Below are 72,089 nucleotides of genomic sequence, written 5' to 3'. Positions count from 1 at the left end.
GTTTGAGGCCTTGGTAACACCAGGGTTGAAAATTGGAATCTATACGTGTACTCCTGAGGACTCAGCACTATGGAGATAGAAGCAAGGTGATTGTATCATGTTCCTGAGCTTGACAGAAAAGACACAAGATGGGCCTTGATCTTGACAAGGGCCAGCCTATAGTAAGTAGACTCTGCTCTTATTTTGTGCACCCAGGAGTTTGAAGTCACTACAGTGTTTGACACTCTGAATGAGACTGAAGAGAAGGGATGTCTTTCACTTTAAAGACTAAACCTTTATGCATAATGCAGTGACTCTTCAAGGGCTCTCATGAAAGTGGGTAGCATTAAAGCTCAAGAGGACTAGGTAGAACTTAAGGAGGGCCTAGTTGAAACAGCTGGGTCTTATTTTGCTAGATGTAAACTTTGGAGATTTGGCTTTGTTTAAAAAATCAGACAAGATGCTCTTTATCTGGAGTTGTTTCCTTACTACTGGAGTACGTGCAGATGAAGGATGTCTTTTTAAAAGATGCTGTATTCAGGAAGAAGATGGATGACAACAACCAAAACATTCAGGAATTAGTATTATTACAATTTCAATGTTAGGCAAGTATATGGCATTATGACATACAGTGTTGCATACTTTGAATGTTTTGAAAAGTAATGAAATAGGTAGTCTACCATTAACTCAGTTAGGGGATTTTTGGCTGATTATTTGACTGTACAATTACACTAAAAGCTCCTTAAGCAACCAAATGCAGTAGAAGCAAGAGTCTATTCTCATATTTTTCCTTAACTAAAACAGCTTAGTAATATAATTAAATTTATGAAAATCAGGACATATGCCAATATCCAATAAAAGCATGCTTTCTAGTTTTCAGACCAGTAATTTAAAAATAATTATTTGCAAAATATCTCTCATTTGTTTATGTGATCTTTAAAAAAAAAAACCCATGGTGTTTAAAACCAGGGAATGAACAATATTTGCTTTTCTTTTTAAAGCTATAGACATTGAACTTTGCTTTCTTTTCAATTTAGATTTATAAGATTGGCCTAACACTCAGGTCTCTAGATGCACATGTTAACATGATTTAGACAAAGTCAAGTGCTCAGAAAACATAGTGATTTGTGCTGTTAAGACAGATTTTTAAAAGTAATAACAACTCTTGAACTGAGATTCATTCTGACGAGAGCTTGGTTAGAAAGAAAACATTTGTGGTTTGAAAGTCAACTTATTATTTGTGCTCTAGGGATAATGAAAAGAAGCGGCAACAGCGCAGATAAGATGGAATGCTATGGGAGCTTAGGGTCAGCCATGCATTGTATTTTGTTCTTGGAAAAACACCAGACATTGTTCTTACAAAATACACGTTTGGTAGCTTCCTTTTATTTCTGTTGTTCCAATCATTCATTTATAAGATCATTTTAAAGGCAATCATCTTTGGTATAAAAAGGAATTTTTATTCTCCTTCAGAAGACATCTCATTTTAACTCTGATTCAATTATAATGGGTCAAGCAGTTTGCTCTTTGTACCTAGGTTATTTTTCATCTTTCTTTTTAAATTTAGGTTACATTTTGTGTGTGTATGTCCGTGTGTGTGTGTATGCGTGCATGCTTGCGCGCACAATGGGTATGCATGTGCAAGCATGCACTTATACTCGTGCATGTGTAGTGTGTGTATGTGTGTGTATGTGTGTGTGTGTTGCATGCATGTGTGCAGGCATGAGTGTGCTTGGACACTATGCCATAATGTGCATATAGAGGTCATCGGATCACTTGCTGGAGTACATTATCTCCTTCTACCATTTGGGTCCTAGGGACGAAGCTCATATGTTCATAAAACTCAGGCTTGGTGATACATGCCTCTACTCACCAAGTTCTTTTGCCCCTCTTGCAGCTTTCTTACTTCAATGTGAAAGTCTCTAAAGAAGTCAACTCATTCTTTGCTTAGTGCTGTATTTGTTGTTCAGAGAAGGTAATAATAACCATGACTGGTCACATTTACCTAGTGGTTACTGTGCATAGGTTACCCTCACTTACAGAAAAGAGTTTCTGCACATGTTCTAGCCTACTGCTCTGTACTGACCCATGCTCCAGGCTTCTTTTGCTTATCAACTTTTGTGGTCTTTCTCTTCAATGTTTCTAAAATGGCCACCTACTGAAGACTTTCTGTGATGTGCTGGCTTCTAACTTGATAAATGTTTTTCTCTGGGATATTTTCTCTACATTCCAGGCTAGAATATATTTCTTTCCTGGCTGGACTTTAGAAAATTGAAGTATTCAACATGTATTTATCCTGTGGTGTGTGACTGAACTTAGCTCTGTATTGAAAGGGATGATAACAATGGTACGTGGTCACTGAATTCCAGGAACAGGTGCCATGTATTGGGTGGAAGTACACACTAGTCCATGTTCATCACTGTGTCAGAGTGGGGGTTTTGCTTGTTTATCGTTCTGGCTAGTCAATACATCCCTTGTGTCCTGAGACCATCTGTTTCCTACTCTTGCCAGTCAAACTGTTAGCATAATGCCTGGCTCAATAATAAATATTTGCCAAGTGAATGATCTAGTAGAGATGGATATATAAACAAGTGGCACAGGAGCAAGAAAGAAAAATCATTTTGAAAACAGAGATGAAAACTCTCATGTATTAACATTTTAAAATATGGTATGGCAAGATTTCTATTGTTATATCTTATTTTATAGTAATTATAATTACTATTAATTTAATATAAAATAGTACCTGAACTATATACTATGTGACGCTTTTCAAAAGGCCTCATTTTATAATCATATTATGTTTGTTCACTCCTATTTCTATAAAAAAATCCCAGAAGATGGGTATTTCATCAAAGAAGAAGGAGGAGGAGGAAAAGAAGGAGGAAGAAGAAGAAGATGAGAAGGAGGAAGAAAAAGAGGAGGAGGAGGAGGAGGAGAAAAAGAAGAAGAAGAAGAAGAAGAAGAAGAAGAAGAAGAAGAAGAAGAAGAAGAAGAAGAAGAAGAAGGAGAAGAAGATTCATTTAACCTCATAACTTTGGAATCTGAGAGTTTAATCACTCTCCCCTTGGCTCTGACAAGTGTCTCTTTGGCTATACAGGACAATTATCATCATGATGGAAATGCACAAAATGGCAAGGAGATATCATTAACAGATCTGGAGCCCAAATTTGATCCTAGGATTATATCTAGGTTTTTATTTTTTAAAAAAATCCCAAGACAACCTCACTCTTTTGAGAAATAACTCAGTTGTCCCATATAAATTGCTTAATCCCATCTGGGAGAAGCACCCCAATGACCTAAAGACCCCCTGTCAAGCCCCATACCTCTCAATGGCTGTTGATCTCATCATTACCACACTGGAGACTAACCTTAAAAAACAAACCATTAATGGACTTACTGTTCAGTAGCTATTTCCTGGGCAAACTGAGCCTGCCCCATCCTATCTCTATAGACTACTGATTTCTGACATGACTAATTTAAGAAACATTTTCATTTTGTCTTATAGTTTCAGGAGTTTCATCCGTGGTCACTGGCCCCATGTACTCAGGAAGAACATCATAGCTTCCAGATTATTTTGGCATAAAAGTGCTTATTTTATGGCAGATAGGCAGCAAAGAGAAGGGACCAAGGCAAGAAATGGCCTCCAGTAAAATGTGCCCTGAAATTCACCTGCTGCCCCTCACCACCTCCATATAATTCATAAAAGCAGTAATACACACATCAGATCTGAAACCTCAGGATCTAGACATCTCTGGAAACACCATCATAGACACCTGAACTCATCTGTGGACATTTTTAAATCTAGTCAAGTTGACCATCAGAATTAGCCATCAAACTTTTCCTTTCTTTCACTTTAGAATGATGTAATTTTCTCTTTAAATCTTTAATGGGAATACTGGGATATGGGGCAAAAGATTCTCTGCCATACCACAAGAACACGTGCTTTACTATATTCATAGTGGCTCTGTTCATAATAGCCAGAAACTGGAAAGAATCCAGATGCCCTTCAATGGAAGAATGGATACAGAAAATGTGGTTCATTTATATAATGGAATACTATTCAACTATTTTTTTTTTAAAGGACAACATGAATTTTTCAGGCAAATGGATGGAAATAGAAAATATTATCCTGAATGAGGTAACCAAGAACCCAAAGGACATGCATGGTATGTGAGTACATACATACATACATGGATATTAGCCACAAAGTACAGGATATCCAAATACACTCCACAGACCCAAAGAAACTAAACAAGACAGAAGGTCAGAGTGAGGATGGTTGAATCCCACTTAGAAGGGGGAGTAAAATAGTAACCGGAGGCAGATTGAGGGAGGAAACTGGGTGGTAGAGGGGATGAAGAGGAGAGTGGGGAGAGTCAGGATCAAGTGTGGGGAAAGACAGGGAAGAGGCTAGAGGGCAAATAGAATGAATAGAAAGCTGTAGCTGCTAGGGGTGGGGATTGGGGTGGAGGTGGACATGGGGGTGTGGAACATTTCCAGGATGTGTCAGAGACTTGGGATGGGGGAGGCTCCCAGGAGTCAATGCAGGTGACATTAGTGGAAATACATAGCAGTGGGGATATGAAACCTGACGAGACCACATTCTGTAGCCGGACAAGACCCCAGTGGAGGGATAAGGACAGCAACGCATCTACAAAACCTTTGACCCAAAATTTGTCCTGTCTAAAAGAAATTCAGGGACAAAGATGGAAAAGAGGCTGAGAGAAAGTCCAACCAATAGCCCACCCAACTTGAGACCCATTCCATGGGCAAGCAGCAATCCCTGATACTATTAATGATACCAAAGGGGATAGGAATTCCATAGGAAGATGGACACAGTCAACTAACCTGGACCCTTGGGGGCTCTCAGAAACTGAACCACCAACCAAAGAGTATACAAAGGCTGGACCTAGCACCCCTTCCCAAAATATGCAACCAATGTGCAGCTCAATCTTCATGTGGGCCTCCCAACAACTGGAGCAAAAGCTGTCCCTAAAGCTGTTGCCTCTCTGTGGATCCCATTCCCTTAACTGGTTTGCCTTGCCTGGCCTCAGTGGGAGAGGATGCTCCTAACCCTGAAGAAACTTGATGTGCCAGGGTGGGGAGATACTCATGGGGTAGACCTCTACCTTCTCAAAGGACAAGGGGGAGTGGGAGGAGGGACTGTGTGAGGGGTGGGGACCGAGAGGAGAGTGAAGAAATAGGGATATAAATAAATAGATAATTTAAGGGAAAGAAAACCTTTAACAGAATCTGTAGTCCTATATTTACTTGTACATTTGAGTGTTATATGTGTCTTTTCTTCATTGGACTAAACCTTTCGGAACTAAGTTTTGAGCCTTACTGGTATACAGTTAGTTTTAATAATATTTGATGTGTGATGAATAAACAGAGATTGAAAAGATGTGAGAGATGGTGCTTATTATTGAGCTCTGTGTTTACTTTCCTTCAATACAAGATCATTATTGTTTTCTACTAATAATTTTATTATTTCTTCCTAACTATATTGCCTTTTCTGTGATTTTAGTCTCTATGAATGTCTCTTAAAAAGCTTATTGTGAAGGGAAGTCCTTTTCCTTGGGTGACTTTTCTTGGTGTTCTGCAACAGACACTGAGTAATACTGTTAATGATGGTCTCAAATTGCTGCCTTTTAAATTTTTTTTTCAGTAGCTTTTCAAAAGCCTTTGTTACTTGTAAATTCTGTTGCTCCTTCCTAGAGAAATCTCAAATGTGTTGATTTCAATAGGAAGTCGGAGTGTTAGGGTAGCTGGAGAGACTCAGAAGTTTTTATTCTTTCGGAAGGGCAGTCTAATCCTGACAGCTTTGTTTCAGTTGGCCCTGTGAAATCTAGCATGCTAAGGACAATTCTTCCCATCTTTTCTACCAGGTTCGATACCACAGTTGCAGATGGATTTAGCATAAGGGAAGGCAAAGATGTCAAAGAAACAGATGTTGGCATTGCAAAAGCAGATGCTCCATGTTTCACTTGACATGCCAAGAAATTCTATTATTAAAATTCAACATCTGTCCTGTTAGTTCACACACTTTTAAGCAACTTGAGAGTAATTCCCAATATTCAATTACAACATCCTGCCCGTGTGTGTGTCTGCCTGCCTGCCTGCCTGTCTGTCTGTCTGTCTGCCTTTGTTGTGACTCAGAGTATTACTCATTTAAAAATCAACTACATTTCCAGATGTAAGCCTCCTCCAACTGTACAAGGCTTTCAAAGTGTATAATATAGGTAGATTTAGATGTGAGAAATTCTTGCACAGATTGTAGCTAACTTCTAACTTCTGCAAGCTTCCTTCTTCCTTTTCCCTTGCAGGGTTTAGCACAGCAGCAACAGTGTAAGGCTGCCCTTCAGAAGGTAGCATGAAGGCAGCTTCGGTTTCTGAGACACTGAAGTCGGAACCCTGGAGTGTTCCTGGCAAGACTTTTGGTCAGTAATGAAGGACAACCTAGCTAATCCTGAGCTCTGAAATTCTGCATTCTCGATAAGGTCAAAGATCCAGAGCTAGTTGCCCTAGGAACCTAATTAAAGCCCTGACTCTCTGTGAGAAATTAAACACTGGCAGGAAGGAAGACACCAGCAGCTGTCAGGAAGCCACTTCTTCAAGGACAGCTGTACCTTGACAGCACATTAAAAGCGTTTTCCTCATCTGCTTTGAAGACTCCTAAAATTCAGTCCTTTCATCTCTGATTTGACAGCTTTGAGTGACTCTGCAAATCTGTGCTGTTTTTCCCATGTAGGGAGCTGTGTGCTCACATGACCTCATTTGCAGCAAGGGAAAGTCACACTGAATGGGTTCTGCAATCCAATGATGGCTCATTCATTAGGAAGTCAGTGAAGGAGGAGTTCATTTGTATGACGGTGCCTGGGTTTCCGCTGTAAAGTATTTCTGTGTTAGGCTGAGAGTTTCAGTGCAACTTTCGCTTAGTTCTTAGGGAGGAGAGTTGGAGAATCCCTGGAGCCCGGTAACAACAAGCCAGCAGGGAGAAACTTAGGCACTTACCATGTGTTGATTTGCTTTCAGGCCCTCTGAAGGCTGGGAGGAAAGGGCGTGATGCCGTGTAGGTTTCCATAATACTTCTCAACATGGGTTCTTGTAAGTCCACTGTGATTCCCATCAGGAAACTCTGGCGGAAATTGCTTTTTGTCTGTGGTTTGGCATCTGGGTGTATAGATAGATGGCTGTAAGACGGATTAGGGCTGGACCAGGACTAGATGAAAGAATCCGCAAGGGTGTATTCTCAGGACAAATGAGAGAGATCAAAATCTTGTTCAGAGAAACCAAAGAGGAAAAAAAAAAACCCAATATATTTCTGCTACAAAGAGCCATTAAAAATAGACTCCACTTTTTGCTCAACTGAGAGTTGGAAAGCACCCATTTTACAAATATGTCAATTCTGATGTATTTGAAAGAAATTAACTTGGTAATGACTATTGTGGTCAGCTTTGTCTCTCAGGACTAGTGGGAAGGTTTAATAACATCTGTAGATATTAACATCTCAGCTCAAGGCAAGCAAGCAGACAGGATCAGCCAGTACATGGGCATCTTGTTCACCACTTGAGACCTTTACATAGTCTTCTAATTTGTACATGCTACGTTTTAGGATACGTTTCTTCTAGCATGTCAATTTCATTTAGAAATGTTTATGATCCCTTCCAAAGGTCAAATGATTCTTTCACTCAGCTTCACTGAGTCAGGCTGCCAGTATCAGTGAGTTCTCTAGGACATGGAGAAAACAAGACAAGCAACAGAAGTCTGCATTATTCTTTGCTCTCTGCCAAGGTTTGCTCCTTGGATTCCACAGTTTCTAGAGGAAGGGCAGCACACAGACTTCTGACAAATGAGAGAAGGCTTCTCGCAGGTGCTGAGAGTTTGGCTGAGATATGAAGAATGAGCAGATGTTTGTGAAGGACAAAACCCAGGGCTGTATGAGCAAATGTGCCATACCCAGAAACTTGAAAATCAGCTCCTCCTTTGGTCCTTAGAATTCATGATTTACCCATCAAGCTATGGTACATTTTTTTTTTTAAACATCAAGTATTTGGCTGGGCCATCCTTTTGCTTGGCATAGTCTTTAGGTTACAGAATGTCAAATCTGAGGTTTACCCTGGTTTACATTTTTTCCCTGTTTACTGCCCCTCAAAAGGGGGGATTCTGTTCCTTCAATCTGTTAACCTCTTTCTGAATGTTCTTTTTTTTTCCTTTCTTTCTTTTAGAAAACTCTTTCTTCAGATTTGGAAACTCGACATTTTAGGCATACCCTGACCTCCTTTTCAGTCTTCTCCTCTGACATGCTTTGATTTATTTTATTTATTCCTCTCTGAATGTATTAATTTTGTTGTTTATTCCCTCAGTGAAGATACTTTTGGCACAATGAGAATTGGGGCATCATCTGGGTTAAGATAATTTTTGTTGTTAGCATGGATTTGGCAGATGTTGTTGGTGCTGAACAATCATTTATTGAGCAAAGCAGAGAAGAATGAAGGGAGAAATAAATACTTTTGTAAAGTTGAAAAATAGAAGTGTCATAAAATATTCTAAGGAAGTCATAGAAGTGTCATTGTCTTGATGAAAAATGCATACTATATTAAAGACTTTCTTCAGATTTCATTCTAAAAGAGTGTGGAAGGTATTGAGTAATCTTGAGAGAAAAGCATAGTCTAGTTTCTGCAAAGTCTGAGAAGACTCTGTCTAGTTTCTGAAGTTTCTGGGGCTTCCACAGCCTTTTAGGAGCTGCTCAGCAACCTTGGCTTCTCCATCCCATTCTTACAAGAGGGTGACTTGCTGCTCAGTCAAATGTCTCATCCAGTCTCCTCTGACACCCCTCCTCTTTTCCTCTTTGGTATGTTGTTCTTAATCTCTTACTAGCTCTGTTGATGGTTGCTCCTAGGGGACAGGAAAAGACTCACTCTTTCAGTCTCAACTTTTTTCATTTGTGAAATGGGAAAATAGAACACCCATAACATGACTTACTATGAGAACTCAATGAGAAGATTTGGAGCTATTTGCACATTTTATTGATCTTGAGAGCAATAAATATTGCTGTTTGCTTTTAAGTTTTGAAAGGTAGTTAGAGAGGAGATGAAACTGTGATTTCCTGGATGTTTATAAGAAAGCAGGAGGAATCATCCTCTGGCTTTTACTTTCTCTTAAATTACTGAGGCAAATGTGCTTTCCACAGAACAAGGAGTGTAAGGAAAGAAAAGGGGAGTACAAATGATTTTCTCTGGATGTGTTGTTCTTAAGGTCCCACTAGCATGTCTTGCATAAATGTTTAGTGGGCCATTTGATTTGTGGTTATCCATCTCAGGAAGATCTGGGCTTCTTATCTTGATTTATTTACATGACATCAAAGTGTGATGGAAACCGCATGCCGAGAAAGATTCTCTTCTTTCACTACAGGAGTACTAGAGTGATAGACCTACTACCATACCTGGTTTTTCCTGGGTTCTGGAGATTGAATTCAGGTCCTCATGCCTATACAACAAGTGCTTTACCTACAAAGCCATCTCCTCAACATGGAAATTTAAGATGGGTAAAATGCAGGAGGTATCAACAAGAAGAGAGAACAGAAATCAGGTATTAGAAATTTACTGGACATTGGAAAGTTATAGTTAAGTTAAAAACTAGAGTTGTAGATCAAGACAAAAATACAGAAAGCTCAAGAAATAATCTTTATTTATGTACTAATTGATGTTACATGGTACTTAGGAAAATTTTGCAGGCTCAGGCAAATAGTTTAGATCTATGTATTAGATAAAAAACGCAAACAGATGTGTAGGTGGACAAATGCATTATGTATAAAAACCAAAGGAAGTCTAGATTAACATTCAAATAATTTGGATTAAAGGTGAATAAAATTATTAGATTTTGTACTGTTGATACCTTTTTACAAGCTGTTGAAAAGATATATTTAGATTCAACTAATAAATGCTTCTACATTTATTAAAATTAAGCAAAATAGAAGTTAACACATTTCAAAATATAGTAATGTTTATATAAAATGAGAGACAAAGTATTTGCATCAAACAATTCCACAAAATATTTTAAAATGTGATAAATAAGTTGGCAGAGACATAAAGAAATTAGTTATAAAGAGATAAAGCAATAAACTTTATTAGCTTTCAGACATATGGAAGAGTGTTCAATATTATTCCTCTAGATATAAAGTTTTTAAACAAAATATACAGCAATATTTTTATTCATAAATGGAACAAAATCAAAATAACTTTATAACTATTGGTTCCTATGATGATTTCATTTTTTGAATTGTATCAATCATCAAACTAGATAAATATAAAATTTATTTCCATGTATGCTAGATATTTCTCTAGGATAGACGTTGGGCAGTAAAGATAGATTCTTCTCTCCTTTCTATTACCCATGGGAGAAGCCTCCTTCTTTTTCTCTTGTTAGTATTGGGACGAGCCTTATCATTCTTTTATTTTTTCTATGGTAGAGATAATCAGAATTTATTGATTTTACCTTCTTACAAGCAATTCTTTATACCAAGGGGATGTTTAAAGAATAATACTGAGTGCTCTCACACATGTTGAAAATTACATAAACGACGAAGTCCAAAATTCTGATTTTAATTTGTATCTCTTTATTCTCAATGAAGTAGAACATCTCTGTATGTCTGTGCCTTCTTATCTACCTGTTCTTTTCTAAGAAATGATAGTTGATAGATTTTAGTACTAATTAAATAAATTATAAAATAGTAATGATTTGAAGACCCTTGTGTTATGAGTGTTAATTCCTATTACATGTGCACATGCATATATATGTAATATACTAAATTAACCAATAATTATTTTAATTTTAATGTTTTCTATTTATCTGTCTTTTCCTCATGGTTTGTACTTTTCACCATTTCCTAAAATACCTTCCTGTCACCCATTCATAATACTGTTCTGTACACTTTTCTTAATATTTATGAATTTATTCTCACATGTTTTGTTAATCCTCTAGAACTTTATTTTCATGCATAATATTTCTCATCTTTTGGTATGGACAAGTAGTTGCTCTAGTAATGTTCTCTAATTTTAATGAGCCACTCGTTTTGTGTGTGTGCCTCTGTTTGGATTCTTTATTCTACTGGTATATTTCTGTATTCCTTCTAAAGTTCACATGATTTATATTTATAGCTTTACAATAAAGTATTGGGGAGGGGTCTGAAAAGCAAATGCTCTACCCATGTTAACCTGCATAATTTTACCTCCTTACTCTTGCATATGGATTTTAGAACCATCTTGCAATGTTCCATGAAAAATAAAAACCCCACTGATCTTCTGATTGGAAGTGCATTGAATCTATAGATCAACTGGAGGGAATCGACATTTTTATGATTTTGAGTCTTTTTACCCAACAACATGGTTTATTACCCCATTTGTTTGGGTTGCCTTTAATAGCTTTTAACAAAGTTTTATAGTCCTATCTATAAAGTTCCTACACATACTTTGTTAGATTGATTCCTAGGTACCTTGTATTTTTGTTGTTACAATAAATGTTTGCTTTTTTTAAAGCTATATTTCTAACTGTTTCTGGTGTTCAGAAATGCAATTGATTTTACTGTATTGATTTTATATTCAGTAACATTGTTAAAATCTTTTGTGTTTCTAAAAAAATTGCTTAAGTTCTTTCTAGGTTTTGTATGGAGTCACTTATAGGATTCAAAAAAACACTGACCATTTGGATGACTCATTTTTTTTTTACCATAATAACCTCCACTGCTTCCTCCCAACTCTTCACTGAAGAACTTCTAATACAGCAACACTCAGATTTGTTGTTTTTTTTTTTTTTTTTTTTTTTCTCACTGTGTAGGGAATGCTTTCACATTTGACAATAAGAGGTTTATGCCAATGATTGATAAAGTTAAAGAAAATTACTTCTAGCCAAGTCTTCTGTTTTTTTTTTTTTTTTTTTTTTTTTTTTTTTTTTTTTTGGTAATAGCATGAGGACAATGAAGTTTTCAAAATAATTTCTCACCGGTTGAGATGATCGTATGATTTTTTTTTCTGCTGTAATCAATACATGGTACATTATAATAATGGATTTCTGACATCCAACCAGCCTGTAATTTTGAGATAGACCAATTGGTCATGAGTAAGTACCCTTTTAAACATTTATTAAGTTTAGCTCACTATTCTAAAATGTTTTTTTTTTCTGTATACATTCATGATGAAATTGTTTTTTTAAATTTTATAACAGTATCTTCATTAGGTTTGTGGGTTAACATCTTCAAGTGAATTGTGGATTCCTCCACCCCCATTTTCTTACTACTTCCCAGGAATGTTTAAGAATGGAACACCTATTTCTAGATATTTGATGGAGGCCTTCCTCATTTCTGTCTGAGCATCTTGGCTTGTGGTAGGAAGATCTAAGCACAGCCAATCTCTTACTGACTTTAGGATTGTTATGAAGCTCTCTTTCATCCTGAATAAGTTTTGGTAAATTATTTTTTTAATAGAAATGTCCCTTTTATCTGTTATTTTTTTTTGTTTTATTTTGTTATTTTTGTCTCTACCACTATTATAGAATACTATGCTCTCCCACTCATTCTTAGTATGTTAACTGTGTTTTCTTTTATAGACTTCTACTTTCTCTGATGAATCTTGCTTCTCTGTTTTATCCATCATTCCATATTTGTTTATGAGTACATTAATTTCTACTCTACTTTTTGTTTATTTCAATCTGCTTTTCTTGGCATTAACTTGATTTTTCCATCCTCCTTTGTATGCTAGATGTTAGCTCTCAAATTTTCTTCTAATTAGAATGATTAGGGCTCTGTATTCCTAAATAGTAATTCTGTGTTATTCACAAATTCCAATGTGTCATATTATCATCATTGCTCAATTATAAATGTTTTCAGATTTCCATTAATATTTCTTTCATGACCTGAGTCATTTAAAGAAATACTTTTAAATTTACACGACTGTATTTGATTGCCTACTTACATTTTATGAATAATTTTATGATTTATTGTGTTGAGTTTAGAGAACGTGGTTCACATTGGATGCATTTGTCTGAATTTCACTGAGAATATTGGTCTATCAGTTGTGGGCCAAATTTTGTAAATATTTTGTTCTGTGCTTGTAAAGATCTTCTACAAGTGTTCATTGTGATATTCTACAAAATAGTCCTTTAGAACAAATCCTTTTGTTCTATCATTCTTATTTTCCATATACTGACTATTTTATTCTTACTAATTACTGAGAAAGAAAGAGATTCTGAGCTTTCCTACTGTGTTTGGAGGAATAGCAAATTCTTGATATAGCTCAGGAAAGTGTAACATGATCTTAGAGTATCAGGTATTAGAAAGATGCTGGGGAAAGGATAAAATACTATTATCAGGACACAGTTGCTGCTGAGGCAACAAGAGATGCTAACATAAGACCAGAGTGTGCAGAAATAATAATTAATTCTTCACAGTTCGGAGACCCGATATTGGGCCGTGGAAGAATATCCTGGTTCTTGGGTTGTGGGTTCGGCCACGCCCCCAGAACCCAGGCTCCTGATAGGAGGTCTAATCTCCATTCAACCTGCACCCTTCAGTCACATACACAGGTAGAAGGTGTGAACAGGCCCTAGAGAGATTTATATACTAATGAGGTACCTGAAGGCCAGAGGGTAGAGTCAATTAAGCATTCCTCCCCAGCCCCTCCCTCCTCTTCCCCTCCCTATTTAACTCAGGCCTGCCCTGGTTTTTTTTTTGTTTTGTTTTTTTTTTTTTGGGGGGGGGGGGTGGGTACATCCAGATCCATCCACCATCCATCATGCCAATAAACCGGTTTTGGAAACTCAAAGACTTCCTTGTGTGTTGGGGCTGTGGGGTGAGGAACCATGGAGCTGTGGAGAGTCCTTTAGTGAGCAGCCTAATTTCTAGCTGGAGGAACCCAGAGTGTTCCCAGCCAACTACCACAGACTGGCGTGAGGAACCCTGCAGCTCCCCAGCCAGTTTTTACCTACAACCCAAGAGTCCAAGGTCAATCTGACAGAATATTCAGTGTCTGGGAGGACCTAGGTCTTAGTTTACAGAGGTCATAATCTCTTTGGATCCTCAAATATTAAAGGGGTGAGGGAGTTCTCTGGCATTTGTTTTACAAGAGAACTAATATCTTAACAGGAATTTTGGACATAGTCACCTCCCATTTTATTATCTGAAAATATATCGGGAATTAGAATTTGCTACATATTCATTATGGAGAGAGTGTATCAAAAGATTCACTTCATGTTGAGAAGCAAGAAGAAAGAGCTTCTAATGGCCAACAAAATTAAAAGTCATGTAGCTTTAGATTAATGATCAAATTATAGTATGAGTCTTCATGGTGGCAGATTGACATCAATAAATTACTGAGATAAATAAATGGAGGTGGACACAACTCTTCCTCACAGTAGTCCATGTAACTTATGGAGATACATGACCTCTAGAAGATTATTTGACTCTGTCCTTTCTTATTTATGTTTCCCAATAGTGATATCTGGCCTTAGTATCTTATTTCCAAAGAATAGAGGATAAAATAAGTGAAGCAAACTATTGAGAAACCTGGAAAATTCTACCTTAACACTGTGAAAAGAATTAACACCATCATGTTGTCATGAGTTTATTGTATGTTAATACAGTTATTAGTACTAGACACATACCAGTGAATAGTCCATGGTTCTGATGTGCTTACAAAGAGACATACACTTTTATGTTATTTAATCAACATTTTCACATTATTATTTATGAAAGGCTAAGAGGAGGTTATTATTGTACTTGTGTGGAGGCTACAGTACAATCTAACAGTACAATCTATTGTTCTTCAGATGCCAACCACCTTTACAATTTTTTGAGATGGGGTATTTCACTGGTCTGAAATTTACCAAAAAGGTTGGGGTAGCTGACCAGAGTACCCTGGGGGTTCATCTGTTTCTACCTTTTTAGTACCAGCATTACAAGTATATATCACCATGCCCAAAATTTTTTGTATGTATAAGTTCTGGAGATCAAAATATTTTCTTATACTTGCCAAAAAACAAACAAACAAAAAAACCAATATACTGACTGTGCCACTGCCCAACCTCTCTGCTTTTAAATTTAACTTATTAAAAAAATTAGTTTAACTTTTTAAAAGATTTATTTATTTTTAATTAAGTGTCTATGTGGATATATGAGTTAGGGTGACCATAGAGGCCAAAAAGCATCAAGTCCCCCTGGAGCTGGAGTTACTGGTGGTTGTGAGATGTCTGTCAAAAACAAGGGTGAGGACTGTGTGAAGGAGGACTTGGAACCAAGCTTGGATCCTCTCCAATGTAAGAGCAGTGAGTTCTTTGAACTTCCAGATGATGCCTATAGCTCTCTTAAATTTCTTGTGTGTGTGTATGTGTGTTTGTGTGTGTGCATGTGTGAAAGTGTGTGTGTGTGTGTGTGTGTGTGTGTGTGTGTGTGTGTTACTTCTTGGTTATTTTAAGGGCTTATTGCTGATTTATCTATGCAACTTCTTTCTTTTTTCATTAATTTATTTTTTCACTTTACTGAACTCAAGCCCTCTTTCAAGTCCCATCTCACACACCCTCCCCATGTTGCCCTCTCCCCTTCTCTGAGCAGAAGGGGAGGCACCCAATGGGTACTAACCCACTGACACAACAAGTCATAGCAGGACTAAGCTCATCCTCTCAGACTGAGGCCAGACAAGGTAGCCCAGGTAGCTGAAAGGATCCTAAGGCAGCCAACAGAGTCAAAGACAGCCCCCACTCCAATTGTTAGGGGACTCACATGAAGACCAAGTTGCACATGTGCTATATATGTGTAGGGTCTAGATCCAGTCCATGCTTGCTCTTTGGTTGGTGGTTCAGTCTTTTTAAGCCCTCCAAAGTCCAGGTTAGTTTATTTTGTAGGGCTTCCTGTGGTGTCCTTGACCCTTCTGGCTCCCTTAAAGCCCTACTCTCAACCCCACTCTTCCCCAAGACTCCTCTAGCTCTGCCTGATGTTTGGCTGTGGGTTTCTGCATCTTTTTTCTTCAACTGCTAGATGAAGCCTCTTACAAAACATTTATCTAGGTTCCTGTTTATAAGCATAATAGATTATCATTAACAGTGCCAGGGATTGGTTCTCTCCCATGGGGTGGGTCTCAAGTTGGGACAATAATTGGTTGGCTATTTTCCTCAATCTCCTCCCCATCTTTATCCTTCCACCTTGTAGACAGGACAAATTTGAGGTCAAAGGTATTGTGGGTAGGTTGGTGTCCTCCTCCCTTCACTGAAAGTTCCTTTTGGCTACAGGAGGTAGCCGCTTCAGGTTCCATATCCCCCACTGTTATAAATCTTAGCTAGGGTTACTCCCATAGACTCCCAATTGCCTTCCTCATCCCAGGTTTCTTTAGCTCTTCTCAGACATGTCTCCCAACACCAATTTCTGTTCTCTTTCCCAGCTCCCATCCTGCTGTCTCCACACCTGATCTCCACCTTTGTTCCCCTTGTTGTGTTTTATAAAAAAGAAAGAACCAGAATAGTAGAGACATGGTATGGTAAGGTGGAAGGGGGTGCTTCTGTGGGCCCATGCTGAGGCATCCCTTCCCTTCCGAGATACCAGCCATATATATAGTATAGAATAGATTTTATTTAGGACATGAGAAGGGTAGTTGAGTAGAAGCAGAGAAAGAGAGAGAGAGAGAGAGAGAGAGAGAGAGAGAGAGAGAGAGAGAGAGAGAGAGAGAGAAAGCCTGGCCAGGAACACCTGACGAGAGGGGGGAAGGGAATGGGGAGAGAGGGGACAGAGAGGATAAGAGAGTAAGAGAGTAAGAGGGTAAGAGTATAAGAAAGTAAAAGAGAGAGGAGGTGGCAAACAGCTCCTTTTATAGTGAGTCAGGCATACCTGGCTGTTGCCAGGTAACTGTGGGGCAGAGCCTAGAAGGAATGCTAACACCCCTCCCTACCCCTTCTCCCAACCAGTTTTCCCCTTCCATCCACTTCAGATGCCTATTTAACTTCCCCTTCTGAGTGAAATACAAGCACCCTCCCTTTGGCCCTCTGTGCTACTTAGCTTCTTTACGTCTGTGGATTATAGCATGGTTATCCTGTACTCCATGGTTAATGTCAACTTGTGAGTACAAACCATGTGTGTTCCTTTAATCCTAACCAGTCAACTTACCTTTTATTATCTGATAATTACATGTAGGAAATCTCTCTTTTGGTTACATGACTTAATTCTTTTTTTTTTTTTTTTTTTTTTGGTTTTTCGAGACAGGGTTTCTTTGTGTAGCCCTGGCTGTCCTGGAACTCACTCTGTAGACCAGGCTGGCCTCGAACTCAGAAATCTGCCTGCCTCTGCCTCCCAAGTGCTGGGATTAAAGGCATGCACCATCACTGCCCGGCGTGACTTAATTCTTTATTTGGTGATTTATTTATTTATTTATTTTTGAGAAAAATTATTATTCTTTTATCTATCTTTGGGAAACCTATACAGGAGAATTGGAGGTGTAGATTTTCCCACCAGGGAAGATTTGTGCTTGCCTCTGACAATTATCTTAGACTTGAAAACTGCAGTTATTATCTTGAAATGTTTGTTCTCACCAGAATATCCTTATTTATAACTAAAAGCTGCCTATCTCTAAATTAATGTCTACAAAGTTCAGGTAAGAGAGGCGTGTCTTCATGAAAGAGGCCTTGAATACTTATCTCTTTAGTTTTCCTTGCATTTCTGTTTCATTTCACCCTCGTTGTGATATTGCTTTATTTAGCCCACATTTCTAGTACTGAAGCATGGTAGTCCTTATTGCTAGACATCCAACCGCTTGTTTTCTCCAGCATTTCGGGGTATCTTTAATGATTCTTTCCTCCATGACTTAAGTTCTTACTTCAGTCCTAACTTCCTTAGTTTCCCCCATATTTGTATAAGGTCATTACTGTTTTATGGATCCCTTCCCATCCATTTTAAATGTTAGCAAAGATATTTAGGTGTTAGGGGTAGTATCACAGATTTTCTATTGCTGCAATAAAAAAACACCATGACTACAGCAACACATAAAAATGAAGGTTTTATTTGGTGTTAAGGTTTCCAGAGTGATACAAGTGTACCATGGCAGGGAAAGGAGTAGTAGCAGGTAGAACTCACAGTTTGAACCACAAGAACAAAGTGAAGAAAGCAAGCTGAAAATTGCCCCAATCTTAAAACTCTCAAGACCTGTACTCAATGGCATAATTACTTCAGCAAGGACACAACTGCTAAACCTTCCCCAACAGCACCACAAACTGGAGATCAAGTGTCCAATTGGCCAAGACTATAAGGGACATTTATCGTTCAAAACACCTCAGGGACAGAACACTTTTAGCACCTCTATAACGCCCTATTGCTAGAGAAAATGGAAGTCAAACTCATTTTGTTTTCACATCATGTTTAATAGAAATTTCAAACATTCAATAATAAAAAAGAAATATTTTAAGGCAGGAGGCAGAAAACAGGTCCATGAGTCAAGTTGAGTTCACAGCTTCTTTTTATGCAGCCTGTGAAACAATAATGATTTTAACATTTTAAAAGCTAAAAACAACAAAAATCAAGAAATTTCGTATTCATCCTTTTACATTGTGAGGATTACCTGGAATCCATAGTTGAGAATCCATAATGTTTTATTTGAACACATTCGAAGATCTATTAGAATGCACCCCAGCACATTTTTGACATGTTTTCTATGGATGTTTTGACACTATCTTGGCAGGGCTATATGTTGATTTTTGCATAAAAAAGCAGTGTGCCTGAAAGAAACTCGAAATGTTGACTATTTGGCTTTTTTTTTTTCCCCCAAAGACCTCTGTCTTACATTTTCCTGAATTTCCCAATGGGAAATGGAAAGAGACCATTGTTCGGAGAAGGTTATCTCCTTTGTAATCCAGGAGTGTGGGTTTTTATTTATTTATTTTTTTGTTCCAACACTCTTCAGATTCTTTTTGACAGCAGGGATCAATACTTTCATGCTGCAAACCCCATGATTTTTCACTCTGCTTCCCCTCAATTTGTGGTTCTGAGATTTACCTTTGCTATATCACAACCTACACAAAGAGTCTTGCAATGTCTAACTCTACTGTGCCTGAAAAACACACAGAGAGAAAGAATTTTAATTCCATATCATGGAGTTTTCTACTTCCTGACAGAAGCATGCATAATGAAGAGGAAGTGAAGTCTTTGATAATACATGCAAATGCAGTTTTCCTTGTTTCTGGAAGTTTTGTCAAATAACTTAAAATAAACTCCCTTCTCTGTCAGAAAGCAGATGTCCAGCAGTTGATAGCAAAGCACCTGCTATTAAGGGTGGGATACATTGTGTGTTTACTCTGTGACATTCATCATCATGAACCCTCTTGCAAATGTGCCCAGATCATATTCTATTATGTTGTCTTTAGCCTCACTCAGCCCAGTGAGACACCTAAATCAATTTGTGTGGAGAAACTAAAATTAGAAAAATTAAATAAAGTCCTTTCTTATAACTTGATAAACTCTCCTGTTGCTGAGACAACATTTGAAGGATTCTGAGCTGCTGTGGATTAATGAGAACACCACATTTTCCTGTGCTTTGATGGAGGATCCTAAATTTGAGATTGAGCAGAGGAGTTTTCTATTTATTTTTTTAAATGAAAAAGTGCAGTGTGAATGTCCTTGAATTGCAATCTTCATTTCAATTTCTTTATTAAACTAGGTGGCTTTATTCAACAGTCCATTGGCTTAGTCATTTGTCCACCTTGTACACAAGTTAGCTTCATTTAAAGCAATGGTTCACAACCCTCAATGCACAGTATACTGGAATTAACTAGGGAATTGTGGATGTGCAGGTGCATGTGAATGTGCATGCACAGGTCAAAGCCTATTCCAGACTACTTAGTGAAAACTTTTAGAACTGAAGGTTCTAAAACATTGGCTTTTAAACATGTGTTTTTATGTGATTCTGAAGCTTGACTAGAATTAAGAACTCTTGATTAGATCCAGTGCTACAACTGTACAGCTAGTGGTATTTGGAACATGTCATCCTTTGTTCTGGGCATTGTCCTGTGCATGATGGGATGTTAATCATTATTTTTCTGCCCACTAGATGCCAGAAAGAAGCTCCACCTTCCAAGTTGTGGCCACCAAACATTTCTCCAGACATTGTCAAATTCTCATGAGTTGTTACCAATTTTGAGAATTACTGTCACAGATCAAATAAACCTAGAAGCAACTAGGCAGGCTAATACTTTTTACTGATGAGATGATTTTTAGCACTGTGACATATTGGTTTTAATAAGGGCCATGTGTGTGGACTGGGCATTTGGAACTAATATTGGAACTTGGTGGGATCACCTGCGACTATACAACTGAAGACAATGACTACCCCTTTCTCTGAATCCATCAGTGACCAATGGCTCAAGAGACCTTCTCCAATCTATGATTGGTTACTGACAAATATACTCATATACAAACCTATTGCTGACAACCACAGCTTCTAAAAGTTGACTACATGGCCCAGCTATACCACTCTTGGGCATATATCTAAGGGATTCTGCATATTACTGCAGAGATACTTACTCACCTGTATTCACTGATGCTGTATTCATAATAGCCCTGATTTGGAAACAATCTAGATGTCCACCAATTGACCAGTGAGTAGTAGAAATGTGGTATATACAGACAATAGACTATAGTTTAGCTGTTAAGAAAAATACAATTAGAAATAAGTAGGTAAATGGATGGAGCTATAAATATTAACTCTGAGAGACATATCCTGGTCCCCAAAGGACAAGTATTACATATTTTCTATTATATGTGGTTACAACTTTTAAGCCTATGATATATGTTTCAATACAAAGAGCCAAAGACGTCAAGTCAGAGACCAAGGGGGAGGAAGGTATCTTTCAAAGAAGGATAAATAGAGTATAGTGTTATAAAGAGATAATAAAAAATTAGAAAATGAGGGTTAATGGGAGGGAAATAGTAGGTTAAATTAAAAGAGGGGATATAGGAAGAGACACTGAACTCTAAAGGCCTTTGGAAAAGCTAGGTGGAATCTACTGTACATATATGTATATATACTATATACTATATACTATAATATAATATATAATATAATATACAATATACAATATACTATATACTATATACTATATACTATATACTATATACTATGATATAATATATAATATACTATATACTATATACTATATACTATATACTGTATACTGTATACTATATACTATATACTATATAAAATATATAATATATAATATATAATATATAATATATAATATATAATATATAACATATAATATATAACATATAACATATAACATATAACATATAACATATAACATATAACATTATATAGTATATAGTATATAGTATATAGTATATAGTATATAGTATATAGTATATAGTATATAGTATATAGTATATAATTAATATATAATATATAATAAATAATATATATTAATAATTTGTGAATGTGTATATGTATATGAGAGGGCTTTAAATATATGGGAGAGGAAAAGCTCTGATTAAGCATCTTATGCCACCAAGTAAAACCCCCAGTGCCAGAAATGGGTTTCAACTTGTTGAGTTGTTGGCCAAAGGGTCTCAAACAACACAGGCTATTGCTGATATCATGTTTGCAATGACTATGTCATGTCCTAAAGATAGCATTCCACAGACCTTCTTTCTATCTTCCAGCTCTTAATTCTTTCCACTCCCTCTTTCATGATGTTCTCAGAGATTTAGTGGTTAGGTCTGGTTAAGGCTGTGTACACACCTCTCACTTACTCTCATTACCCTGAGTATCTATGAGTTTCTTCATTTACTAGTTTGCAGTGTAAAGAGAACAATATTTTTCACACATTTGTGAGAGTGATGAAAGGTGTGAGTCATGCATACCCTTAGGCTTGAATTGTTTGACCTACCATGGTAATAAGGGTGCAAATATATTTGGTAAAAAATTAAATGAAATACTATGATCAACTTAGTAATTTTATTTTGTTTCTGGAATGTTGCATGGTTTAAATATAGAATGAGTATTCTTACTTGTTTATTCTGTGGGCTAAGAAATGAAACTTTGGTATATTTTTTAAAAAAGAAAGCTTAGCTGAGAATGATTAATATAGGTTTGATGATAGACTTCACACTCTATGGGAGCAAAATGTGGCTTGCAATAAAAATGATGACTATGGTAGATGCCTTTTGTGTTCAAGCACTGTTTAAATGTTAAATATTTTCATGATTTATATTTTTAAAATATTACAAATAACCTGAGAATGGCTAGTACCATCTATTAATCCAAAGTTAATGATCACAACCACTTTGGCATGTTTAGAAGACACTTGAGTGTAACAGAGAGAAAACCTCCTAAGTTAGAAAGATCTGGTTCTGAGTCCAAATTACTCAAGTTGCTAGATATATACTGTTTGATCAGTTTTCTACTTGAAGCTTCAGTTTCTAATCTTCAAAATATACGAATCATGCCTCCTATGGGTGAGAATTAAGAATTATGAACCGATGATTCATAAGTAACATCTAGTTTAGTTGATATACAACTAATATTAGATTTTATATTTTTTGTTTGTGCTAAATAATAAATACATCCTCACTTATTCAATCCTTACAATAGCTGGGTAAAAAAGTAGGATTATCACTTTCCTATTCTTGAGAAAAGCACTACTTAGAAGAAAGAGTAAGGTAAGTTTCTCAAAGACGAATGCCAAATCAGGATGTCATGATTTGAAGCACCATGGCCACCTGAATTACATGACTGTCTACCTAGAGGAATGGCTTCCTTCAACCCTCTTTAAACATACACAAATATTCTGCTTGGTGTCCTCTTGCCAATAATTATAGGTTGTTAATTAGAGAAAAAACTTAAGTATGGGAATTAAAGATATTTTCAAATTATATGCCTCAGTCCATTAGAGACTCCAAATAATATCATACTGCATTTTCTGTAGTCTCTGTTCTTGACAGACATCTTAGGATTTCATGAATACATAAAAATCCTCCAGATAAGTATTGTTATAATTTTATGCTTGGGGAAAGGAGAAGAAGCTCAACTTCTCCCCATTTTCAAATTTCTCCACTAAATACTTGTGGTTTCTCAAAAGAGAGAATAATAAATATGAAATTAATGACAATTAAGCACAGATTCCAAGTTTGATTGAAGGCCAACATTTTCTCAATGTCTGTGAGCGATAGAACTAATCTTGGTGAATCCATATCAGTAATCAAATTAGTTCAAGTATTGAGAATAAAACAAGATCTTGTAAAAAGAAAGAATTTCCCAAGAAATTGTATCTCATGATGATGATACATAATGTTATTGTCCATGAAATAAATATCATAAGAGAAAATGGAAGACAGTCAAATATTTCTACAAAAATTCCAAAAAATGTCAAAGGAAAGTCATTTATCAGAAACTACTCCCACACAAAAAGAACTGAAAAGCAAGCAAATAGAAAGAGGTCAAAATGACATAATTTCATAGTTTATTTCATTGCAGGTTTAGGAGATGTGACTTTATTTTAACCTGATAATTCTGACAATGATAGCCCTGGCAATAATCATGGACCTTTTATGAACTTTCTTAGTAGGTATGAACTTACGTCACTACCACTAAGTCACACACATTGTCATTTCTCTCACTTTTACCAGAAGACTCTAAACTTTGACCTATGCACAGGTACTTGGATTTTTAGCACTATTAAACTATATCTGTTCATTTTAGAAATATTATCAGGGGAAATAATTGAAAAATTGATTTAGTTGCAGCAACCAAAATGTATATGATGATATACAATCCTTAAAATGTTTTAAATACAATGAAAACATTTCACTAAAATTTAAGGAGGAAATTCCTGTATATCTCTAAACAGTTCTATTTCTTTTTATAATCATAAAAGGAAATTATTAATAATTAACATTTAGGGGAATCATTAAAAGCTTAGAATTTGGGGGAGGGGAAGGTGATTTTGATTTCTGAACAAATCTTTACTGTTTGAAAATATTTTAAGCCCACGGGTGAGTTAATTGATTTAAGAAAATCAACAAGATAGTATAATTCTGGGGCACTGTTTGATCTCTTTTTTGTTGTTATTAAAATAACTAATTAATGTGATCTTGGTATTCTTTCAGGGCTAGACTTACCATCCTTTATAAATCTTTCATTTGCATATAATAGGATTTGCCTGAAGTTATTCAACTTCATAGACATTTGGCACGATATATCTTTGGAAAAGATGGGGTATTTTGACAATAGGTAATGGAGATGTCTCTGGTGAGCTATTTAGTGCAGTCATCATACATGTGGTCCTCCTCCCTTAGTCTTCATCTTGTTCAGTTGCAACTAATTGACCACTCTAGAAAACCATTCCTGTTGCCAGTACTAAAGCAGGTACCATCCTAACCTTGGCATGCTAATGGTCTCATAAGTGAATCTGCTAGGCTCTGAGGGAAGTAAGCACCCTTATTAAACTTGTATTATTCCCATGTGATAGGATGTCAAACTCAAGAACACTAAATTAAAACCAGAACCTTGATAATACATTTATAGACACAGGTTTCAGAGAAGACTAGTTGGAAAGCCCATGAGATCACGAAAGCACAGTTTCGTTCCCTTTCTTTCCAAACCCTTTAATTGTACGAGGCAAAGATTTTTTTCGTAATTGCTGAAGAGTGATTTGGCAGTGATATATAATAGTTAAGAGGTTTGGCTTTAGGGTTAGACAGACTCTGGCTCCATTCTCTATCTACCACTTAGGAGCTACTTAACCTTCATCAATTTATTTAATCTTGCTGATCCTCAGATTCCCCATCTATAAAATGCAAATATTACCATACTTCATAGTGTTGAACTGAAATTAAATGGGCAATTAATTTAAAGCACTTATTCTCAATTATTGTTGGCTGTTAATATTTTTATCCCCACACACATTCTTTAGTTATGAACACTTAGTTCACATAGTGAGGAAATTTGTATGAAATTACAATGTAAAGAGCTCAAAGCTCAATGATCTTAATAACAATAGACAAAGTTCATTGAACTATTTCCAAGTACTTTATTTTCAATATCTTGTTTGATTTTGTACAGTATTAGAGTTCTGTTTAAGATAGATATTGCTATCTAAAATAATTTAATGTACAAACAAACAACAGATAAAATCAATAACAAAATATAAAAATAAGAAATAAAAAGTTTTTATAAAATTATACATGAAGCCATTAGAAAAGATATTGGGTTGTTGAGGTGATCCATACCATAATCCTAGCTCACTGAGAGAATTTTCATGTAATAGTGAGAGGGGTCTCAGTGGACACATAAAGCTGCTTTTCCAATTGAAATGTTACAGCTGAATAAAGAGACCAAGATTCATAAGGCAGAGGACCAGAGAGGAGGGAGGTGCCCAAAGAATCCTGGAATTTGAAGAGATCTCCCTTTGAGCATGAAATGTTCACAGGATAGAAGAAATGACATTTTAGACATCATAGATAAAAAATTCTAGTGAATTTGAAAACACAGAAACATGGGGAAAAGCATAATAATAAATAGTAATAATGATGTATAGATAGAACTTTGGTGAGCTATAGAATTTTAAGTGATCTACTGTGTGTATTTAGAGGTCTTGAAAGGAGAAAAACAGAGAAGCACTTGACAAAATAAGGAATGAATATTTTCCAAATTGTGTAAACCCACAAGTCCAAGAAATTCAATGAAGTCCAAACATAAAAAAACAGCACCCAAAAGAGTATCAAAAACAAATATCTCAAAACCATCAATGAAGATCTGACAGAGGAAGCAGCATCCAACCGAGTATTATGGATGGTGCTGACTTACATAGAGAGACAGCAGCAGGTTTCTTACTGGAAGTGCTGCATTTAGGGCAAGAACAGAATAATGTATATTGTGAGAGAAGGAAATTGCCAACCTAGTATATATGTATATGAAAATCAGTTGTGAAATAAGGATTTTTGTATTCCAAGAATATAAAAATAAATCCTTGAGGTAGAAGCAAAATGATAGCATGTAGAAATGTGGATCTCAGTGGAAGAATATGCTACATGCCAAAATTAAAGCCAGAAATAGAAAGATTAGATTAAAAAACAAGATCTAAGAATATATGGTCTAAATATTAGGTGATTTAAACATAAGTACACAAACAATTTAAAAGAGGATAGAAAGCAAGAAATAAGCTAATGTTATTCTCAAGGATACTGAGTAACTGCATTAATATTAAACAAAATGCAAATGAAAGATTTTTACATTCCAATGAAGGTAAGGGTATTAAGGTTCTTATTTATATTGGCCACTGTAGCCCAGTTAAGTTTTACACAGAATAAATGGTCATGTGATCACATGTAAGCAATAGCTAACTCAGAGAAATAAGTTTCCCCTGGTTATACAATTACTAGCTAGAACTGAGCTTGACACTAAAGTAGATGCTTGTATTCAAAATACTCTTAAAGTGTCTAGTTGGTAAATGTAGATGCTACAATATGGAATTATCTCTTAATTTTGTTATAAGTTTCATTCTACCCAAAGTATACATATATACTTATATACTCATCTGTATAGACATATCTTTTTATTGGGTCTCTATATAGCCACAAAGAGGCTGTGTGGTATTTCTTAGTTTAAATCTGTTAGTTGAGATCAGAATTTTCTCTTGTCTTTGCTTTTGGATTATTATTACCTTATGGCGGCCGAGTGTACCTTGAAGGTGAACTGATGGCAGTAAATCTACTGTACATTCATTTTTTGACTGTTATCAACAGGCATATTTTGATTGTACTACATTGGACAATCTCAGAAAAAGTATTATTCAAATTATTTCCATTTTTGTATGTAATGTTTTGAGTAAATGGTTATATTGTTTAAAAACTGAATTCTATTTGATTTACTGTCTTGAATAATTTCTCTTCTGTATTTTTGGTTTATTTTTTTTGTATTTAAGTTAGGATATGAAACAATAAGTTGTCTTAAAGCATGCTTTATGCAGATGCAAACTATAAAAATGGAACTATAGTTGCTCAGTTGGTGCAGAATTCACAGAGATTAATAAGAACATCACAGCTTTATATCACTTATGTCCCTTGGCACTAAAGAGTTAAATACCAAAACTCCTGAGCTAAATCATGCACAGAAAATGCTTAATAGCTATTTGCACAGAAAGAATAGTGGTGACCTTGTTTCTTCTCAATGTATCCATTTTCAATTCAGAGCCAAACTTGAAGCTCCTCTTCCTGCCAAAAAGAAGTGGGATAACCCCCTGTCTATCATAGAACAGAGCAGAATACTGATGTTCTGCCGAGCTCAGGCATTCAGCCAAAGACTGAGAATTAGACAGCAGAACCTGCTCAGTCGTATTAGGAGAAGCCAGGCAGACTGCCTGTGAAAAGAGTAATCTGTAGCAGGTCATTTGTTAAATGGTACTGGGCAGTTTACAAATACTCTTGTATTTAAAGTTAAATATATTGAGAAGAGAACCAGAATGAAGGCTTCCTGAAGTTAGTGATAGGTAACCCGATGCAAGGAAACATTCTGTTGCAGACTGGCATGAGCCAGAGATGGGTAAGACATAAGGACGAGAGACAATCAAGTGCATGGAAGAGCAAAGCTAACATACACTAGAGTAGGAAATGCTACCTTTTCAAATCAGATGGAGAGTCTTTATAGCAAACTGGGGGTATTGTGCATACAGCCTAATTGTTATCTATATCAGAGCAGCTCTGGAATAGAAAGCCAGCAAGAAAATAGAGCAAGCAGACACTGTTCTCACTTTTTTGGAGATTACAAAGGGAGGAGACGAATTAATAAAATAATCAAAATACAAATGTGAAGTCAGTCATAGCTGTGAAAATCCTCCCAGCCTAACATGTTTACTCCAGCTGTCTCATCTGCCTGGAGCACAAATACATGCCAGCTGTCTGGGCAAGTCTCCCACCTTTCCAAAGTAATTCATCTACCCAGCTTTGTTTCTCAGCCTTCTCACCCACTGAGTCTGACACTATATTTTCCTCACGACTATATTACTTTTCAAGGTATTACTTGATTTACTAATTTAAAGCATATAGGTGCTACCTGTCCACATAAAAACACAAGTCTCTTGAAGGAAATGCATATATTTGTTTTTGGTTATTTACATGCCCCGGCACCTACAATTATACTCAACATATTACAGATGTTCAGTATGTGTTAAATGTGTAAATTTGTGGGAGTCTATGCAAACAACTCAACCTTTTTTTTTTTTTCCAAGTCAAAGTGAAAAGGAATTTTAATTTTATTCCAGAGACACGGCTGTTCTGGCAAGGGATCACATCCAAAGATATGATCTGTCTGGAATGCGGATTACAGTATGATCTGGATGGAACACAGCATGCCTTAGTATACACCTTTAATTTTGCTTGTTTGTTTGTTTGTTTGTTTGAGACAGGGTTTCTCTGTGTGGCCCTGCCTGTCCTGGAACTCACTCTGTAGACCAGGCTGGACTCGAACTCAGAAATCTGCCTGCCTCTGCCTCCCAAGTGCTGGGATCAAAGGCATGCGCCACCACTGTCCAGCTCCTTTAATTCTTAACAGTGAAGATAGGGTTAGTTTGTAGAAGGGAGCAGCCATGTTTGAAATTGATGCCTAATTGAGAGGCAGACCACATGATGGATCAGAGAAAGATTTAAGAAAATGAGTCAAAAATAGGATACTCCCAACTCACAGGAGAACAGCAGAGGAAAAGAGGCTACTTTAGAGGAGAGTAGAGTAGAGTAGAGGAGAGAAAGGGAGAGGGAGAGGGAGAGGGAGAGGGAGAGGGAGAGGGAGAGGGAGAGGGAGAGGGAGAGGGAGAGGGAGAGGGAGAGGGAGAGGGAGAGGGAGAGGGAGAGGGAGGAGAGGGAGGAGAGGGAGAGGGAGAGGGGGAGAGGGAGAGGGAGAGGGAGAGGGAGAGGGAGAGGGAGGGGAGAGGGGAGAGGGGAGAGGGGAGAGGGGAGAGGGAGAGGGAGAGGGAGAGGGAGAGGGAGAGGGAGAGGGAGAGGGAGAGGGAGAGGGAGAGGGAGAGGGAGAGGGAGAGGGAGAGGGAGAGGGAGAGGGAGAGAGAGAGAGAGAGAGAAAGGTGGTATGTATGGTGCAAGGTGGGTGTTGTGTGGGTATGGCAGTTTTACAATGACAGGTAGCAGAGAACAAACTAGACACAGGTGAAGAGAACGAGCCAGAGAATGAGAGGAAATCAGAAGGTTAGAACAGATTGCCAAAGTTCGTGTGAAGCCAGGGAGAATAACTTAGTCAGAAGCCAAGAGAAGCCAGACTATATCAGTCAGCTTGGAAGATTAGGTTGTACAGAGGCTAGAAGGTTCCAGGCCTAGGCCTAGGGATAGTTAAAACAGAGAAGGAAATGCTTGGTTTCAGCCCAAGCCATGTATTCGCACAACTTGGATACAGCTCTTATCTCATCATTCATCTGAGAAAATAAAAAGACATTTACACAAAGAATTAAACAACACGCCCTCAAATTCAACCCAAACCTTAAAAAATATGACAGTCTACATCTAACTCTTCACTTCAGATCTGATATTCAGATTCTGAACAGCTTTGAAGAGGATTATCTTAACCTGATCTATTTTTGTCTTAGAGGGACAGATTTTATATACGTTCAACGTTAGACACATAAGAATATGTTGTGGATTTCATGCTAAACTTGATGTTGCCATGGTCTCTTACTTCCCTTTTTCTCTGGATCTGGAACATAGCACTCCTTTTCAAGGCTGTTACACTTGCTTCTCTCTATTACCATTTTTCAAAGTTTGAATTTATGGAATGCTTTCACAATTTATAAAGAATAGTTGAAATCAGAATTGTTACAGAAATTTTCACTTACATGGGTTCATCCCTCTACATTAGTGGCTCTCAACCTAATGCTGCCACCCTTTGATACAGTTCCTCATGGCGTGGGGACCCCCTACCATAACATTATTTCATTATTACTTCAAAACTGTAAGTTTGCTACTGTCGTGAATCATAATGTAAATATCTAATACGTAGAATGCCTGGCGTGCTGTCCCTGTGTGGGTCTTGACCCACAGATTGAGAACCACTGTCAGAGTGGTTCTCAACATATTGTTAAGCATTGGTTATTAGCCAGCATCTGGGGATTTATAAATGGGAGGACACAGATCCTCAAGGAGTTGCTTAGCTCTATTAGCCTTGGAATTGAGCCATTAGAAATGCTTCATTGCAGCCTAAATTCTGGGCCAATCATGTATAAGTGTTGTCATAATTTAAAGAGGCCGGTGAAAGCACAATTTTCTGGTTAATGATGATTTTTCCCTCCCTTTCTTTAGCGGCCCCATTTACACTTTAGGAGTTCACTGCAGAAATTGAATGTAGATACCACTTTTGTCTTTCTTACACAACTAGAATTTAATGATGTGCTTTAGATTTTAGAAAAGCCCTTACTATGTTGTCAGACTGTATCAGATACTTGATAAAGGCCTCTTATAGCCTAAGGTACATTCTGTGGTATTAGATACATGTGGAATTGTAATTGGTAAAAGCTTTGTTTCTATCACCCTGTTTTTTTTTTTACTTAAGACATTTTTTTCACACAATTTATTTTGATAATAATGTTACCCCTCCCCTAACTACTCCCAGATCCTCCCCTTACACAACTTTGTCTTCTTTCTTTCTCAAACAAACAAAATACAAAACCGAAAACCAAACCCAACCCAAATCACATAAAACAAACAAACAAACAAACAAAAAAGCCACCCCACAGTGTCTGTTTTGTGTTGATCATCTGTTCTTGGGCTGGGGCTTGCCCTAGAGTGTTGTTACTCTACTCAGTGCCACTCTATTGATGAAAGCTTATTTTCCCTCTCTCAGCAGATATCAGTTGAAAATAGCTTCTTGGATATGAATGAAACTGTGTACCCTCTTCTTTTCTGTGTAGGAGGATTTTATCTGTCTTGAATTTGTGCAGGTCTTCTGTGTGTTATCACAGTCCCTGTGAATTTATATATACATCAATTCTATTGTGTTTGGAAAATTCTGCTTCCTTGATGGCATTCACCATATCTGGCTCTTACAATCTTCCTTCTTCCTTTTCCACATAGGGCTTCGAGCCTTGAAGGGAGGAATTTAAGAAAGTCATCTCATCTGGGGCTAAGGGCTCCAAGGTATTCACTCCCTACACATTATTCAAATGTGAGTCTCTGAGTTTATTTCCATGAAGTGCAAGGAGAACTTTCTTCAATGATAGCTGGGCAATGCACTGGTCTCTGGGTATAGCATTATGCCACCGTGCTTTTGAAATGTGCCATACAGTGGCTCATCATGGGTAAGAGTACCCAGCTTGAGGAGAATAAGAGATATGTTTGGAGTTATTAAGGAGCCATGTTGGAAAAATATCTTAAATTTTGTTTGATTGATAGAACTTTATCTTGAGCTTAGAATGTGAAATGTTTAAAAATTTCTCTTTTACATCAAGGAGATTGTGTGGTCAGATGTACATTTGTGACAGTGGGCACAGCCTAAAGAGTCACTGAAGGGTTTAGATGAGGAATGAATGAGGATGGCCTGGGATAAACAGTAAATACAGAGGAAACACACATAGAGGTTGCCTGGAAGTTGATGTGTAGAGAAGTTGAAGAAGACAGAGAAAAATACAAACCTTGTGTTTCTAGCTTTAGCTCTTAGGTCTCAGAAAAAGCACTCATTTAAAAAGGTAATGAACTCTATAGACAGCTGAATTTTGTACATCTATGAAGGATTTCCCCTTCTTAAACGGATATAGAGGAATTTTATAACCGAGGAATTGGCACAGAGGAAAGGACCAGGACAGAAAGGAACAATAGAGAGTTGGGCAAAGCAGAAAGTGATATAGAGTATGCTGGTGATAAAGGGTATGATAGCGAATCAGAAGTACAGAGTTTGGATACTGTTTGAAGATAGGAGGATTCAGAGTTTAATGGGGTAAAGTGGCCAGTCAGATTTGGCTGCTTCCTGTTTGTAGATGGATTTCCTGTGGGCTTTATGGAGTTATCTTTGGCCAAAGAATTCTACTCTTTGACAGATAGGTGTAAGTGAGATATGGTAATATATGGCTGTGTTTTCACTGATTGTATGAGCTCTGCAGAGAGATCATGTGCTGTTCTGTACTTCATGCCAACACTTGATCTCCAGTAACATTTTCCATAACAATTTTCCTATCACAGTTCAAGATAGGAAGGTTTCCTTGTCCCCTGAGTCACAGTTATGTGATCCTTATATCATATAATTTCCCCATCAAAATAGATTTTGAAATACATGATTGAGAATTTATGTAGACACATCTCCTACTGAGCTTTACTACTTAAAGGCCATAAATTTTTTATCTGCTGATATATTTACAATAATTGGTGCTGTAGCTGAAATAGTTCCATGTATATCATACAGACATGTAGACAGACACATAGACAGACCACACACACACACACACACACACACACACACACACACACACACGTGCCTTTTGAGAAACTGAAATGTGTGTGTGATCTGGAATATAAGTGCAAATATTTTTCCTTTTGTTTGCAGAATTGTGCTGTGCCTGAGATGTTCTTCACTAAGTTGGAATTTTCTTCACTTGGTGTCAGCTGGATGAGTGGAGGAGGATAGCTGAGTTACTACTTGTCAGTCACTCACCCTGATCACAGCCGGCCAAAAGAGGGCAGCAGAAGGTCTTTGACTGGAGGTATGATGAGTCAATGAGAGAGGATCCCAGTCAAGAATGAGTACCACATGCAGGGCAGTATTCTTTAAGGAGGTCAGTCCAAGACAGTATGAAGGTTCAGTAAGGAGAGGGGTTGGAAAGTATCAGGTTGAAATAGAATGCTTCAAGGAAAAGCAGGATGAAACAGGATGTAGTTAGATGTTTAGTTTTTGAATAGGAGGTAATTTATGATTTTTGTAATTTTTGCTATAAAGGTCTTCTTTAATTTTTTTTTGTTTTTTTGTTTTTTTGTTTTTTTGTTTTTTGTTTTTCGAGACAGGGTTTCTCTGTGTAGCCCTGGCTGTCCTGGAACTCACTCTGTAGACCAGGCTGGCCTCGAACTCAGAAATCTGCCTGCCTCTGCCTCCCAAGTGCTGGGATTAGGTCTTCTTTACTTAAGCTAAAGTTACACTTTATTAATGTCAAGGGTAATGACATTAATAATGATGGAGGGTAATGATGAACACATGCACTAGAAATGATCAACAAGCTCGGAAGAGTGAAAGCTGGAGGATGCTATCTCTTCCTATTGGACTAAAGTGAGAACCATTACTGATGATTGAGAACATCAAGAATGATTTCAAGTTAGTCTCATTGAGGGCTCTTCTCCTCTTATTCAGCCACATTAGCATCCTTGTAGGTCCTTAAGCATGTTGTTTCCTGGAGCATAATGGTAAGAATGGTTGGATTCTTGTCATCTCCCAGGACTTGACTGAATTGAAATTTTGTAAGCAAATCCTTTTCTACTAGTCTCTTGTTCTTCTCTATCACAGCCTCATGCTCATTTCTTGTAGAGCACTCATTACCATTTGAATTAAAACCTTCAAAAAGTTTGACGCCTCTTGATTTTAAGGACTGCGTGTGTGTTTATTCTCCATGGTATATTAATCAAGTACTATTACATTTTGTTTGTTGTAGTAGTTTAACAAAGTGATGGTTATCCTAGGAAGCAGGAAGTTGCCCATCAATGGTGGTATTTAATGTTCAGTGAATATAGAGTTCACTACAATGTTGTATTAGGGAAACCAAGACCAGATGAACTGTTACTGACATGACTCCATAATTCCTATCTATTGTATGACTTTACTACTCAAAGAAACATAGAATACAAACTCCGTGACTATAAAGTGGGACAGTAATGGATCATTGTTTATCACAATGAAAAAGCACCAGCATATGTGGCTGAGTAGGGTTACAAAGATTTTACTAAGTCATCAAGACAAGAGGAAAGCGTGATTTTAAGACTCCTGGACTGTGGATGTGTGAGTGCATTAAAGTTAAGTTCTTAGAGGAAGGTTTAGGGACAAAAAGGATTGAAAGTGACTCCTGATTTTCTCTGCATCTTTACTAACTAAATAACATCTGGCACAGAGTAAATGAATAATAAATATGTACTGGATACAAAAATGTTAGGAGCCACATGAGCTCTGTTCCATAAATCTATCTTGTTGTAGAGTCTGTTTTTCAGTACTGTTTGCCTGTTTACCAGTTAACATCCTGTCACAGATAATTTATTTACCATTTGTCATTGAAATGGAGATAAAATGATACAGTCATGAAGATAGCCATGCTCTTCAATGCCAAGTATGGGCACAAAACCAACACTTTGCTACAAATATTTTCAATTTTCTAGATTTGTCCCACAGGTTTCCAATGTTGCTAGAATTATCAATTAAACATGCCTGATACCTAATACTCATTAAGAAGACATGCTTTAGGGCTGAGGAGATGGCAAGACAGGTCTTGCTGCTCAAACCCAGGGACTTGAATTTGATTTGTATTTCCGTTTAAAACCTGTTTGTGGTGTTGTGCCCTCGTAACCCAGGTGCTGGAGAGGTAGATGTGGGAGAATTCTTGGGCTTCACTAGCAATCCAGTCTAGCCCTGCCCAGTGTTCTTTAGGCCAATGAGACACCCGTTTTAAAAACCAAGGCAGATGACACCTGATGAATGATGCCCAAAGATCTAGCTTCTAGATTTTATGCACACACATGTGCATCTGAACCCATGCAAAGACTTTGACTTATACAGTCGGACATGAATGTTCATGTGTGCACACACACATAAAATAATTATCCTCTTTTGAGTGTTATAGGATGCCCATGACTTACTCTTTTCAAGCGGAATATGGCTACAGTAATAAAATGCCATTGTTATGATTATGTTGCTGCATAAAGCCCTGTTAATTGAGCTGTTTGAACAACATTTTTGACTTCTAGGTTTGAATAAAAGCTTCCAAGAAGTTTGTACACTGAGAGAAATTTGTTTCTACTAATAACATACAGTAGATTGGAAGAACCTCTTCTCTAGGAGACCCCACTAAGTTTGTAGTAATTTGCCATGAACTATTGGGAATAATGTAGCAGTGAGCACAGACAGCAGAAAATGCAGCAAAACCCAGAAGTTCCTCAGTGTGTGTCACAGCAGTAAAGATACAGTCCTGCTTCTCATTTAACTGTTTGACATGTGTCATTTGTGCCATTTAAGCTATGTAGTTACTCTTTTTTAAATTTTATTTATTTATTATTTATATTTTATTTATTTATTTATTTATTTATTTATTTATTTGGGTTTTTTTTCGAGACAGGGTTTCTCTGTGTAGCCCTGGCTGTCCTGGAACTCACTCTGTAGACCAGGCTGGCCTCGAACTCAGAAATCTGCCTGTCTCTACCTCCCAAGTGCTGGGATTAAAGGCGTGCGCCACCACCGCCTGGCATATGTAGTTACTTTGTAAACCTGTATTATTCTCATATTCCATGCTTAGTCATCATTGAAGTTCAGCTTGATACTTTATTTCCTGGGACCATTAGTATCTGGTAGCTGTCTCTCTCATTCTTGATTTAGTATTGTCTTTCTCAGATTTATTTATTTTAATTGTGAAAATTTATGGGAAACGGTGGTAATTCAACACATCCTGTAAATAACAATCAAATCGCGGTTGCTGACATTTCCATCTCTTTAAATATTTGTAAAAAGGATGTTAACTAACACATAATTATTTTATTCAGTAACTAAAATATGGAATCAATATAAATATCCATTTGTAATAGGTTAGATTTTGGTTGTTGTCCAGAGGCTCATGTACTGAGATCATGGATGCCAGCCTGTGGATCTATTAGGAGGTGACATGGTCTTTAGGAGGTGAGCATAATGGGAGAAAGTTAGATTATTGAGAGTGTATCTTTGAAAAGTATTATGAGAGCCTGGGGCCCTGTGCCCTTCCTTGCTATTTCCTGGTCACTGTGGCCAACACATTTCCGTTGTGGCATACTCCTTCTGTGGTGTGTTGTGCTATCATTTGAGCAGAGTGACAGGGATGAGGAAACATGGATTGAAACCTCTGAATTCATGAATCAGGAAAAATATGTTTATTTTACATTGTTTTTTTCTCAGCTATTTTGTCATAATGATAAAAATCAGACCAATACAATCATTCATGGATGTATTGAAATAAAATACACTGTGTATATCCATAAAAAAGACTTCCCTATCATTTCCAGCATACTGGAGGACTTTCAGATGATATGATGTATGAATTATCGGATGCAAAAAGGCACACTACTCAAGTTTTCTCTCACATGTTCTTTTAGGGTTTTATTGCTGTGAAGAGACACCATGACCAGGGCAACTCTGGTAAAGGAAACTATTTAATTGGGGCTGCTGTACAGTTTCAGAGGTTTAGTCCATTATTGTCATGGTGGGAAGCATGGCAGCATGGAGGCAGAAATAGTGTTGGAGAAGAAGCTGACAATTTTATATCTTGATCTGCAGGCAGCAGAAGGGGATTGAGACACACTTCTCCCCATAATGCCACAGTCACTCCAACAAGGCTACATCACTTTCTATGAGCCAGTGGGGGCCATTTCTTTCATACTACCACACATGTTGATGTTAAGAAAAAGAGTGATGAATGTTCAGTAGAGATTTAAAGGCTGGCAAGCATGGAGGAGGAAAGAAAGTGGTGGTTGGATACAGACACTTAAGCATTGTTAAATACAACTGGTATTTTTTAGTGTTCTAGGTAGCTGTAGTTTATAATATATTTTAGACATTTTGTGAATAATCAGAAGAGAGAAGTTTGAAACCTCCAAACCAGGGAATGTAATGTTAAGCAGATGAAGGTACTAACTGCATTAAGTATGCTATTACAGACATCACCACTACGAAAATTAATAAATGTCCCTATACCACATTTATAAATTTCTGTTTATGACAACATAATATAGATCATTGGAGGAAATAGTTTAGAATTTTATACCTGCTAAGCAGTTAATATTTAGAAATTACAAAAAAAATTCCATGATTCCATGAGACTCAAATAATGGATAAGTATTTAAACAGCCATTTCTCCCAGTAAATGGAAAACAAGCAAATGAAAGATGTTCGACAGCACTATCAGAAGTACACCAATGTCAAATCGGGAAACACCTCACTAGAATGGACACTGTCAATCCTCCAGAAAATAGCAAGTGTTGGTGGAGAGGTGAGAGCCTTGTACATTCTTGTCAAGATTGAACAATAGTGCATCTAATTTATCGAGAAACTGTATGAATTCTCCTTGTAAAATTAAAAATTGAATTATTACACAATCTAGTGACTCTACTTCTGAGTGTATATATCCAAAAGATTGAAAGCAGAGTGTCTAAGAGATCTGTACATTGATGCTTATCCATATATATATATATATATATATATATATATATATATATATATTGTTCTTTGGAAAGTTGGTTGAATGATGTTTTGCCAGGACAAACATATGAAGGAATGCTTAAGGCTAAGACAGACTTATGAAGGAATGTTTCACTGAAGGAGATACAGGAGAAAGGATGTTCTGTGAAAGCAAGTATATGAAAGGTCATGTGATGAAGGATTCTTTACTAATGACATACATGTATTGGACCACTTTGCATTGTGTAGTTGAGTTGCATTTGTCAGGACTCTATAGAAAGAAACACACCAAAAAACTTCTGGTGGTGTGCTGCAGTTTCTTGCTGCTTCTGCAGACTCTGGCTGATTAGTAGAATGATATCAGCTGAAACAGACACGCATGCTGAGACAAGACAAATGTTGAGGCAAGACTCATAGAGGACAGATTATGTTTAGAGGGAGTATAAATAGAACTTTATGCATAATGATGGAGGGTGAGCTAGGCCTGCTTATAGAGCTAGCTTTGCAACACGTGTTAGTCTCTGGTCCCACCTGCTGACTCATGCCAAGTGGAGGCCTGACTGTTCCTGCTAGGTTGTGCCACTGCTGCTGATTTGAGTTTGCTATCCCGACTCTACTGAACTAGACCACTGGTGTATCTGTGAAGTGTTTGCAAGTAGATTGAACTGTACTGTTAACCTGTGAACTGAACTGCTGATTTCCAGACAACACAAATGGGAGTTGCTCCAAAGAACCATTTCTAAACAGGTCCACTTCCCCCTTATCCTTTCTTTTCTACTACCTCTGGTGATGGTGGGTTAAAAGGGAGGTTAAAGGATTTTAAATCATCATTAAAAGTAGACTTCGAAAAAAATTAAAGTTACATATATATGACTATAAACATGACCCTAAGTCCTGGAGTTTTAATAAACAAAGCTGAATCAAGTATACTGAGCAGGGAAGACTACATCACAGACAACTTCTTTTTCTGTTTACTCTATTTAATTTTAATTAACATAAAGATAAGTGGCCATTCTTGAAGCTCTTCTTAAACAATCACTCCTTCCTTGCCTTGACTTCCTCCTGTAAAGTTATAATAAGTGAGCACTGACCACTGGAAGGTTTATTAAATATAAGTGTATTTTCATTGATCTTACACATACATGCACATACATGGGAAACTTGGTGTCACTGTGAATTTTATTTTTTTGCTTCAGAGTTTCTTAAAATAAGATTTTTCTCAATTACAAAGAATATAACATTTTCTAGTGTCAAGAATTAAATGTCACTTATATTATCTTATCCAAATATGACTAAAGAGAAAAAAAATGTACGAATGAGTAGAGCCAAATAAAAAGTGGGGATAAAATCCTGAATACTGAGAGGGAATGCACACTTCTAAGAACTTTCACTATAGGAAACAGACATTTCATAGTTCTGATAGGATTTCTGAGAGCGATATTTAATCAGTCCCAGTTTGAATGATTTTAATTGGATCTCTCACATACATTTGTGCAGATATTTTAAGTTTACCCTCCTATCACTGAAATTTTTGTATTGCTCCTTTTACTTTTTCCTATTAATATTGCATTGTTTAATCAACGTAAAGACTATATGACTGTTTTTCTTTATTTCCAATTTATCTATTTTCCATTAACTAGTATCTGCTCTGGTTCATGACTCTGTGGTTAAGAGTTAATCCTACTCTTGCTCTAGTGGATCTGACACCTTCTAGACTCTGGGCAGCTATACTTATGAGTACATATCCATGCAGAGACACACACATTCACGTTATTAAAATTTTTTAAAGAAACCACTAGATAAACAAACGATCAAAAAACAAATCGAAACAAATAAACAATTAGAGCCATTTTGTGAAGGGAAAGATAAATGAAGTTCAACATGAAACTAAAACACACAGAGCACTGCAGTAACCACATTTTAGTATTTGAAGCGCTCTTGAAATGAGGTCTTTTAGTTTGCTAATATCTAACTCAGTGTCTCGCAGAATTTAACAATCATTTATGAAAGGAAATAGCTTCCAAGCAAATACTTACTTGAAAAATATCAAGAATGTGTCTGGAATAATTTCATGAACAATAAACATTCTGTGTATGTAATATAGATACACAGTTTGTGTGTGTGTATGTACATGTATTTGTCTGCATGTATGTGTATGGGGGGCATCTGTGTGCTGGTGTGTGTGTGTGTGTGTGTGTGTAGGCTAGATGTCTAAAGTAGTGTCATCTTCAGTTGCTTCCCACAGTATCCTAACTGAATCTCAGCTTTTGCAATTTTGTTAGACTAGCTGTCTAGCAAGGTCCAGGGATACTCTTGTCTCCGTGCATGTAGGAATATGTTGACATGCTAAATATTACATGGTCTTCATGCTTAGTAAGCAAGTAATTTACCTGCTGAGCCATCTCTTTAGTTCCATAAGCAGCAAACTTTGTGAGCACAGAGAATTTATTTTCCATTTCAGTTTCCATAAAAATGTCCCGTATTGTTACCAAGTTTTATTTAACATTTCCAAGACAAGAACTGTATGAACATTTTATTTGATGACAATGTGCTGAAATTTGAAACTATAAAATTTCTGTAATTTCCTTTTATTACCTAAACATACATGTAGGAAAATTTGAGAAAGCATCGTCAGTAAGTACTGGGCAGAATTTAAACCAATGGGTAATTAAAGATTACTAAAAACAAAATAACTTTAAAAAATGTCTTTCAATAGGTATCAAGTTAAAATAGTTAAAATGTATGTTATTTGCCCAAATTACCAGATTAACCAAGCAAAGCATACGTTCATCCATAGAGTCTGTTAACTGTTGTATCTGATTGAAAAGAAAATATACTCGCTCTTAGTCAAAAGACTGAAGGTTGATAAAGGGGGAAATTAATGGTCACACAAAACACATCTGTTCAATGGACAAGTCTTTAGTTTTTCAAAGGAACAGACTCTTTACTAACTGAATAATTTACAAACTTCTTGGAAGTAAGAAAATGTAAGTACATAATGACATTTTACTAAAAATAACAGAGAAATAAAATTTATCCTTATTATTCTTTTATAGCATTTCAGGAAAGAGAGTTTAGCATCCTTAATATAAACAAAGTGCTGTGAGTAACACAAGACAAATGCTCTAACGGAAAAGTCAACCGAGAGCATGAGCAACAAACTCACAAGAACGATGCTAGCCAGGAAAACATCGAACTCCAACACTTACGAGGCTTCCGTAAGTACAAACACTTACCAGTTATAAACTTCAATTTTCCATTTTTGAAAAATAGTGGTATATAATTTAAGTGAAGTTACATTATTTATATTAGGGTTGAATTTTTTGCAATGCTACCTATTATAAGTACTTTAAAAATATTTTTGCACCTTTGGCTGTGTAATTTCTCCCTTAGGAATATATTCTTGGTTCATTTTAAGTGATCCTCTGCAGAACTCACTGTCGGTAATCTTCACAGAGGCATTATTTATAATGTTGAAGCACGAAACTAAAATAAATACCTGGTTAGAAAAATTGAATATAAAATCAAGCTTAATAGTAGTATCCAATGATACATTTGAATGTTAAGGTATATTACTTTTGAGAATAGTGACATTTTTGGTTTATTTTTATTTTATTTTATTGAATGCTTAATTTGAAAGAATAAATATCACTATTTTTAAAGACTGTAGTTGAAATAATATTATTTGTGACTCTCTTTGATTTCTGCAGATCATATTTGAGGGACAGTAAACATTTTTCTTTAACTTCAAAATTTAGTAAAACCATATAAATAGTTCATATATGAAAATAGGAAATAGTCATATGTTTGTTGGGTAGAACTAAGCTTCAAGGGTGTTTATGAAGATATTTTTGAGAGCCATTTGTTTCTTGTTTCACTGTTGAACAAAAAACAATCTTATTTGGGAAAGAACTACAAATTCTGAATGTTATTGATCACAGTTACACAATGACTTTGCAATAGGGGATTTTGTCTTGAGAGTTTTATAGTTATTTTTTTATTAACCTTATAGTGAGATTTTGGTTTTTTAAAAATGCCAGTTATATTATGTGAATATTTTTTTCTTTAATCCCAGGTGTGGTATACGGGGCTGCTTCAGATTGTCCATAGCAGCTAACTATGCTTTGTCTCCTGTGTTGGCAGAGGTCTGATTCTGCAATCTGAAGATAATTTACATTTGGAATTCTGGGAATTTTTGAGAGGGTATAAAAATGCTAGCACTCCACCATACTGCAGAAGCTTGTTTCCCCACTGCTGCTGTTGCAGCCTGTCAAATGGTCATGAGCAGAGAGAGAAGAAGACAAACTGGATATCCTGATGATAAAGCTCAAACTTGTCACAAGGAAATCTGATCTGATCTGATCTAACCTAATCCAATAATCTAATTTAATCTAATAAACACTTCTAAGCAGCACGAAGTAGTCTACATCCCCCTTTCTCCCCTAAGTAGTGTTGGAAGTTGGAAGGGATTAGGGTGGAATAAGCATGGGAATAGTGGTAGATACAAGAACCCAATAAAGTAACCAAAACAGGATGTCCACATAACTCTCTAAAAGCTTAGAGGGTCTTAGAAAACCACAGACAGAGTTTGAAGGAACCTTGAACCATTTGGCTTTTTTCTCCTTCCATTTTACGTCTGTGATATGGAAATGTCCTGAATGTACAAGACAAAAGGCAAATGGTCTCCCCTGACTGTCCCCCTTCTTGTGATATGCTGTGACTAATCACATGGAGATTATTTGGCAAACACCTTAAACAGGTCTTACATGTAATAGGCAAATTCCTTGTGGTTTTAACATCATATTGCTCATACTTTGCTTGACGGTTTGTATGAAAATGGACCTGTGTTACCGACCATTGACTTATTCATCCTCTTAACGTAAGATGCTATGGATTGTATGGGTATAGACACACTTTTGAATGGAAGGGGAGTACATTTTTGATCTTTAATATTGTACTAATTGCAGAGAAGTTCCAGTCTTTAGCTATGATTTCCCAAAACTATAGGGTTCTGAGTGTAGTTCTCATCAATTCTTCATTCAATTCATTTGCTTCTTAGATTAGAATTGAGGTAGTTAATTTTCTTTTGATGCAAACTTTGAAAATGCCATTCTGTGGCTAACTTTGATTTATGGTACTTTCTGCTTCATCTATAGTGGTGCAACAAGGTCTTACATGCTGTGACAATTTTTGATTAAGTAAAAGTGATGTTAAGTATTTGCATATGATGCAAATGTATTGGCTTCATGGTCCTTCATATTTCATGAAATATCACCTTCAACTTTGGAAATATTTGACATTTATTTTAAATTTTGCATATGTACACATTAGTCTTTTATGAACATTTTCATTACTTATTAATTATATATACCTCTTCACTGATAAAATGGTATTTTTAGTAAGTACATAGGACAAAAATAGTAAGAAACTAAACAGATGACATTTAGAAAGCCAAGGGGGTTTTAGTTTTTTCTTTTAGCTTTGTGATAACGGAACTATCCCCAGGGATCCTGGCTCCAGATTATTAGAACCATTTAGGGATATAACCAATAATTGAGTCAGTGTGTTTCAGAGTTTGTTCCTCATCCTTGCAGGGCTAGGGATTTGGTCTTATCAGATCTAAGATAATTAGGCCCTGGGAAATCGCTTCGTTTCAATGAATGGAGAAATATATAAACTAGAATATCAATTTAGTCTCTTGTAATGAGAAATATAACTGTAGCTAGGGCTGAATTACTCCTATCAGCAAATCAGCATATTCTTTCCCTGTAGGCAATTTACAAAGTTTATAACATTTAATCAGAAAACTCATCTAATGAATATAGATATATGTATATATTTTAATTTTAGGGAGTGTCTCTCCTAATTTAAGGTAAGGCTAAATTAAGGCCATAGAAAATATTCTTACTCACTAGGGGGCAGATATAGGCTCACGGCTGAATCTATAGGCTTCTAATCTCCATTCCCTGACTATATGTGAATAATAATCCCCTCTCTTTGTACACGACTACCTTTTATAACTCTATTGTATGTATTTAAAAATGTCAAAATTATTTCAAAAATAAATCCAATGGTTTAGATTCTATATATACTTGTCTGGTTTTTTCATTTATCAGTATTCTGTAAGTTGTATAAGTAAATGATTTTTTTTTAACTCAGTCGTATAAGATATTCCATTGTATGCATCACATTTTCTTTATATAACACTACACATGATATGTTCCAGGTCAATCTATGGATCAAAGTAGATTCCTAGACGAGGCCACATAAACAGCTGTAGGGCCCTCTTGTGTATTTTTTCCTGGGTTAGGATACTGGCAATGGATCAAAATCATGATTCTACCCAACTCCAATTTGGCAGGCTAGTGAATTTATTGAATTTACAGGAGAATGGATGAAGTATTACTTACAGAATTGTCAATGATTTATTGAAAAGGAACCTCTTTTAATGGTTGATAATCAAGATTGGCAGGAATATGACAATGTCCAAGGACAAGGAAGTAGGCTTCAGGCAGGAATCTGACATTAGGCTAGAACAAAGAAGTCATTTCATACAGGAATCTAAATTTTAGACTAGAACAAGGAAGTAGGTTTCAGACATAAACATGACTTTGGGCTAGGACAGGGAAATAGACTCAGATGATTTCAAGTTGTCTTCTGACCTCCACACTTGTGTCATGGCAGGGGTACTTTTCACTCCACTTCCCATACATATTAAAAAGAATTAATTTTTATGTCATTGGCCCATGCCATTTATTCAGAGCAGAAATTTACAGCTGCAAAAAAACTGGAGACATTTAAAAAATATTAGAGCCATATAATTAAAGGAGATCATTCCTACAAGAATGAAAATAGTTTTCATGCTCACCAGAGAATATTATTTATTAAATAAACAAATTCTTTTTGTTTGTTTTCGAAAATAAAAATGAATGTTTACTAGAATAAATTTATCAGCTAGTAAGCAATTCTTTGTGTTTTCCTTGTTTTATTTTTTATTGTTTATTTATTTACTATATGTAAGTACACTGTAGCTGTCTTCAGACACCCCATAAAAGGGCATCAGATCTCATTATGGGATGGTTTTGAGCCACCATGTGGCTGCTGGGATTTGAACTCATGACCTCTGGAAGAGCAGCCAATGCTCTTAATTGCTGAGCCATCTCACCAGCACCCTTTGTTTTTTCAAAAATAAGAGTGGAAGTTAATTTTTCTACCCTAAATGTAGACTAGAGTCAGTTATTTATGTTGTATTAGTCTGGTGACTTCATCTTCAATTGAATGATCATATGAGGTTGACTGCATGACTTCTTTGAAAGAAATCTGCCTTGTTACATTTCATTGTACTTGCTTTCCAGAATTATGATCAATTTGCAATTCTCTGACCTCCATCTTGGTTTTAGACTACAGGTATGCATGACCCAAGTTCAGCTACTATGTTTGGTTTCTCAGCAGAAAGTATTCCGGCATGATACTGCCTTTCTAGCATGACTGTATTGTACTGTCCCTGGGCCAGGGTTAGAATGATTATTGTTTTACCATGAATATGGTTGTGTCATTAATTCTATATAGAGTCAAGATAGGAAATTACTTTCAGTTGTGATACTCCTTTGGAATTTTCTCCCACAGACATGTGCATACCAGTGTGTATATATACATAACTTTGAATATAGACTTATAATAGAATATGTTCCAATATATTGGAAGATGAAAACTTCACTATTTGAAAATATACTGTCTTAGTTACCATTCTGTTACTGTGAAGAGAATCTTGACCAAAGCAATTTGTAGAAGAAAGAATTTGATTGTTGGCTTATTTACATTTTCAGAGGGTTAGTTGATGAGTATATTGATAGCGAACATGGATGGGGATAGTCAGACAGGCATGCGGCTGGAACAATAGTTGAGAGTTTATATTTGATTCATAAGTTTCAGGCAAAGAGAGTAAGACTAAGCCTAGCTTGAGCCTTTGAAACCTGAAAGCCCACCCCATTTCACACTTCCTCCAACAAGGCCACATCCACTCCAGGAGATGCAGACCTCCTAATCCTTTCCAGGCAGTCCACCAACTGGGAATTAAACATTCAAATATATGAGTATATTGGCACCATTGTCATTCAAGCCATCATATGTACTTAATATATCTTTGCTTTGCTCAGTCTACCTTTTACTTATGTGCCCAGAACAATTAGTATTTCATTTCCTCAGATGGAGGCAATCATGCATCTTCTTTCCCATGTACCGATTTATTCTTATGTCCTCCTTGAAATGGAACCTTCTGGTTTCTTTGTAAAGTCAGTTGTGTCTAATGATGTTTTGCTGGGGGAAACACATGAAGGAATGTTTCATTGAAGCAGACACAGGTGAAAGGTTGTTTTGCTAAAGCAAGCACGAGATGAAGGATTCTTGGCTAACAACCTGAGTATATTGGTTCTCTATACATTTTGTCATTGAGCCCCATTTATCATGACTCCATAAACACACCATAAAACTTCTAGTGGTATTCTGGCCACTTCTGTAGACTTGGGCTAATTTGATGAGTGATGTCAGCTGATGAGAGATTCATGTGGTGTTTTGCTAAGACAGACTCACATGCTGAGGCAAGACACTTGGTGAGACAAGACTCACGGAGGACATATGATATTTGAAAGAAATGTAAGTAGGACTCAACAGACAGTGACAGAAGTTTGACTTGCTTGCATAGGTAGCTTTGCAACCTTTCTTGGTCTTGTGTTTTCGCTTTTTGCTGGTCTTTGCTTCATTGAAAGAACCGTGGCAAAAGAACTCCTGGTGTCCCTGCTGGTCCTAATTCCCGCTGCTGACTCTTGCTGATTTTGTTGAGGTCTGGCGGCTGTCTCTGTTAGGTCTGCCACCATTGCTGATTCATGTTTGCTATTCCAACACTGCTGAACTGGACTGCTGATGTGTTCATGAAGTGTTTGCGAGTGGATTGAGCTGCCACTGATGATTCCAACTAACCGAACTGCCGATTTTCTAACAACACAGATGGGATTTGATGCAAAGAACAATTTCTAAACACGTCCACTTCCACCTGTATCCTAATAACCTTTTTTTTCCTCCCACTACCTCTGGTGAGTGGTGGGCTAGAAGGGAGGTTAAAGTGCTTAAGAACCATCATTAGAAGTAGGATTGAAAAAAATTAAAGCCTACACTCCCCTTCCCTTTTCCTTCTGGAGCTAGCCTTTAGGAGCAGTGATGTTTGTTTTGAAGATGATTGCAAAACAAAACCAAACAACTCTGAACGTCTACTTTGAAAACTGTGGCAAACATTATTTTTGATTCATTTTTTAACATCTATGAAGTGCAGTGGCAAGTTTTCACGTTCTTACTGATCTCATTTCTATCTTCTCAACACATTAAAATTGAGATTTCAACTCTAAGTTGCTTATTTCTGTAGCAACGAATTGCTTGCTTGAGTTATACAGCCCACACTAAAATGAAATATTAGACATTTTTCTTAACTCTTCCTCAGACTATCAAATCTCACTCCACTAAGCTCAAACTAATCAATATCACTCATTAACAATTTATGAAGTTACAACTATTCTCATATAATTTTCAGCAATAAAATGTCAGCAAAGGATATTTTAATATTTCCTTATTAGTAAGGGTGAATGATGTGTATGAGAGATATGACTTAATAAAATAATTACAATAATTATATGATAGTACATAAAGCACAAATTGTTCTTTTTCTACTGCTCTTCTTTCTGCAGTTAAAGTGAAGGCCAGAGTCTTAAAACCCCATTGGAGTCAAATAGGAGATGCTATTGCTGTGCTTTAATGACAGGAATGTCATTAAATACCTTATGTGAAAAAGGTAGATGAATAAGTTAGTGCATGATGAATGAAGACAAGTTAATGATGAGATTGGCTTTATAGTTTTCCAAAACTCATGGAGAAAAGGTCATTAGATTCCAATGGCAGCGGGCTGGCAACCATGTAATCAAACCACGTACTGTACTGGGAAGATAACTATGGGAAGAGAGGTCATCATGACTTTTCTAAGACTTGTTGACAATATTTAGGGTGAAATGCCTAGTTATCTGTTTTCCAGACTTAAAACATTTTATTATGCCATACTGGTTGCAATCTTTATCCCACCATGCTTGAACATTTTTGTTAATCTCAATATTGTTACCATGATGCAGTCCTCTCAGCAGTGAATTGCAACCACTTACTGTAGATAGAATATCTTATATATTGTATGAATGGATCACCTGCCATTTAAAAAAACCCTATGGGCTATTAGGAAAGGATAGAATAGAAGGTGGGACATCCAGAAAGCAGAAAGAATTATGGGATAAAGCCAGGAGGGGAGATTTATGTGGGCAGATATGTCAAGACAGATGCATGGTACCTGAACAAAGATAACAAGCCATGTGGTAGAATGTAGGCTAAAATAACTGGGTTATTTTAAGTTCTAGTCTAGTCAGAAAAGAATTTAACTCTATGTCCAAGATATTTGTAAATATATTTTGATTCTGAGTCTAATTTCTGGGAGTATGGGGCTCGGAGGAAAAACTGGATGTAACTTCTACAACTTAGAAATAGAAAATCATATTTTTTATATTTTTATAATTTCCATATGCATATATTCTTCTTATTATTTACAAACAGTCTCCAAGGCATTTTCTCAGCTGTACTTATGATTTTTCTCATGTTTTCCTTAATGAAGCAACTTCCTTAGCACATTTTATGTTAGTATTGATAGAGAGGGCCAGTCTTTTATTTTCAAATTGCACATTGAAGGGATTCTTTTTTATTGATTATTACGTTTTTGTTTTCAGCTGGTTCTACTGTATGACTTGTACTATTGTTGAAAAATTACTAAAGGCCACCATTCTATCAAGGCTTGTGTAGCAGTTTGGTTGATCTGTCACTATCAATCAATGTATCCATATCTGTAACAATTCAGCCAATGACATTCTATTCCAGAAGAAAAGAGCATTCTCTGTAGATGACATTGCAATATGTGTCAGGCATAATCTATTTATAAGTGATGGGAGGCATTCTTCACATTTATTGCCACTTAATTGTTGTTTTAATGGAGAGATTAGCCTTGGCTATGAATTGGACCCTTTGAGAGCCTTATGCCCAAAGAAGACAAGGTCTCTTTTTCAAGGATTTAGAGATATCTTTTTCAAATATTTAGAGATATTTAGCATGCACTGACATGGCTTTGAGTTTTTCCAATTGAAGATTAAACATTAAAGAAAGAAATTGCTTCTATTCAAATGTGAAAATTGCCAACCATATCTTTTAGTATTATGAAGTTTTCCCATTACTCTTCTCTACAAAGAATCTAATCATGGGATAAAATGCACACCAAAAAAATAACATGGCATAGTCATAGTTTTCATAGTAAATTATTAATATTATTATTTTATTATTGTTATTATATTGCCTACTTCTAGTTCTAGTGGTAACTAGATACAGTGAAAGGGGCAACTTAGCTATGAATAAAAATATTTGACAAAGCTTCACATTTTTTTAATTCTTTACTTCTTTTAGGCATGACAAAGTTATTGAATAAAAATACTATGATATATGGAGGGTGATATTAAGCCAGCTATCTCTCAGATTCAAATAAAGAAAATCTGGTTCAATGTTTTGTAATGGAAAAGTGAGTACCTCATTGAACCCAGCGTCTGTGCTGCTCATTACACAGAATAAAAGAATTAATTCATGATAGGCTCTTGGCAGTTCACCTTGGCTGATTTTAAACTCTGAGTTTTATGGTTTAAAACAAATGAACAAGAAGGAAATATTCATATTTTATCAACCAGCATTAAGATTAGAGATACATCTAAAACATACTTCTTTCCTATGTAAACACGTCTTTTCTGTATTGCTTAGTTCAAGGTCACATCTTCAAGGACACTCTTAATTTCTTTTTTTAATTTTCATTGATCTGCAGGGAAATTTATCAAATTGGTGTCATGTTCTAGTTTTATCAATCTTGTAGTCCACCTAGGGTTTGTAGACTGCTGTTCCATGCACTCAAGAATACAATGACACAGAATATAGGTCATTAGTCTTGAAGGAGGTAGCAGTTTATCTGGAGGAACTAGCAGTGTGCTGACAACCACAAATTGATTATTAAAAAACAAGGTAGATTACTGTGACAACTATCTTTATACACAGAGACATATGCTCATTTGGATTTACATTTATTGAATACAAAAAGGGAAGTAATCTGATTATGATTCAGTTTTTGGTTTTAGGATTTCTGTGGTATCATTGTATATGGAATGTTTTGATCTTTCCAAAGGTGATACATTTGGTGTTTTAGAATGTAAACAAATAGTCAGAAAGGATTAAGGTGGAAAATATATTCAGACCAGAAGAGTTTCTGGTCCATTCTCACAATAGATGCAGTTTAGGGAAAATAGCAAGACACACACACACACACACACACACACACACACACACACACCACACCACAAAACCCTGATACATAAACAAATACATACTGAGTAATAATTGTATTTTGTCTAAATGGTTTCAATACTGTTATTATTTATGAATAATTAGTAAAAACTAACATAAAAGTAGAGGAAAAACTCAATGCTAAGATCTAGGCATGGAAAAAGTTTACCATGTCATGTTCTCTTCAGTCTTTTTTTACTGTTAAAGTTTTTATTATAATAAGCTCATAGTTTCTATCGAAGAAAAGTGACAGTTGTTTCTAGATTTCTTAGAGCTTTTGTCAGAAGCACTACGAATGAAGCTGCAAGGTACACTCAAAAAAAGCAATACTTTCTGCCTCTTGCTATAGAACACTACTAATGTACATGATAGCAATGAGATCTATAGATGTCCATGTACCTGTTTATGTGTTTTTGGGAATTCTCATCATGTAGAATAGCATCAGAATGTTCTCTACACACAGAGCATCTGACCTCTTACTGCTAAAAGATATGTCTTCAATCAACATCTTGTTTACTTATCCTACCAACGTCTCCTTGAAACATAGCAACTGCCCTTTACCTTTGAAGGAAAAATTCTTAATCCTAGAGGTACATTTTGTTATGTAGCTTTAAAATAGTGTCATATTCATTGGAATAAGCCCAAATTAGTTTGATTTTATGATAGTATCTATTTCACAATAGCCTGGAATGACTTCATGGTATATGTCCCTTTGCAAGAGAGAGGAGGACAACGGTGTCCTGCACAAAAATCATGAGCAAGAATATCAGCCTTGTGGACAATAAGAAATGCAAGGACTTGACCAAGCCAGAGCCACAGAGGTAACCGTACTCTAGACATATGGCTTTGCTTTAGACTTAACGCAGATTAGTAGGAAAATCACTTTTTCTTCAGAACCTTACAAAGAACTATATACCCAAGTGTAAACACTTAAATAAGCAAGATCTGAGACATGAGGGTTAAGATCTTTGGGTAACATCTTCAAGAGTGTGAAGACAAAGAGTAATTACATATATTAAACAACAATAAGTTTGAAGAGGTGACTCATAGGTCTTCTGCCAACAAATACTTCTGCCAACATGAACAAAAACCTGTGTATTTCAGAGTAGGAATGTCTCTGTAATTTAATTTTTAAAGTAGGTCCTTTGAGTTTGGAGGCATACTTCCCCAGAAGCAATGATAATTTGTTCTGAAGATGGGCTACAAAGACACAATTACCAACAATAACTTAATGAGCAATTTTGAAATCTTAAATGTTTTAGGCTCTGCCCTAGGGGTAGTAATATACTCGGGAACATAACAGAGAGCCTGTGTCCTCAGGGAAAATGATAAAGACAGGCAGGTGAATATGTGGCACAAGATCCACAGTAAGTGTTATGGAGAAAAACCAATCAGGGAAGAGGTATGGACTATATTAGTAGGCTCCAATTTTAACTTGTGGAGCTTTACTGCTATATCTGAAGAAATGGGCCTGGAGCTGTGAGCAGAGATTGAAAAAAGCAATGCTTTGTAGGAATATTTTTGGTAGTTTGACATTTCATCTACTTTTTCATTTGCCCTTCATAAGTCCGGAGTTTGCACTCTGGATTTGTTGAGATAAAAAATAGAAGCCAGGTGAAAATGCATGTAAGAAACAGAGGCATGGAGAAGATGCTAGGACAGAAATGGACAAAGGATGAGAGGGAATAGAGCACAATGGTTACTGGTCCACTTCCTGAGACAGAGGCTCACACCAGGGGCAGTAGGAAATGGTGCTTGGAGTTTTCTATCTCAGTGCATTTTTTCTCTTTTCAAAGCTTATGTTAGTCAAGAAAGGAAAATATGTTTGTGTGCTGGAGGAGAGAATGCAGGAGGTTTGCAGGGAGTGTGACTGTAGGTATGCTCTCAAATGAGGTGATGTAGCCTTTTATACTCAGTGCCTGTTGTCAAAGCACAATGCCTTAAAATGGCACTTTTACATTGTTCCTGGTTTTTAGGTCAACCATGAGGCTCCTTTGGGGATCTTATTTAAGACACTCATATGACTGCAAGTTGGTGCTAACTGTTGTCTGGAAGTTCAGCAGGACACCAGTTTTTCTCTGTGGGACTATTTCCATGGCCTGCTTATTTTTTACAACAGTGGTCATTTTGATAGATCTACATCCCCAACTCTCAATGACACTTCTGTACCATTCTATTCAATAAAGTCATCACACAATGCATACAATATCAAGGGGAAAGGAGAAAGACCTCCATGTCTTCACATTTAAGTAAAGCTGTTAAATTCAAACAAGTGCATTTCTATAAGTACATAAAGAACTTTTGAGTTTACTTTTCTATATTTTATTATTCTTTTATACATCATGTCTTGACAGCAGTTTCCCCTCCCCCTATGCCTCCCACTCCTGGCATCTCCCCATCTACCTACACCCCCAGATTCACTCTTCCTCCATTTTCCTTTAGAAAAGAGCAGGGCTGAAGAGAGAGGGCAGCTGTTAAAGGCTGGGCTCACAGACGAAACTACAAGCTTACATTTAAAAAATTTAAATGTATTCATTTTATTTTATGTGTGTTTTCCATGTATGTATGTATGTATGTATGTACATATGTATGCATGCATGTATTCATATATGTGCAACACCTGTGTGCTTGGTGCCCTTAGAGGTTAGAAGAAAGAATACGAATCCCTAGAACTTGAATTACAGACAGCTTTGAGCTACCATATGGGTGCTGCAAATTGAACCTGAGTTCTCTGCTGAGAGCAGCAAGTACTCTTAACCACTGAGCATCTTTTTAGCCCTGAATTTTTGAGTTTTAAACCTTTGTTTGGATTGTTTGGATTAGAATATCTAACACAGTGATTGGATTCATCATCATTCAAGGTCGTTTATTGACTTAGACAATGATTTTGTATTACTCAATTGTTGAGAGAATTTGAAGGACATTCTCTCAAATTAAGAGAGAATAAAACCAAGATCTTCCTTATGTTGAATGTTTTGCTCTAAGCGTTCCATGCTACTCCCTCAAAGCCATTTTCCTTTCATTGCAGACATGCTTGGCTGACCAAGTAGGAACTAGCTGTAAAAGTCAGAGTGGGGGAATTGCTTTAGTAGATTCAAAGTCAGGAAAAAAAAAATGCTTCCTGCATTATGAGCTACTAAGCTGCAGGTACTGAAAGTTTCAGCTTTTTTGAAGATTCTTGAGCAAATCTGATAGCCCATAAAGACAATACAGCTTAAGGCCAAGGCTACAGGGTGACACTGTCAGGTGGTTTTTAAAAGAGTCAGATAGTGTTGACTTTAACTCAGTGTTGTGCTTCTTCATGCAAAAAAAAATTCATCATTACTTCATTGACAGAATTTGGACCAAAGTTGAGCAGGAGAACATCTTTAGCTCACATGGAGGACAGATTCTCATGAACCAGATGAGATACTCTAGAAATCGACACATGTTCCCCTCTCTTTGGCTCTCAAAGTGTTCAAACAATAGATATCTCAAATTGATATTTTCTCAGAAATTACATTTTGAGGGAAGGAAATGGCTGAATCACTGATGCTAGTCAGAGGAGGCACTTGCCTCTGAGAATGAGATTTCATGCCATTCTGAGAGCTTACTGGACCATCCTGTAGGACAATCTGGAGCTGAGACAATGATGGGTCAATGATGGGTAGAACCATACCTTCAGGAGGATTGCTTAATTCTGCATATCTTTTGTCTTCCCTCTTATCCCCAAAGTACAGTATGGGTCACTGGACCACTTCATCCTCTTCTCAGTATGGCCATGCTGAATAAATCTTTTCTCTGATATTCACTGTTAATTGTCACTTAAATTAGCATATACATATAGAAATGGGTGACCCAACCCAGCATGGGGCTTCCAGAGCCCAGGATTTGACCTCCCAAACTGGCAATCACAGAAATCCTGCCATTTGTTTTTATCTGTATTGGTTAATACAGATAAAATATTCTGAAAAAGGCTTTTAGAAATTAATAATAACAATAACAACAATAAGCAGGTGGGTAAACATCTGAAAACAAAACATGATGAGTACCTAATAAACATCTTGATAAGAGTTCAGCATGTGGTAATTTCTTTGATTTATAATGTCAGGGGATACTTTTTAGAAGCTAAGTTGTCTCTAAAGATGCTCTTAACCTGGTGACAAGATCAGGATTCCTGTGAATGTGAGGGATATTTGTACTCTTAAAACGTTTTCTTAACTGGATCAGAAATTATGGTGGCAAGAAAGAAAGATGACCTGGAATGAGCTACTGCTGTAATGGGCTTTTCTTGTTCTACTAGCAAATCAAGTTTGAAGTCTGTGACAGATAGTAACCTTAGTTCGAGATTCTCCTCTTTAGCTTTCTTCACTCTTTAGCCTTGTAGTATCCCATGCACTGCCTCCCATATGTTCATGCTTTGTATGAAGTAGGTTATTTCCCAAGCCCAGATACCTGGTCCTGTGTTGGAGACTGAGAACTATATTTGCCTATTACCAGTTAGCTTTTGGGCACAATCACCATGGGTAAGAAGAGAAAAATCAGGAGACTGCAGGAGGAAGAGGGGTCTGGTTTGTTTTAATTCCTGACCCTGGATCTTTCAAGGGGTCACCTTCTTTACACTGGTACATTGCTCTGAATGCAGTAAAGGGCTCCTGCAGCTGCTCTAGCTCCAAGTTTCTTTCCCATATTTTGAACATTTACAGTGAAATCACTTAGTTAATACCTGAGTTTTATGGTATAAAGTCTCAACTCTGCATCAGAGTAACACCTTCATCTTAACTTGGGGAACTCTTGGAAACAGTGGCCATTTCCTAGGAAAGTAAACAGAAGGATACATGATATCTTTATTCTTTCGGCCCATTAAAATCAAATGATCAAATCATAAGTGTGGCCAGTAAGAGTTCTACAGAACTTTAAGTCTTGTGATAGCAATATGGCATCTTTCGGAAGTGTATTCCATTTCTTGGCTGTGTTCTGAACAACTCTCCAGAATTAACGTGATACCTGCCATGTTTTTCAGCTGCTCCTCCAGCCATTCAATATCATTTCAATACTTTATCTTCAGATAATATATGCTATTTCTTGCTATTTGTGACAAACTCCATATATTATAGAAATGCATTTAAAAATATATATGAAAACAGAAAATTTTATGATCACTCAAATCCAAACATCGTGGACAAGTATAAACTTTGTAAAGCTGAATATTGACCTGCAAAAAGAGCATTTCTGTCTTTAATTTCAACCATCTGTGATGAGTTTCCCATGGGAAGCAAAGATTTTGACAAGTGTTATAAACGTGTGGAAGAGATATACGCTTGTGTGGATGGGGATTCCAGGTTCTCCCCAGTGCTCCAGAGGAGCTGTCCAGATGGTGCCTTGATAACCACTCAGCAAAGTCCGTTAACGATAACGATTAACAGCTAATTACATTTAATGCCTTGAAAGGAGTCCAGTTGCATTCAACTGATCAGAAATCCATCCCTGAGTAGATCCAAAAGAGATAAAGGAGTTCCAGCATGGCCATCTGGATGTTCTTTTACTACTCTTACAGTGAGAGGGTTTAACTGCGTCCATAGCTCCTTTTAGACTTTTAGAGTAAGAATTCAGCTTCTGCAAGATGAATTCAAATGAGAAAAAATGTTTGATTTTTTGTCTCATTAATGAAAGAGTAAAGCTAAATGAAAGTTCCGTTTAGATGGAGAGAATAAAAGAAACCATCTTACACATTTGCCATGGGTTTAAGAATTAGAACACTTGAGGAAAAATAAAAACAAATTAAAGCTGGAACCCAATGACTGCTACTGACACATTCCAAGAAACATATACTGATTCTTACAACGTTTCTTTTTTTTTTTTAATGCAGAGCATGTTCATGTAAAATTAGTATAATAAAAAAATGCGATTAATTTATAGACTCTTAGTTTAGAACACGTGATAATTTTTTTACTCAATTGATAATCCTGCCCACCTCTCATGAGCATATGGTGCCGAGTCCATCCTCAATGTAAACCACTGAGATATAGAGACCCTCTATCCAGAAACCACATCTTGGCCCTGCTGTTAATGGAGTCCAATCTCAGGAAGTTGAGTTATAAACAGCAGATGGTCCAGGAGAGAAATGTACTAAAATTCCATTTACTCTCCTCTAAAAGTGACTTCAAAGTACAATAAAAGGATCTCTAAAAGCCAATACATTTTGGCTATCTTGTTGAGTCTCATAGTTTTCCCAAATAATTGATGCAAACTGGGCCTGTTGTATTTTAATTTTTGGAAATCTCCGAAACTTGGAGAAAGGAGTCTAAAAGACTGAATTTTAGTTATGGGTCACAGTTAATAGCAACACTTTAAAGGAGAGGTGCTTACATACTTTCATGTCTTAAAATATGTCTTCATAGCTTCTGAAATAGAGTTCTTATTTCTTCTGTAGAAATACTACAGTTTCACTTTGGCTATCTTTTTCTGTTTAAGTGGTCATATCACTTCATTAAGGACAGGCTAATATGAGTTCATGTTTATGACACATTTTCATTAGGGTCAGTTGGGGCCTAAGCTCCATCAATCCTCTCATAGAGCCATGTGGAATGTGGCCAGCTACTGCAGCACAGTTTCCAGTGCTTCTGCTCCTTTTCTGCTGATTAATTCAACTCACATCAGTTTGGACTTGATTCTGCAAGGGAAATGCAATCTTATGGTGTCCTGAAATGATAAAAAGAAGGAACATGGGACATAGTTCCAGTGTGATACATTGCTTCCAGGATCTTTACAATTTGGTTTAGTTATCATCAGAGAATATTGCTTGTGTTCTTCACTATTTTTTAAATACTAATTAATTGAATTATTGATTAATTTACAATGTTCAGGGCAGATATTTGGTCTTGAATATGCTTAGTGAGTGCTTTTACCAGAGATACATCCCCAGCATAGGTTTCCCCGCCACTGTACCAACTATTAGCAATGTGATATACTCTAAGGGGTAATAATTTTACAAGTGCCAGTTTCAAAGGACTAAAGCTTGAACAGTTTACTGTCGTTTCCTAATATAATTCTTCTTTAGCATGAGCTACATCTGTGCTTGAGAAATCACTGAATGTGTCTAGCTTATAGACCAAGGCAGCTATAATCTAGTCACAGCTATAAATTGTCTTGATCTTCCTTAATGCATTTTTCATTATTACTTGAACTAGGTAGGTAAGAGCATGGATGTTTGAATTTGACTCATAAATATAGATAAACAAATATTTTTAATCTACTTTGGTTCCCAGAATCATTTGGATAAGATAGAAGAGATTTTTTGCAAGGATGTACTGTGCGTGTAGAATTTTCTATTGGAGTGTGGAAGAGCAGTTAGCCAAAATTACATGTATCTTTCCTAGACTCTACTTCTAGTCTGCTTCAGCCTCCTGAGAGTTGGGATTCTGAGCCTGTACCACCACACCTGGTTCATTAATAGTTCTCAAGTGCCTTCTTGTCTGTTAACTCATTTGAGCTTGATCACAGAAAATTTTACAGTCAATGTTACTAAGACCAAGAGTTGCTTAACTACTTGGTCAAGCTCACGGTTGAGGATTCTTTGTAAATCTTAATTTGTGAATCTGGAGTGCTCCATGCTTCTCATTCACCACTTCCATCTTCTTACTCTGGTAGGAAACTCAAAATTGGGATGGAGAAAATCTTCTGCAGGTTCCATCATTTCTACTTTCACAGCAACAGGATAGAGATTGACCCCCCAAGTTGCCATGTCTGAAAGTTCATAGGAAATTAAGGTACTTAACAGACTTGAGATGGGATTTCCTCAAGTCCTTTGTACAACAACCATACAGCATGGACAACTTGTGAGGTACAAGGCAAAAATTAAAAAGAAACAGAAGAATGAATTGCCTGCTAGTGACAGAATGTTTATGGGCTCTCAGGAAATTTCACATTTCTGTCTGTATGCCAGTTAGACATACAGGACATTTTTGGCCTCTCATCATTTTATTAGTGATGCTAACGATCACACAACTTTAGTGTCAGAGTCACATTTTTCCAACAGGAGGTTTGAGAGAACAGACTATAGAAATATGCATATACATCTAAATAAAAATTTCTCGTTTGTACTGACAGCATTCCCTCAAAGAGCCCAAAACCATATAACAAAAATCCCCGAAGAAGCCCTCTTAGGAGTTATTGGTTAGGAATGTTCAAGAAGCTCCCCAAACATTATGGGCTATTGCTGTTTCTCTTGGTTGCTCCCTCCTCCATAGGTGGAAGGTAAGTCCCTATTACACCATACTCTTCAGACACAGGGCCCAGAGGTTCCTGAGTTAGAACTGACCCGTATTCCTCCTCCTGGAAGGTTAACTTTTATGACACCAGAAGGAGTCATGCAATCTATGATGCTTATGAACAATGAGTGTGGTATTATAACCCCAAAGTTGCAGTAATGGTAAACATACCTTGATGTAACCACCTTTTCTTTAATTGAACTCAAGATCAGCTCAATAAGAGGGAAATCATGCCTGCTATTGAAAGCCTAGCCAACTCCCCAGCACTAGCGACGTCACTAGATACTACATACCTACAATTACCACTGTACTAAGCCAGCATAATCTATAGCTACATTTTTTTTGTACTTACATTTGTTCTTATACCCAGAGATAATTGCAGTCCTCACTTCTCATTAAGAAAAGGAAATTTTTGTTTGCCACAGATAGAGACCATTACAGAAACTACAAGCAATCAAAATTCTGTGTCATGAGGCTCAGTTCCAGTGAATATACACACTGGATATCTACAAAACAACTCCTATACTTAAAGCTCAGGAAACATTGTAGGAGAAGGGACAGAAAGTTGAAAGAGCATCAGGGAGTTTGTTATAAGATTGTGTCTCCCTCAAATGTCTGAAACTATATCTATGAAATCTCACCAATATGACTACCTAAACATGAGAAGAACAGGCACAGTATCAATATGCATGCTAAAGTGGACAAGGGGAAGTCCATGAGGCCTCAACTACTTTAAGAATTACTAAGGCATGCTGAGATTAGAAGAAATAACCTTCCTCAGGAAAGAGCACAGCAGTTGATTACCCAATACTAAATAGTCAGCCCTGAAAACATACATACAAGTAACACACAGACTAAGTAAGTTGTAGTTACATATTTAGAAATATATGTGTAAATAAATGTACATAAATCAATGGAACAACAATTAGTGAAAAAGATAATCTGAAAAAGAGCAAGGAGGAGTAATTGGAAAGATTTGGAAAAAAGAAAAGAAATGACAAATGATGTAATTATATTATAATATCAAAATTTAAAGAAATAATAAAAATCTAATCATAGAAGAGGAAGGGCCAGGACAATGGTTTGCTGCTATAGGTTTAGCATTCACGCATTGTTTCTCCTCATGATTGCTACTTGTACAGATTCTCTAAGCTACTGCGTTCTGTTCCTTCCTTGGCCTTCAAGAATCTTTCCATCTCTTCAGCTTTGAACCTCATGAGCAGTGTACATATATATCATGAGACAAGTGATTGGCACTTGCACCTGCTCGAGAGCAGTGCTGCTCCATTTGTTTTGCAAAGAAATGTTTTCATTTCCTGTATATTTCATTCCCTTGGAAGTCCCTTGGCCTGATTTTATCCAGTTTTTTTTTTTTGTTTGTTTGTTTGTTTTTTTTTTTTTTTTTTTTTTTTTTTTTTTTTTTTTTTTTTTTTTTTAAGGTGCCCCGTTTCCTTTCTCAGGGCACTGTTCCTGTGGCACTTTTCTATAACCTTCTCATTCCTGTGTACGGTAGCTGGAAGTTGCAGTGATTGAGTGTAACCCACCTTTGTATAAATTATTGGAATCCATTTTCACCCTGTAAAAAATGGACTTAAAATACTGCTGGCAAGTACGGTGAAAATACATTGTGCAAATTCAACGAAGTGGCCCAGTGAACATGGTCGTGGGAGGGCACAGGAGAAACAAAGCGAGTCAGATGTGAATTGTATCTGTAGTAATAAACATGTTTGAACAAAAGACAAACAAACAAACAAACAACCACAAACACACCCGTTTCATGCTCTCTTCAGACTTTAGATTACTATTCTAGGATTCTCGGATTGTAGGACGTGTTGGATTCTGAATTCACATTTCTAACTGAATGTTTGCATCTGTTTGCCTCTCATGCTCCCTGAGCCTATCAATGCTTTTGTTTGATATCTTAGAGGTGTGCTAATTCTTCATGGACATCTTCCAGTCTACTTAAGTTAGTCACCTATAAATATGACATACACAATAAAATCCAAAGCTTTTGGAACCATGGGAAGTATGTGATGGGTTTTGTCCAGAAAAAAAGCATAAAATACTTCTGTCTTTACAGAAGCTTTCCCACATGGAGTATGCATCATGTTTAACATTAGAGAATATATCTATTTATCAACATTATGAGTAAGGTTTTATAGTTGTGACCTCAGGCTGAATTCCTGATAAAGGAGAAAACAGTTTAAAGAGAGACACTTCCCTTCCTCATTATGATCTCATTATTGTATTTTTTCACAGTGGTGTGTTTGACAGGATGCAGGGGTTCCATCTTGATGCTGACTTACAAAGAAAAGGTACAGAAGACTTATTTATGCCTTTTAAAGGAATGAGTATGTGGACAAAGATTCCTCCAGACTTGAAAACAGTTTCAAGCCATTTTTCATGACCAAATTTTATGAAAAGGACAATCCCAGATAGTTTGGACTGTAGAGTCAACATTACTTCAGCTCCTAGAAATGGCAAAGGTAATTTTCTTTTATAAATGTTTATAAACTTGATGTGTTTTTGATTTGGGAGGTGAAGTTTTTGCTAACTATACTGTTAACTGAAGTACCTTATTAGCTTGGAAATTTGGAATTTTAGCAATTTCTCTAAGTGATTCTGAGGCACAAGACCAAAGGGTTGATGTCTAAAACCCACTACACAGCAATGGGATAACAATTATGTAGATCGTAATTGAGAGTGAGAGAAATCTTGTAAGATGCAGTTGACAAAGACTCTATATTTAACTCAGTTTGACAAAAGAGCAATTTGTGGTGGCAGAGGATTCTCTGCAGTTTATTATTAAAGTCCTTGATACAAGAAGCTGAACAGTTTCCAAATTTCCCAGGCTTTGAAGCTTGGAAGAAGAGGATAAAAATATCATTATGGGAAATGAAAATGGTTGATAGATTATAAGAAGCTGAATTCTCTTATCTGGTCTTATAGAGTACTCACTTCTAACTAGATGGGTTGTTCCTGATTGTTATGACAATGGCCTGAAGATTCTTATGAATGCCCTGTGTTTTAGAAATTCTGTTTATTGTGTTTTAGTTATATCTTCATACATCTTTCCTCATTGTATAAATTTAATTGATCTGGGGTCAAGTTATCATTTTATCCTTAATGTCATCTTTTAAAAACTGTGATACTTTCCAAGTTCCTTATACCTCAGCTCTTTTTATTGGCAGGCAATCTTAAATAGTGACCTGATATTCTCAGTAGAAAATACTAAAAGGACCTTTTATTAGGCTAAAATTATAACTTGAAATTTGCTTTTCTCTGGGTATGATTAAAGAGGGAAAAGATGTAACTGCTGAAATGAGATGAATTAATGAATAAACAAAAATGCATTTATTCACTAAATAAAATTTGTGTGTGTGTGTGTAAGAATACAAATATTGTAGTAGGTTGTTTGTCAAGTGCCATAAGTAATTATAATAACAACAATTATAATTATTGATATTTTTATGTTGTTTTTTTAAGGTGGTGTTTGACATAGCCCTGGTTGGCTTTACTTTTGGTAATATTGTCAAGAATGACGTTGAATTCTTGATTCTTCTCTCTGCTTTCTGAACTCTGGAATTACAGATACTTTTCACCATTCCTAGTGGTGTTATTATTAATTCAATGTAATACAATAAAATTATTTTTATTCGTTTTGTTTATGTGTGTATGTGTGTCTGTGAGTATACATCAAGACTATACAGGTACCAGAATATACAGGTACCAGAAGCCATCACTGGATGCTCTGGAGCTGGAGTTACAAGCCCTTGTGAGCCATGTGGCATTCATTCTGGGAACTGAACTTGTGTCCCCTGGAATAGCAGCAAGTGCTCATAATTATGAGCCTCTTCTTCATCACCTCAATAGAATACATTTTAAAATCAATTGTTGTTGATTTGGTAAGAAGTCAGTAACAAGAGCCTCTTCTTCATCACCTCAATAGAATACATTTTAAAATCAATTGTTGTTGATTTGGTAAGAAGTCAGTAACAAGGTCTTTTGTTTACCACAATGATAGTGAGCATGTTGTTCCTGTTGGAATCGTGACTTAATGCTAAAGATCACAGGATGCTACTCCAGTGACGTCATTAAACCAAAGGAAAATATATTCTTGGCACATGTGCTTTTGTATGCTGGAGGTGGCTGGCTGTCCTCTTGCATGTTCAGATCTGAAAACTCCTCATTTCAGTCAGCATTGATGTTACTGCAAGTGCCATCATTGCTGCCACTGCCATCATCTCTATCACGTTGCCTTTGTGATGCTCAGAAATAGTAGGTATGATTCAATGTACCACTGTCACTGTGGCTATCAGGCCTTTGATCAGATCAATAGATACCAAGGCTTGTCCATGTCTGAATTATTAAGTTTTACTGGCTCAATCTTCCTGTCTTCTTTATGCAAAATCATTAGGTAGTATTTGTTTCAGTAACTTACATAAGAGAACTTCATCTGTCAGTAAAACCACATATATATTGTTGTGAACTGTTTTTAAGCATTGGATTGAAGTTCAGTCATAACAAAAGATAGCTTCAACAAACTAGGTAATTTTTTTCTTTTTTTTGTTTTAAATTTTTATTTGATTAAAATATAATTATATAATTTCCTCTCTAGCTTTTTCTTCCAACCCTTCCCACTCTCTCCCATATCCCACTCAAATTCATGGTCTCTTTTTTCTTTAAGAATTATTGTTATATATATATATGAAGAAATATATAAGTATAACCTACTGAATCTGTATAGTGTTGCTTGTATGTATATTATGATTTTCCCCTGATATCTTGGTATTGAAAAATAATTTATCAATCTAGTAAGAGATTGGAAATAGGCAGTTTAATGCAGGAGCAATGGCCAGATAAATAGCTAATTTTTTCCATTTTGGGCCCATTCCTATTTGATGTTCTGCTATCTTCATTTTCTGTAATGACTCAAAATATCTTCTCAAATCCTCTTAGTCACACTATGTTCCAAGTATCAAGCTGGACAAACATGGAGGGAAGAAGAGCAATGTCCTCCTCTCTAAAGCATTATTAGAATACACCATACAGATATGTCTCTCAGGTTAACAGTTAGGTATAGTTCTAAGTAGGACTGGAAATCAAGAAAGATTGAGAATGTGGTCCTTAGGCTAGTACCTCAAGTCTCTGGCTTATCTCTCCATTCTCATGGTAACTAAAGCCTGAATGTTGCAGATGACTTAAACCTTGACATAGCTAAGTTCCCCAGTTTTTTTTTAAAGGTGCTATAAAAAGTATAAAGAATAAAGAAATAACTGGAATACCCATCCCAGCTTTTGTTTGAAAGTATTTGGGTTCTGGCTCAGGAGGTTTCGAAACCATATATGCAAAACAGCTTGCCTCAGTCAGTGTTCTACACATTCTTCTGCAAACAATCCTTCCCAGAACCTCTTGACCTGAACTTGACACATTTATAGCAATGTTATCATTAGTGTATGTTTTTCAGGCTTTGGGGGAAGGAGCGATGTACACTTCTGGATACTTCTAAGCCTGTTTGGTGTTTGTGAGGAAACCAAATTGGGAAAAGGACTGAGTATATACAGAGTTGTTGGACTGAAGCCACTCATATACCGACATTCACTTGTGAAGAATTTATGCGTAAAAACTACATTCTTTTCCTTTTAAAAAATTTTTAATTTATCTTTCTACACTTCAGATTTTATCTGCACCCCAGCCCACCCTCTGACTGTTCCACATTCCATAGCTCCTCCCCATCCGCTGTCTTCAGAAGGATGTCCCTACCCTCACTTCCCACCCCACCTGACCTCTAAACTCCCTGGGGCCTCCAGTTTCCAGTCTCTTGAGGGATAGATGCATCATCTCTGATTGAACACAGACCGGGCAGTTAAAGTTGCCAACTATAAAAAAAAAAAAGAAAAAAAAAAAGAAAAAAAAAGAAAGAAAAAGAAAGAAAAAAACTACATTCTTATAAACTTACTGTGGGAAGAAAAGGTGGCAATGGTCAGTTCATATTTTACATCATGCCAGATGTTTCCAAGAAAGCCCCTAACAGTTGTTACAATTATTTCCTAGTCATTCTGTTGCTGAGGAGTGGATTCTCACCCTAGGATTATAGGATTACTGAAAACAAGGCATACAACACTGGAATAAAGAAGCCAGCAGCCATCTATACTCATGGCTTGAGAGAGGCTGACCCCAGATGTCATGCAGAGTAACAGAGGTTGGATCCAGAGTGAATAACCAGAGGCTGCAGAAGGCAGCCTTTGTAATGTCCAGAGGGTAAAGTATCCCTTAGTTCCTGTGAGAGGATGTGATTGGCTTTGAATAACTCTGTAGGTTGGCAGGAAATTGAAACTCCATCCTTGGATGCAGGAATTGTGCCTGGTGCCTTTGATAAGGAGGTCTGTTGGCTGGAAGACCTTATCTGTGGGGCCAGGACAGAAAGGGAACATTGCAGTTTTATCATTTAAGGCCCTTCTGATTTTACCAGATGTCAGGGCAGCACTTAACATTGAACTTCAATTTTAGGCCTTACCTCATATCACACTCTAAAGATTTCATTGGGTTGAGGCTTTCTGTTTCTCATTGAAGGTACATTTAATTAAGGAGAACCAAATTTTGGTTGAATTTACACTTGCTTTTTCCTATACAGTGAGTGTTCAGAGATTGGCTAATTTTCTTTGTCTAAAAAAGTACTTTTATGTAATTCATGTAATATATGCTGTAGGGTTTATAGGCTTTATACTTTATTAGGAAGGTGGTATATCTATATCTATCTATATCTATATAACTTATATCTATATGGCTAGCTAGTAGGACAGCTCTTATGTTATATTTAGTGATTTTTGAAGTACAATATGCAAAAGGTTTGGGGAATTCTCACATAATTTAGAGTTTGCTCTTACATCCTTTGAAGTAAATACCAATGATAGTTTCCATTGTGCAGGGTTCCAAATTCACTCATTCATGCTGACAATAGAGGATTAATCTAGTGGCCCAATAAAGGAGAAAAATTCATCCCTGAGACTGACATAGGTTTGGTAGGACATGCTTGTTTCCTGCCTACAAAGAAATACTGCAAAGCTCAACCATTAGAGATTGAATGATTCTAGCAGATGAGAACAAGGAAGCTTAAGAGAGCTTTAAGTTTTTGGGTTTTATCAGAAACTAAATAAGAAGGAAACAAACAACTTGAATATAAAATAAATATCTTTTCCTTTGGCAGCCATCACTGAGGACTAGGTCTTAAGAGGCCCTTGCAGCCAATGTTGGAGGGTTGACTGTCTTCATCTTGTGTAGTGCCTGTGCAAGCAATCACCATTGCTGTGAATTCATGACAGCAAGACCCATGCCCTATCTATAAGCCCCCTTTTATATGATGCTCCCCGAGTATTTCTCACCCCTCGTGTGTGTGTGTGTGTGTGTCTGTCTGTCTGTCTGTCTGTCTACTGTGTGTGTCTGATAGAGATGTCCCAGCTAAGCCCAGTTAAGGCAAAATATCCCAAGCCACTTATTCCCTGCATTTGATGAGCCGTGAGTCTACATATTAATCATCACTCCCTTCATAAGAGGCTTCTCTGATGAAGGATGAGAAATAAGAAAGATCAATTGATTGATGGTGTAAAGATAAGTATTTAGAAGGAAGTTTGGTGCTTTATTTTCTTAGCACAGTAAATACTGTAGGTTCTTTAAGGCTTATGGCCTCTGCAGTTAGTTCTGACAGGTTTATGGTACCATGCATGAGCTCCCTCTTGTGGAGTATGTCTTAAATCCAATTAGAAAGCTGTTACTCTTGTCACATAAATTACACTACTGCATCAATGGGCATAGCTAGCATGCTAGGTCAATTGTTATTGATGCTCAGAGATTGACAGCTGGGTAAGATTGTTTGTTGATGACATCTCTCTCTCAGCATCTTGTAAAACACCCTTCATGAAAGCTAACCATCATGGAGGAAGCTTCCATGTCAATACCAACTTGATTTGTCTATATCGTGTCTATATTATGTTTCATCAAATAATGAAACATCTTTGGAAGTACAGTCTTTCCATCAAGTTATGGTGGTAATCCAAAGCCATTACAATAGCCCAGGTTGTTTTCAGGGTCAATGGGATCCCCCAACCAACAACTCAAGAGGCTTCAGTGAGTTAACACATAATAAAAAAGAAGTAGAAGGCATCAATTGGGAGGAGGATGGGGGAGGTCTGGTAGGAAATTGGTGTGTGTGTGTGTGGGGGGGGTATAAATGCTCTGTGCTCTTTTATGAAATTCAAAGACTATACTATGAAAGAAATTGTGTGGTGTAACTTCCTCAAATTTCAAATTTTAAATTCTTTCTTTGTCCTCTGAGTATATGTTGTAGTGGTTAACTTGATGTTTTTTGGACTTCTAAGAGTGGGAGTAACAGCAACAAGTAGATTGTATCTCTACTCCTTTACCTGTTCTTGAGATTCTTTTCCTTCCATTAGGTTTTCCTGTCCAGCCTAGATATGAGGGTCTTGTCTTCTTGTGTCTTTTGTCCTGTTGGCTGCCCATATTAGGACTGCTCTTTTCTAAAGAGGAAATGAAGTGGGAGTGGATCTGGGGTAAAGAGGAGATGAAGGGGGAGTCAGGAGAAGTGGAAGAAGGGGAAACTTGTTGGGATGTATTGCATGAGAGAAGAATCTATTTTTAATTTAAAAAAAATCTGAAAAAGGAGAATATAACAGTTAATTTGATGGGCAAAATATATGTTGTTTAGAATACAGAAATTATACCAAAATGACAAATATGAATTGCTATTGTAAGAGTCCAAGAATGGCTGAAAGAAGACCCCAGACTCAAATAGTATGCAAAGACAAAGAGCACTTGTTCTGCATAAACAGCCAGCATACAGGAGTCAATCATCCAAGTCAACTGGCGACCCCACCAGAAGTTTGCAGGCCCCTTTTAAAACCAGTTAGGGGTTTTCCAGTTGCAGTTGGGTCACCTTCATCATGATTGTTTGACTTTATGGTATGGGATATTTGTACACTTCTGATTGGTTCATGCCTCAAGGGAGAGAGGGTTATCTGATAGGGACTTCTTTTATATCTGTTCTAATCCCCTGGCCAGAGACTGGGCAGCTGCTGATTGGCTGTTCCTTTTTTGCTGTTTTTCAGAGAAGCCTGGACTGTCCTAGGAAATTGAAGTTTAAGGCCTAACATGGCTACCTGTTCTAAAATAAAGTAAGTTAAATCTTCTCAATTTCTGTATTGTACTATGTGTTAATAATCTTGCAGCCAACATTAGGCCATTCTAATATACAAAGAAAGTATTAATTGACTTAAAGGTAAGACAGTAATAATGTCGGACATTATTATTGTCTTACAGTAATAATAATAATAATAATAATAATAATAATAATAATGTGGGACAACCCACTCTCATCTCTGGAAAGAAAAACAAAAAAATCAACTTGTGTATGTCAGTATTGATTTAAACTATATACTGAATGGGCTTAACATATTTATAGGACATTTTGTTTAACAGAAAGTAAATATAAGTGTTCCTTACCAGCAGACAAAATACTGTTCAAAACAAAATCACATCTTTCCAAACAAATCAAATCTCAATAAATTAAAATTGCAATAATATCATATATTTTCAAGTCACAATGAAATAAAAAGCAAATTATTAAGAATAAAGAAAACATAAGCCAATATTCAGAAATTGAACAACGTGCTTCTGAACAACAAATAAGTCATTAGAAAAATTTAAAGATAACCCAAAAAATTACTTGGAACAAAATGAAAAAGAAACCACACATGTCAAAACCTGTGGGATACAGCAAAAACAGGATTAAGTAGGAGGAGTTCATAGTAATCAATGCCCATGTTAAAAATAGAAAGGTTTAAAACAACAAAGGTAGTTAGTAGCCTCTCAGAAAACATAACTAAATTTGACAAATCTTTAACCATATTAATAAAAAAATGAGAGAATGTTCAAATAAATACAATTAGAGGTGAAATGGAGACATTTAAACTGAATTTATAGAAACTCAAGGGATGGTAAGAATCTACTACAAACAATTTTAGGTAAAAATTAAAACCCTAAGAGCAATGTTTAAATTCTTATACACCTTTGAACTGATTATTTAGTTTTGATAATTATTTGAAATACATTTTTAGTTTTTCTAAATTTAGATTTATTTTAACAGACCAGGAATAGGTGTTAAAATGGAGCAACAAATTAAAAAGTATCTTATCAAAGAACAGTGTAGTACTTGATGGCTTTGGAGTGAAACCCTATAAAATATTAAAATAACAAAACCTACCTCTTTCCAAAGTGAGGTTAATAGAAAAACAAATATGATTTGGATCACCTTTATTGAACTATGTGGTAGAAACTCCACCTCCAACATGGGGTCACCCAACCACACAAATATGAAGCTGAACTAAGAGACAGATTCCAATATAATAATAAAAAGTAAGAAATGACCTCCTAAAAGGGGTTATTTTGTGAGATCATGACCCTTCATGACATCATTATTACTGAAGTAGGTCATTATTACTAGTGTCAAAACTAGACAAAAAATATAAGAAAAAAAGAAACTACAGGAAAATATCTGTGTTGAATACAGAGGCATTTTTGACACACTACTAGCAAAACAAATTCAGTAAAATAGAAAAATCGTCATACTCTACAATCAAATGGAATTTTCTCAGAGGCACCAGGATGCTTTAACATTATCCAATCAATAAGCACAATGCACCCTACCAACAGAAGGCAGACCAAAAAAGTCACATGACCATACTAATAGATGTAAAAAAAAAGTTTGTAAGATTCATTATTCCTTCATAATAAAAATGCTCAATACTTTAGGTATAGAAAGACATATCCAAAAATGCTGGAGGCTTTATATAAAACCCCACAGTCAATATCTTATTGAAAAGTTGACATTCTTTCTCTCAGATCTGCAATAAGAGAAGGATGTTCATTTTTATCATTCTTATCAAATGCAGTGTTTGAAGTCTTGATAGCAGCAATTAAAACAGTAACAAAATAAAGAATATCTCATTGAAAAGGAAGAAGCCAAACTATCCATATGTGCAAATGATATTATTTTATATATTGAAACACCATATACATTATCAAAAGCTCTCAGCATTGATAAATTAATTCAGCAGTATAGATGAATTCCAAACTTGCAAAACAGTAGAATTTTATATAGCACCAATAATCATACTAAAAAAGAAATGAGCCAAGAAACTCTATTCAAATATCTACAAAATTAAAGAATTAACTGAGAGTGTTAAGTTTCTTTATACTGAAAAATATAGATGCATGATGAAAGAAATTTTACCAGATATTTCATTATCATGGGTGAGAAAATTTAATATTGTTAAAATAAGTATAACACTCCAATTGGTCTACAGCTTTAATGTTTGTGGTCACCAAAACAATGATTATACCCATCACAGAAGTAGAAAAATAATTCTAAAATCTACATGGTATTGAATATAAATCATGTGGAATAATGAAAACAATCCTAAAAATCAAAAGGTGGAGAAGTTGAAAACCTGTAATACCTAACTTCAAAACAGATTTCAAAGCAGCAGCATCAACAAACACTGGCACACAGACCAGCAAAACAGGGTAGTGAATCTACACATTTGTCTCTCTGCAGCCAAATGAGTGTGTACAAAGCTTCCAAGAACACACAATGGAGAAATGACACTAATGACTATAGATGGTACTGACAAACTGAGTTTACATATAAAGCATAATGAATTTAGTTCCCTACATATCACCATACCCAAAATTCAAATAAAATGGATTAAATATGTAAATGTAAGACCCAAAAAGACCCATTACAAAATAAAACACCAGAGAAACTATTCAAGACATTGATGTAGGCAAAGGTGTCTTGGATAGATCCCCAAAAGGACAGCCAAGAAAAGTAAAAATAAACAAGTGTGATATCAAGCAAAGATAATTTCACAGTGAAAATAAAAACTATCCACAGAGCGAAGAGACATTCCACAGAATGGGCAAAAAAATATTTGCAAAGCATTCAACTGACAGAATATATATAATAATCTCAATAAAACAATAAACTAAATAAACAATCAACTAAAATAGACTTACTATGAGCATTTGATAAGAACTTATTACTGAAGACAATACACATTGTTTTCACAGAATATAGAGAAATTAAAGCAGCACTAGCTAAATTTAAGCTTAATTAACTAACTGGTTTAAATTAAGCTAGAAGTTTCATTTTGTTGGCTAGAGTTCATATTGCCAGAATGTGTTATGCAGGTTCTTGGGAGAGAATTATCAATGTTTTTACTCAGTTGTAAACTTAATGAAATATAAGAATTTGCTGCCAAGCAGGATTTGCCCAGTGGTGCAATGATGGCATGATAACAGTGGGGTTAATCAACTGCTTTGTGATTGGATTTCAGGTCCGTTCAACATGAGAGAAGCTATACCTGCTATTGCCAACATGGTGAAGACCCTGTGGCTGGGGAGATCATACATCCTAGAAGTGGGAATAGAGAATTTCAGTGGAAGTTCTTCTCTCACTTTGCTAAGTTGCCTGCTTTCCAAATAGACAGGTTTATATCCATAGATTAGGGATGCTCCCAGTCTTCCATGGAGTAGCTTCTTATTGCAATGGAAGGCAGTTATGCAAAGACTTATACTGGTTGAAGTACTAAGAAGTAGATGCTATGTCCTAACTGTGATGTGTCAATGCTTCCAAGTCTCAAGGAGAAAACAGAAGATAGTAGAAGAAAGAGTGTAAGAATAAGAAGATGGGAAGATATGCTACAAAAGGCGTTTCTGGGCACGGCATGGCTGTTACATTTATGAACTCACTGCAGCTGTGCACAAGATCACACAAGATAAACAAGACTCAGCCAGTTGACATTTTGTTATGGAAGAAAGACTCATAAAATCCCAGCCCTCCCTGAGGAACCACTGTTAGTCAGTGGTTGCTGTGGGGTATGTCACTTTCATCAGATGGGTAGCACTGATAAGTTGTTCATGGTCTATTAAATAACTTCTCATCTACACTTATGCAAACAACCCTAACTAGACTCAGTGTGTCACACTTCCACAAAAAAGACATGAAAACAAAAGGGTGACTCATGATGAAGAAGAGTCCAGGAAAGAAAGGCGCAGAATTAGAGAGGACAATGAGGAATGATGAAAACTACTAAAATTCGTTACAGACGTGAATGAAGCTATCAGAGATGAAAGTAAGTGAGCTGAATGATGCGGACATACCTCAAAATGTCTGAATAGACATTTCTCAAAAGAAGACATATAAATGATTAAAACACATATGAAAATTTGTTCACTGTTACTAGTCATCAGAAAACAAATCAAAACACAAATGAGATGCCACTTTATTGCAGCTAGAGTGGGGTGAGGAAAAGTCAAAAAATAACAAGTCCTGAAAAATACTCAGAAAGTTAGGAAGTCTGAGACACAACTTTTGAGGTTGTAAATTACTATCTATATTATGCAAAACAGCATAGTGATTCTACCAAATCTAAAACAAAATTTCCATGTGACCTAGCAATCCTATCACTGAGTACATATAGAAAGCAAATGAAATTATATCAAAGAAGTATCTGTTTTTCATGCTTTTTGCAACACCATTCATAATAGCCAATGTATGGTATCATTAAGATTTCTTATCCATGGATAAATAGTTAGAAAAATTATTGTTTATATACAGGGTAATACTATTTATTCATAAATGGAATGAGCTCTTATATTTGCAGTGACCTGAGTAGAATTTGTGTTATTATATTAAGAGAAATAAGCCAGACTCAGAAATATAAATACAATATGTCCTCACTAATTTGTATAAACTAAAAATTAGTTTTATAGAATAATGGAGCAGAGTAGTGGCCACTATGGGAAGGGAAGGGAGTTGAGGAATGGAAAGACATTACACAAAAGGCACTAAAACACAGCTAGAGAGCAGAAATTGGTTCTGTTTTTCTGTAGCACAGTAGGGTAGTGATGCTTCCAACAATCTAATATATTTCAAGGTTGC

This window comes from Arvicanthis niloticus, chromosome 5, assembly GCF_011762505.2.
Source record: "Arvicanthis niloticus isolate mArvNil1 chromosome 5, mArvNil1.pat.X, whole genome shotgun sequence".
Taxonomy (NCBI): Eukaryota; Metazoa; Chordata; class Mammalia; order Rodentia; family Muridae; genus Arvicanthis; species Arvicanthis niloticus.
Note: the sequence above shows the minus strand (reverse complement) of the source record.